Genomic DNA, 72,089 nt, shown 5'->3' with positions numbered 1-72,089 from the left:
GTAATTATTATGGTTAATAGAACTTCCTACCTAAGCATCCATATATTATATTTGGCGACGTCAGATGGGATCAGCTGAGAAATAATTACTAACGATACTTCATCTATGTTCCAGGTAATTATTATGGTTAATAGAACTTCCTACCTAAGCATCCATATATTATATTTGGCGACGTTTGAGGACGACGGACAAGCAGGGAGAAGCAAGCAGGGAGAAGCATTGGAGCCTATGTACAAGGACGGCCAGCACAAGAGAAGGTCTTTGTACATCGGGAAACAAGAGTAAAATCGCCCAATGAAGATTTTACCAGCAGCAGAATAGGAATTTCATCAAATACACAAAGGGGTGAAATTTAAAATTGGGTAGGTAGGAAGTATACTTGTGACTGCATAACAGTAACTTAACCTACCACAGTTATTAAGGTAAGCAAACAAAATGCCTTTTAATATTGAACCACCTCAAGCTTTCAGCGTCACTGCTGAGCCCAATTCTGTTGCAACACGATGGCAACAGTGGTGTGAGGAATTTAAGATTTATTTAGAAGCATTAGGGAACATGAAGGATGCACAAAAGAAGGCATTATTACTTCATACAGCAGGTAGGGAAGTTCGGGAAGTGTTTAAGACTTTGCAGCCTACAGATGACACAAGTGAAGCTGCAATTAAGGCTCTTACCACATATTTTGCTCCTCAAGTCAATAAATTTTTTGAAAGATACCAGTTTTCAGCGCAAGCTTATCAGAAAGAAAATGAAAGTTTAGATGCATTTGTGACTAGACTAAAAAATTTAGCCGTTTCATGTGAATTTCTAGAGTTAGAGAATGTTATCATAGATCAAGTAATTGCACATTGCACATCAGAAGAGCTAAGAAAGAAATTATTGCAAGATAAAGATTTAACATTAGAAAAGGTATTGATAACAGGCAGAGCTTTAGAAACATCCAATAGGCAAAGTCACATAATAGGTAGTTCTACAAGCAATAGAATGGAAAATTCTAAAATTCATACAGTAGGTTCTAAGTGGAAAACCAATGAGAATCAGAGAAGGAATATGTCAAAGCCTAGTCATAGAAAAGTGCCTAACACTAATGTTCATAAATATCAGAATCAGGCTTATACACAGAAACAACAGGAAAAACCCAAGTGTTTTAGGTGTGGTAAAACTGATCATCTTGCATACGAAGCAAAGAAATGCCCTGCTACTGGACAGACATGCCAGAATTGCAGAAAGCTGCGTCATTTTGCAACTGATTGTAGATTTCCTAAACAGTACGCAAAGAAAATAAATGCTACAGTTGATACTATGGGTCAAGAGAATAATGAGGAAAATGTTCATGATAAACTCAATCAACAAAAGTGCCAGAAAATGTTAAGGAATTACAATCATTTCTAGGTTTAGTAACATTTTATGGGAATTTCATTCAGAATTTGTCTACAATTGCACATCCATTGTATAATCTGTTGAATAAGGGTGTAGAATGGAAGTGGACAAAAGAGTGTCAGGAATCTTTTGAAAGAATCAAGCAGGAAATAACATCACCTACATTCTTAGTACATTATCAAATGGATTTACCAGTTAAATTAGTATGTGATGCATCAAACATAGGTTTAGGTGCAGTATTATCTCATGTAATGCCAAATGGAACAGAAAAACCAATTGCATTCACTTCTAGAGTATTGAACAAGGCAGAAAGGAATTACTCTCAAATAGAAAAGGAAGGTTTAGCATTAGTTTATGGAGTTAAAAAATTCCATATGTATCTTTATGGTAGGAAAAAGTTCACACTTGTTACAGATCATAAACCTTTGTTAGCAATATTGGGTCCAAAAGCAAGTTTACCTACGTTGGTAGCTGCAAGACTACAACGTTGGGCAGTTACGTTAGCAGCGTACCACTATGATATAGAATACCGTCCAACATCAAATATGGGTAATGCAGATGCTTTATCCAGATTACCCGTAGACAAAGCTCCAGAAGAGTATGATGACAGTGTTCTATTAATTTCAGTATGTAATGTACCAATAACTGCAAAAGATGTAGCACACAGTACCAAGCAAGACCCAGTACTTAGTAAGGTTTTGGAGAGTTTAATGACAGGTAGGGACTTATGTGGAAAGGAGGAAAATTGTAAACCGTATAAGGATATATGGTATGAACTGAGTGTGACACAAGGAATAGTGATGAGAGGTTCCAGGGTAGTTATTCCTAATTCACTGAGAAATAAGGTTTTGTCTGAAATACATGCTGATCACCAAGGTATTGTAAGATCAAAGTCAATTGCGAGAACTTTTGTATGGTGGCCAGGTGTAGATAAAGATGTGGAATGTTATATAAAGAATTGTATGAATTGTGTTATGCAACAAAACAATCCTCAATTTGCTAGAATGCACCCGTGGGAGTTACCCAGGTATCCATGGCAAAGAGTGCATATAGATTTTGCAGGTCCTTTTTTGAATTATTTGTTTTTGATAGTAGTAGATGCTTACAGTAAGTGGCCAGAAATTATCCCAATGAAGACGACAACGTCTTACGCCACAATAAAAGAGTTAATGCAAATTTTTTCAATGCATGGTATTCCAGAAAGAATTGTTACAGATAATGGTCCACAGTTTACCTCACAAGAGTTTAAAGAATTTTGTAATGTCAATGGTATAAAGCATACATTTTCAGCTACATATCATCCATCTACTAATGGAGAGGCTGAAAGATTTGTTCAAACGTTTAAACACAATATGAAGTGTAGAAAGGCTAATTCAGGTAATGTATTTTTGCATGTGTCAAAATTTTTATTGTCTTATAGAACAACGCCGCACAGCACAACAGGCGTGGCACCCTCAAATTTGTTAATGGGGAGGAGGATAAGGTGTAAGTTAGATTTGTTGTATCCAAGTTTGCAAAGTGATTTAGAAGATAAAGGGTATAAACAAGTAGCAAAGCTTCCTAATGTAAGACATTTTTTACCTTTGTCTGATGTCATGGTAAGATCGTACAACACTCCAGCGAAGTGGGTACCAGGAGAGATTGTAAGAGAGATAGGAAATTTACATTATGATGTTCGTGTTGGTGATAATGTTGTAAAACGTCATGTTGATCAATTACAGCCGTTAAACAGAAAGACAGTAGAGCATGTGAATGTTAGAGATGAGAAACTTAAAGAAGTAGTTAGATCAAATGAGTCAAGTATTAACCAAGATGGTCCAACATCCGATGTAGATTCAGAACCAATTCATGTACCAGTACAAGATGAGGTTAAAGTGCTTCCTAATAGGATTAACAGAGGAAAGCCCCCTGAGAGATTAGATTTATGAATATTTTTACAATGTCAAGTTAAGGGGGAGGAGACTGTTATGTATTATTGTAACAATGTACTATATTCAAGTGTTTCAGGTATTGCACAACATTGCATCATATTGCATGAATAAGACATGTTATGCTTTGATCATAAGAGTAATGATTTGTTTTGGTATTAGGATTCAAACATTTGTTGATTACCTCAGATAGGATGTGATTCTTTATGATTTGTACTGGAGTAGGATTTAAGTCTTTTCAGAGCGATGCTCTTTTGTTTAGCAATGTTTTGGTTTATGAGATTTGTGTAAGACGCTCCATATGCACTTGGGAGTCAGCTGTCACAAAGGGAAGTTCATAATGTAGTCTTTTATACATTAAAGGTATATTTTATAATACCAACATATTATTACCCATCAAGCTATATTCGACGACGTCAGATGGGATCAGCTGAGAAATAATTACTAACGATACTTCATCTATGTTCCAGGTAATTATTATGGTTAATAGAACTTCCTACCTAAGCATCCATATATTATAACGATGGACTATTGTTTCTTGCACCTGTAAGCTCTAGTGCTCTCAGGTATACTCCTCCAGGAGGGTTTTGGATTGTAGGAGGAGTTAAGGAAATGATCGTGGAGACATTTCTACTTCCCATCGTAGTCCCATCTTGATTAGGCCTTGGACCCAAGGATCGAAGGTTCAACGATCCTGAAGGAACCTCCCTCCTACCAGAAGCATCTCTATGCTTCGAATGATCAGTAGGATTAAATTTTTGACCACCTGCCTGCGGCATCGCGGTCGCTGCAGCCGTGGGATGTTGTTGAACAGCCCGAGGTATATTTCCGGACTTTCCCGTCTTCCTTCTGGATTGGGATTGGGGACCCACAACTGTGGAAGATTTTCTCTTTGAAAGGATGCCCCACTTTTGGAGAAGACTTACGTTCTCTGTGGTGGCATTCTTAATCACTTTCCTAACTACCTCGTCTGGGAAGAGGTCTTTACCCCAGATGTTGGAAGATATTAGCTTCCTTGTTTCATGTTTCATTGTTGCGGCAGCGAACACAAACTCCCTACATGCTCTCCTAGCCTTCATAAAGGCGTAAAGGCTTTCACTAAGGTAGCCATATGCATTTTGGCTGAGACCATGAGCATGTCTGGGGTACTTTGATGGATTGAACACAACTCAATGTAGTTTTGTAGAGATAGGGAGGCTGCAAGTCTCTCCTTTGTCTCTTGTTCATTATACAAGAGAAACTCGGATAGTTTAGGGAGATCTTCGTTAAATGGACTTCCTTCCAGTCCTTCTCCTGTCTGGGAAAGGCTAGTGACAGAGGCTTGCACTCCTTGAGTGCAGGATATGGCCTACCTGCCTCCACTGCCTTGGCAACAGATTTAAATGCCTTCCCTATAAAGGGAAATGAAATTGAAGCAGGAGCAAGAAAGGAAGGGTGCGTGTTACCCAGTGTGAATACATTCGACACCGAGTAACCCGCCTTTTTCAGGCTACTTGACAGGATAGCCTGTGAATTATCACGTTCGAGAATTATGACCTCCTTCGATTCCGTTCCTTTTCTTGACTTTGGTTCATACTTCAGTCGAACAAAACAATTAGGAGAAGCGTCAAAGCTTGGCACCCATCTTCTCCGAGATGTAGAGTTTGCCATTTAAAATCGGCATCAGCTCCGCAAATCTCCAGGGATTGGTTTTGGAGCATGTCGGGAGGTCTTGATCCATGGGTTGTTTGTATGACTCTTGGGAAGTGACAAGTGGAGCTTTACGAGGCTCTATCTTGCATTTTACTTCCTGCTTTTCGTGTTGTTTGCGAAAGCTCTCTATTAGATTATTCACTTGGGCCCATAATTGGTCCATTCCATCTAATAGAGGGGTAGAAGATGAAGATGTCGACGTCAATGGCTCTAGAGCCGGCATAGGCGGAAACAATTCCGACACGACATTTTCCCCTTCTTCCCATGGGCACTTCCTGCCCTCCTTCCCAAAGGTTATCTGGCCATTGGGAGATGTAATTGGTGCCTGAGGCACCACTATTTCCTTACTTGCCTTTGGAAATAGTAGCTTACGCATCCTATCATTAGGTAGGTAAGGTCCCGGAGAGATTTTCTGGCAGCCTCTCACCCAGTTGCGTAATTTATACCGAGCTGTATCCCTAGTCTCTATAGACTTGGGATTCTCGAAACCCTCAGACATTAAGGTCCGACATACATTGCAAACCTGCGGGTTCCAATAATGTAGGGATTCGGAAATAATATTGCAGGGGGCATGAAACCTGCAAGTATTATGACCGTAAAAACACTTACTCTTGATCTTGCAGAAGACTGCAGCACAAGTCATCTGGTGTTCCTCCTATAAAGAAAGGAGAACAGAATGAGTATATAATTGATTATCTCACTGATAATCAATATACAAAAGTATTCTTTTAACAAAATAGCTTAGGATAGTAAGCTATAAAGGGATAGTAGGAGACACATACTCGTGTATCCCATGCAAGCAACTGCTGTTACCTCCCCTCAGTGTTAACTATAAGGAGATTCCTCTACCAAGGTAACTCCAACTAAAAGGGTTCTAACCCCTAGGGGTAGAAAAAGTGTAAGAGTCCCTGTCCCTTTTTATTCTTAACATTGTGGGGTAAGGATGACTGATTCCTCAATCAGAATATTGAAGAAATACTATTCTTTCAATATAGGAGCGGTACCAGCAGAAGCTCGCCAAGGGTACCCAAAATATGTTAGAAATAACTACTGTATAATCATACTATGGTTTTCTATTTGCAGCATATGCTATGTTGCAAATTACTGACTACTGTATGATTATATATAATGCAGTTCAGCCAGCGTGCTGCCTTTGTGGCAAGCATCTGATGGCACGGTCCAGCTGGCATGATGCTAACTGGATTAAAAAAAATAAAAGACATATATTTGTGTATCCCACCCAACCTATTTGCTGTGACCTCCCTTACAAAATTAAATCATAGTATCCTGATCAGGGGGACTCAAGATAAGGGTTCTACCCTTTAAGGGTTAGGAGTGTAACACCCCAGCCCTTGAAATATTTAATATTGTATGGTAATCTAAAAACTGATTTCTAATCAGAATATTGAAGAAGTTATATTCTTTCAATATAGGATTGGGCTCAGCAAATACCCGGGTAGGGATAACCAAGATATATTGGAAATAACTACTAGTATAATATATACTGCAAATATACTGACTACCTGTATAAACATACTGTAGATCAGCCAGCATGTCGCCGGCATAGCTAGTTCTTGCCGGCACATCCAGCATGATAGCTAAAAGAGAGAGAGATAGCATGGAGTGAAGGCTACCTATTACTGTGTACGCATACATTTATTAAGGATGTAAAGTCTAATTTTACTGCCTTTCACCAGAAATAGGGTTCAAATGGACGGGGAGAATGTAACATTCAGGCTTCCATCCAGCAACAGTACTATTGCCAGCAAGGTCCTGCCAACACACTGCCAGCAGGCTATCCTCTGGTAGTACTAGTACAGTCGGCATGCTGCCGCCTGAGTCAGCACCTATCTGTGCCGGTCTGGCCGGCGGTACTCCGTCAATAGACTTGTGGCTAGCAGTCCAAGGGAGAACTGAAGAACCTTAGAGACAGAAGGGACTTACCATTCACAGCCATCATGGTTGCCGGCAGCCGCCAGCCGCCGACAAATGGCATGGCTACTAGCAGTATGCATCGCCCCCAGCAGTCGTCATAGCTGCCGACAGTTGAAAGATACATAGTCGCCAGCATCCAACATGGCCGCCGGCAGTTGTAATGGCTGCATGCAGCTGCCATAGCCGCAGGCAGCCAGACAACGGCAGTAGATAGGGAGTCTGGCCGGCACCGGCAACCCATCGGCAACGGTAAGGTTGCAGGACACCGGTATCATAAAAGAACAGAGGGGGAGGAAAAAGGGTCCTATATGAGGTGTGGCAGGAGCTGGCAATGTTGCCAGACCTAAACACCTTGAAGAAACTGTTTCAATATCGGCGCCATCCTAGGCGGCAGGAGAATCTTCTATTCTCCAGCCTAGGATGTGCCAATACAGTTAAGGGAATGGCAGCAGTGCCACCTCCTCTCAACAAGGAAGAAACAGAGTTCCAGTGCCACGCCATCCTAGGCTTAAGAAGATACTACACTTCAGCCTAGGGTCTGCGAGCATAGGACTAGTCTACTAGGCCACAGGGAGAAGATGGCGGCATCAAACAACCACTTCAGGTGTAGCCTAGGGAGGGCTAGCCTCCTATTCCGGCAGTCTAGCCGGCAGGGAAATGACTATTCACCCTGCCGGCTGACTGCCGACACAAGACTAAATACTCTGAGTTTCTGACCGAATCCCAAGACCTTGAAGAGGTTTGCTTTCCAAAACTATTCAGGATTCATTAAAATATGATCACAATTTTAAAATTTATTACAAAAATAACCATTTGATAGAGAAATAACACACAATAACACTTTAAGCTAATTTAGAAATAGAACTGTCACCCTTAGGGGGTCTGCTCATGAAACACAAAGTCCACGTTGGACTAAAAAAGACTAAATTTTCACAATTACAACGATAATTCTTTGGTAAATCACCTACCAAGGTCCACAGGCGTATTTTAATGCATAAAACCAATCCCCAGTCCCAGGGATGACAATTTTACAGACCGATATAAAGTTACATACAATACTCAGAAAAAGGAACCGACCTAGTATCACGTGGCTTGGAGCCGGAGACAGAGAGACGAAACAATAGCAAAACTTACTGGGTTGGAGGTTTAGGCAGAGATGAACGAGCGTCGTACTGGACAGCTCTGAGGAAAACTACGATCTCTCGCGCTAACTAAAGTGTCCTTGGGAGATGCGAGGGAACTCTTACGTTATTTATTCAATAAGGGGTTTGATAAAGCTTCATTATCGACCACAAGACAGAGAAACAATCAAAGTCTTACTTCAGATCAAAGGGTAAACTTAATACTTCGGCTGAAGGCCATAATTTGCCGTAATCCAACAAACTAGAGAGTCCTTGGCTCTAAACATATACATCGAAATTTTTATCGTGGTGAAACAGTATAATATCATTTTTGTAATTCGTAAATAATAAATACTTTGTCTCTCTGACACCCGCTCCTTCCCCACCAGGTGGTTGAATTTTATGCCACAATACCGTCATGTATTGGACAACACTCATTCGCAGCAACGCCCGCGAGATCTTCCAATCTTACACCAATTTAACGCAACGTTTGTGGAGTTAAATCGCGGGGATTTTGAGTGATCAGTTCGAAACTCCCGACAGCTACACTCAGAGGGAAGAGAGATCACCCTTAAATCTCTAATAGAGACGAGTATCAGTTATATAATAATTCTAGGAGATATCAATCTCCAATGAATTGATAACCAATACACGAGGATAACCGGGGAAACGTCGAAAGTATATGTTGCCTAGGTTAGGTTACCTAGGCAAGGCGAGATCTCGGTTACCTATATCACCGAAACTCTGGCATATACGATCGACGCAGAAAAAGGAAAAAATTATGCATATAAATATCTTTACAAATATAAAATGCCTAAATAGCTTCATAAATAATTTATTATTGCTATTTTAAAACCGGGAATGTCGTTCTACTAACTAAATAACACATGCCCAATGAACAACAGCGCCCATGACACCTCCGGTAACAGGCCTAGCTCCTAATCACAATAAATTACTCTAATTCCACTTTGAGACAAGAACTAAAAAACACATATTGTAAAGATTCAATACTCAACTTCCTTGAGACAAGAACTAAAAAACACATATTGTAAAGATTCAATACTCAACTTCCCAGAGGCGAAAGAAGCTGGAGAATGCATAATAATAATCTGTGAAATCGATCGAAAATGTCAGATCAACAGGTAACACCACCGTGCGAATTCGCTACAAAATAAGGAATGTTCGCCATCTTGGATATGGCGCTGTTGTGATACTCAATAGTAATATGAGAACTAGGGTAACCTTGATACGGCTCCCCTTCTATTCTGCCACCTCCCCCTCGAAGCGTAAACGCTATTAGGGGTGCAGATTGCTATGTGGCGTGTCAAGAATACGTCCTCTGATATTATGCGATATCCTTGAGAGAAATTTAAGGATATTTGCGCCAGGAATTAGAATTCTGGATACCTAAAGGTAAAATTCTCTTGGAATATCACTGTAGTACATACTGTATATCCCTTAGGAAGCTACTTATAGGAACTTCCATCAGGATGACAAAAAAAACGACCAATATGCTGTCTGAAATGTTGAATGACTTTGAATGTATACGATACAAGGTCCTGTAAAGAGTAGGTTTCCCCTGCTGTATAGGACAGGAAAATTGGTTTTTAAAGTAAAGTAAAGTAAGTCACCAACTGGGTTCAGCAATAATGTGATTCTAGCATCTTGTTCAGCAATTGTACGTTCTCGCCCAGTAATAACTATAACTAGTTGCCCAATGTCTTTTCTTCAGCAAAAAAATTCTGCATCTTCTCGCATTCTTGCTTTGTCAACTGTACTTCAATTATAAATTCAGAACAGAGTATATATCATTCGTTTTATAATATCATCACTAACGCCACCTGGAAATATGCGCACTTTTTTTTTTTTGTGATGCCAAAAATTATCTTTTATTTTCCAGTTACACAAAGAGGTACATAGACGTTTCTTGTTTCTGCTGAAAAAAAAAACTCCTGTTTTCCATACTGAGCAAAACTAATGTCGAATTAAAGAGAGCAGCATCAATTACTGGTCATGGATACACATGTTAATGTTTTAAACTATACCAGGTAAAGCTTTAAGTTATGGATACAAATATCAATGTTTAAAATTGTTGAAAATATCTGCCATTAGACTTGACAAATAAGAGGTCTATATAACTATTCTTTGTGGCTCTGATAACATAGAAATAATTTTAGCTAGTGGTGTTGATTGTCTGTTGTGGCTACAGACCTTTTATTTTAAATGGCGTTCATTGTGATTTTTTTCGATAACTCTAAATAGTTACTAAGTGAACTTCATTTATAAATAAGTGCTTGTGAATCTAGGAAAGGGTCCCACTGGGTATCGAACCTTTTCATGCGTGGGACCAGATAGGCAGATCACAAGTCAATCTAAACTAAGAAAACGTCTTATTTGCTCGAGCTCGAAATGAGCAAGCACATTATCATCTGTATATAAATTTTAATATTTGAAAACATATAATCATTAGAAAAATATCAAGTCATGCATAAAATTTATGCGTACCATATAGACAATTTGACAAACCGCAACGCTTATAAAACATATAAAGTCTCACTTGGTTTTGTAGAGAATGCAGAGGATCATATAAGAATATGAAGGTAAAGTATAAAAAAAATGGAGACTAGTGATAGGCTAATGGATAGGCTAGAGGTACTTGAGCACGCAATAATAGAAATAAAGGATTCAATAGGCTCGGCAAAGTTAGGACAACGAGTTAATATGCCAATAGAAGACATTAGGGAAGAAGTTAGAGAAGAGGTTAAAGAGATAATGGAAAAAGAAAAGAGAAAAAATAATCTGGTAATATACAATGTCTAGGAATGTATGGGAGGAAGCACAGAGGAAAAACAAAGAGAGGATAAGGCTAGGTGTGAACGACTGTTCAGAGATAATATAGGGGTAACTGGAGTTGAAGTAATGGAAACAATCAGGTTAGGTAGGTTGGAAATAGGTAATAGACCAACTGATAGCCAAGAAAATTACACAGAAGGGAAACTTTTCGCCAGAACGAGGAAGGCACACACGAACTTTAAGGAAAGGAGAAGAATATAAACACAAAATAAAAGAAAACAAAACAAAAACTGATGGAAGTTGAGAAGGAATTAAATAGAATTTTTTTTCTATGCTTGACAGAAACACACCAAAAGTTAGATAGATTTAAGTAAGGGTGTTAAAAAAGTAGAAAATATGAGGAATATGAATGATAAAAAAGGAGGAGGTTTGATGGTACTTTATAGAGATAGTGATAGTCTAGATTTGGAAAAGATAGCAACTAAAAGTAAAGATCTAATGTATGCTAAGTGTAATGCATACAATCATACATTTAAATTATCATTGGTTTATTTTTCAGCAGGAAATACTGAAGCCAAAAGTAGGGATAAGACAATAAAACAGAAATGTGAAAGAATTATTAGAAATCTAAGCGAAGAAGAGGCATTGATAATATTAGGGGATTTTAACGGGTATGTAGGATTTTTAGGTTACCGGAATTTAGACAGGAACGGGGAAATGATTCTCGATTGGATGAATGACCATGGGTTAGTCCTATTGAATGGAGATTCAAGATGTAAAGGGATTTATACATGGGAAAGATTACAACAAAAAAGTGTAATAGACTACGTACTAGTAAACGAACAAATGGATAAAAACTTTAGGGAAATGAATATAGACGATGAAAAATTGAACTTTGCTATCTCGGATCATAACCTGATCACTGTAGAACTGGAATTCATGAGTGACCAGAATAAAGAAATTTAATAAAGGAAGATGGGAAGAAGTAAAATACTTTAGGACAGATGAAGATAGTTTAAGAGAATTTACAACAAGAGTAGAGGAAATTGTGGATCTGATAATAAAAGAGGCCGCGGAAGAGAAATTGTCTAGAGTATATTGAAGGAAAGTTCTTAATGAAGAAAAAGTACATGAGCAACCCTGGATGAACGGTGAAATAAGAAAAGGCATAAAGGAAAGGAAGGATTTAAACAGAAAGAAAAGAAATGAATCCAATATCGAAGTAAAAAAAAATTATTAGAGGAGAGATATGATCAAAAGAAGAGAGAAGTGCAAGAAATTATAAAGAAGGAAATTACTATATTTGAAAAAAAAAGACAGCAGAAGAAATAAAAGTGGATAAAAATAAAAAAAACTCTGGGAAAATATTGATAGAATAAGGAACAGACAGAAAGCCCATGGCAAACTTAAACAACTTTATGGAGAATAAGGAACTAAGCTAAATAAGGAAAAAACAAAAGAGGAATTAGTCAAATACTGGAAAACTATATATTGTAAGCATGAAAATAAAATATATTCAGTTTGGAATAAATAGGATAGAATATGAAAATGGAATAGTACACCAGGAAGACATCAAAAGAATAGATGGATATAATATCCCGGACATACTTAGGGAACACTATGACCTTGTAATAGTAACAAAAGGGAAAATAAAACCAATGAAAAATCCAAGAATCACAGTAGAAAAAAGTAAAGAATTCCCTGGTAAAACTAATGGTAAAAAAAGCGGCAGGACCAGATGGCCTTAAACCCGAGCTCTATAAGGCACTAGGAAAAAGCAAAATATGTCTTGAAACCTTACTTAAATGTTATCAAAATGGGTTAGACGAAAAAGAAAAACCAATTATGTGGAAGAAGTCAAGAACGAAGATGATTGAAAAGAAAAGAAGGCCAATGGCAAAAGACCTAAGACCCATGGCTCTATTAAAGATTTCGTATAGAATATTCATGATGATGCTGAAAGAAGAAATAGAAAATCACATAAGAATGAATGGAGAAGACAATGAATGTCAAGCAGGATTTACAGGTGGAGGCAGGATAGCGAACAATATCTTTATATTACAGTATTGTGTGGAAGAGAGCTATAGAAACAAGAAACCCCCAATAGTAACTACGATAGACTTTAGTAAACCATTTAACTCTGTAAAAGGGGAGCTATTAATAGAAGTTTTAAAAGAATATAGAATAAACACCAAAATCATGAGTGCAATTGCAAATATTTATCAAGGAGATACTACGGGCATTGACTTAGGAGAAGGTATAGAACAAGAAATGGAGGTTGCAAGCGGAATAAAACAGGGTTGCACAGGATTAACTTAACTTTTTAAACTAATTACGTATATTGTCATGAAAAAAAAAAAAAACAGAAGAGAAAGGAAACGGTTTCAGAAATCAATTAATAAAGGTAAAATCATTATTTTTTTGTAGATGGTGCCTTAATAATTGCAGAGGATATAGGCTACATAATGCAAAGCGTAACATCCAGATATTAGTAGAAACTGGTAAAAAAATGTGGGTTAGAAATTAATAAAGAAAAAAGTAATATGATTTACAATATGAAAGAAAAGCCAGATAACATAGAGGTAATCAAAGTAGTAGAAAGTTTAACATACTTAGGAATAAAGCTAGATAATAATAGGAATATATTTAAAATCCAGAAAAGAGTAATGATGGAAAAAGAACAAAAATTAGCTAATTTAACATATTCAGTTATAGAGAAAAGTTGCAATAAAGTAATGATAGGAAAAACGTTCTGGAAAAGTATTGCTTTACCATCTATTTTGTACGGAACAAGTATTATAAATCTAACAGAAACTGAAATAGAGAAACTACAAAGAATAGAAAATTGGGATATAGGAAGATTTCAGGTGCCACTAAAAACAGCTAATACTACTCTAAGAAGGGAGATGGGTGCATCTTCTATGAAAGCAAGGGTGATGGATGGTAAGGTGCAGTACTTAAATCGTACCCTGAATGGGAAGAAGGAAATACTGAAAACAATTATCCTGGATACTCAAGAAAAGGAAGGAAGATTGTGGAAACAACCTGCAAAGTACTTAGAAGAATTAAGTATGGGCATAAGACAGATAAGAAGAATGAACAAGGCAGAAATAAAATTGGAAACCAGAAAGTGGGATACTGAAAAGTGGAAAGAAGAAATAGAAAGTAGTGAGCTTAGAAATATATAGAACGTGGAAGAAAAATTAAAGAATAGTTACTTTATGATAATACATTTGCTTCAGTGATATTTTTAGAGCAAGAATTAATACGTTAAAACTAAATATTGTAAATAGACACAATGAGGGGAATGTAAACTGTAATTTTTGTGAAAATGAGGAGGAAGATTCCATACAATTTTTGTTTTGCCAGGAATATAGAAAAGAAAGGAATGAAGTAATTGAGCTATAACCATACGAGGAAGACCTAAAGAAAATGGTAGGATTATTTTAATTTAGTGATACAAATATAGAAAAGAAAAAAGAAGTATTTAACCTGACGTGGAGGAAAAGACAAAACAGTATAAGAAGATAAACTTTGGAGGCGCCGTTTAAAGGGCCATGCCTTACCCAAGAACCTGAACCTCAACCTCAACCTCAACTTTACTTGAAATCTACCGTGCAGGACAACTGTCTAAAAGTAGTAGCTTTAAGCTTCGCAAAATTACTTTTTGTGTGTGTGTGATGTCTTGGTCATTGCTTTCGCAATATAGTCAACAGATTCTTTGTGTTTTTAATTTTATAAGATAATTTCAGCTTTAACTAGGAATAGGGTTTGTCTTCCTTCCATCAACAGAACTATTCGCCCAAGGCATTTAAACCTAATTGTTAGCTAACAAAAGTTATATTAAAACATAATGTTAACCAAGGCCTATTTAAGAATAAATATATAGTTTATTGATGCCAAATTAAACTGTCCAAAAATGCTGCCTACATAACCTTGCCAGGACTCATGAAATGAAATACGAACTGCCACAATTTCTCGGACCTGTTTTGTATCCCTGTTGGGTGGAAGTTCTAATAGCAAACACATGGACGTAAATAGTAGACTAACTAGAACTAATTGATAAGTTTAGCAAACGAGGTCCAATATGACACTAAATACTGGTGATTTGAGCAGTGATGCTATAAGGAATTTCAAGAAAAGGAAGTACGAAGAACATAAAGCAAATAAAACGACTAAATTTCCTGGTAAGTTGGTAATTTAAATCGGCAATGCTACTGCCTTTTGGTCTTACTGTAGCTTCTGGTGTCTTCTACAAAGTGTAGCCTTATTTGTGTAAATAGTCTAAATTTGAATAACGTTTTCATAATTCTTTTTTTTTTTTTTTTTTTTTTAAAGTAGACAAAATTGTTAATGCTATATGGGGATTCTATCCAATACTAAGATCTAGACCAGGCTGCCACTGCTACTTCTATCTCTTAATTTGGTAAAATTTGTCTTTAATATAATAAGCCCCAAGGCTATGTTCCTGACCTGAGATCATGATTTGTGTATGTTTTATGAACGGTCCTTAATAGAGTTTTTATCAGAAATTAATAGTTGGGATGTATGTATGGAAGGTCCTGTAGAGAGTAGGGTTCCCCTTCTGGTTAAGATTATATTTACGGACGGGGGAACATTTCGAACTGAAAATGTATGTTTTCCTGTAATAAATAACGAGATTTAACTGAATTTGACCATCATTTTAACCACTATCAAACAACAACCAGTTCGAGTACTTTGTTCCCCACTACACACTCACTAACATTTATAATTGAAATGAAACCAAATTCGGTGAAATCACATTATTTACTACAGGAAAACATATATTTTCTGTTCAAAATGATTTACTTTAAATCTAATGGTTATTGCTTCGCAATGTTCTCGCTTTGCTCGCAAAAAAATAAAAACATCAAGCTCTGTATGTACTGGCAAGCGGTAATGTTGAGGGTTGCCAGTCACTACGGCCCTCAACCAGTACGGCCCCAGTCACTTCGGCCTCTGACCCTAGTAACTACGGCACCCACCCCTAGTCACTTCGGCCTCTGACCCTAGTAACTACGGCACCCACCCCTAGTCACTTCGGCCTCTGACCCTAGTAACTACGGCACCCACCCCTAGTCACTTCGGCCTCTGACCCTAGTAACTACGGCACCCACCCCTAGTCACTTCGGCCTCTGACCCTAGTAACTACGGCACCCACCCCTAGTCACTTCGGCCTCTGACCCTAGTAACTACGGCACCCACCCCTAGTCACTTCGGCCTCTGACCCTAGTAACTACGGCACCCACCCCTAGTCACTTCGGCCAACTTAGACCAACCACCCTTGTCACTTCGGCCGTTATAAGTAAGAGTATTTTTTTAATGAAAATTGGTATTCATTGGTGACCTTACATTAATATAAAATAAAAGAATATATATATGCATATATATATATATATATATATATATATATATATATATATATATATATATATATATATATACTGTATATATATATATATATATATATATATATATATATATATATATATATATATATACTGTGTATATATATATATATATATATATATATATATATATATATATATATATATATATATATATATATATATATATATATATATATATATATATATATATATATATATATATACTGTATATATATATATATATATATATATATATATATATATATATATATATATATATATATATATATATATATATATATATATATATATACTGTGTATATATATATATATATATATATATATATATATATATATATATATATATATATATATATATATATATATATATATTATTTTTTCATTATAAGGTTAAACAGTAAAACATGTTGATAGAAAGAAAAATATATTTCATTAAAAAATAGCAATACAACCAGAATGTATGATTCATACAAAGTGTACAAATTGTAGTCGCGCTACACAAATAAGGGAATCTGATATACAGTATACATATATTCAGATTTAAAACTTATGATCTAAAATCTAATATATAGTATGTTTAAAACTTAAGATATAATATGTAAAACAGCATTTATTTGGAAGGTCCATTTGTACATAACTTAGAACATGCTTTCAAGAGGTGATTGGTGGTAATTTCATGGTCTTCATACTGTTTCCATAAGGCAAATATTTTGCCTTCCATTGTTCTAAACCGATGGCGCTGGCGACGTGTGTGTTTACCATGCTTGATAAGACGGACCTCTACAGTTACATTTTTGGCTTCTTTGTACAATGATGGTACTAAAACATAAAATGGAATATGAGAGCTGACTGCCATACCATTCAACTTTCTGTGGTATCCCTCTACATCATTGTTGGTATGGATACTCTGGCCGCATAGAGTCCAGTCACTTGGTGCCCAGAATCCACTGATCCAAGTTTCTTTAATATAATCCATTAAATTTTTAAGTGGTCCAGGAGGCACTCGTAACTCAAGCTGTTCAAATGTTTTTGTGTGTTCCTCAGGGAGGAATGGAAGTGCCAAGAGCTGCCTTATCAAATCCTTAGTTGGGCGATGATTCATGTATGGTGCAGCCAGTCCTTTTTCTTGGATTTTTCTCCAAATAGCTTGATTCCAATGGAACGAGCATCCTTGCAATTTTATCATTGGGAGTAATGTCCTAACAGCCGACCATACAGCAATTTTAAAATCTAAAACCAATTTCTCTACTTTACATTCCTGTAGTAAATCAAGTTGTTCAGAAGTAGCGACTATTAAGTGTCGGCCACCAGTTATAGCAATATCCTTCTGAAGGAACTCTTTTGGGGTGTACAGTAATTGTCATCCAATTCAAAAGTTCAAATTATCTGGTTCATCAGGTCTGTCACTCTCTCTAAGACGATTCAGAGACCGTGCTATGATAACTGTATTTAAACAGGCTGCATCATCCCCTTCTGTGGCAGTTTTAGCCCGATCCACTAAAGAAGAAGCTGATGAAAAAATGTTAACCTTCTCTTTGGCTAAGGCCTTTGCAGTAGCAATGACTTCAACCGTAAAAACAGCACCTTGTTGGCGTTGGTGAACATGATGATGAGATCCTCCGGTGAAAATCGAGCCATTCTGAAGGACAGTAGCAGGACATGTTAGCGTCTTGTTTCTCACACTACAGCGCCAAGTTACTTTACCAGTTGGATTTTTCTTCTTCCCTGTGGCCTTTTGGTTATAGGTATAACCAAAGGAATCTTCAAGGAAAATCTATATTTGGTGCTTATACATACAGTATATATTCTCCGATAGTTTAACTATTTCTAAATAGAGGTTGTACTAACATATAAGTAGCCAGTCAATATTTCTTAATCCTTTTTTTTAATATCTACTTGCTAGTTTATTCGTTTATTGTCTGTTTCCCATATGCGTTATTGTTTTTTTTTCTTTTTGTGAATTGATTGGTATTTGTTTTTTTATTGATTATTTTGCGTGGTTATCTATGTGCGCTTTTATTCTCTCTCTCTCTCTCTCTCTCTCTCTCTCTCTCTCTCTCTCTCTCTCGAAGATAAACACTAATAGATAAGATAATAATGGAGAGAGAGAGAGAGAGAGAGAGAGCACATTCTCTCTCTCTCTCTCTCTCTCTCTCTCTCTCTCTCTCTCTCTCTCTCTCTCTCTCTCTCTCTCTCTCTCTCTCTCTCTCTCTCTCTCTTTCTTAAGAAACAAAGAAAGCAAAGAAGAGAGAGAGAGAGAGAGAGAGAGAGAGAGAGAGAGAGAGAGAGAGAGAGAGAGAGAGGTACCACTGTAGTTCTTATATTTAAGTTACCATCTTGCGAGGCCGTAGTGACTAGGGTTGACGGTGAGACAGGCAGTAGCGACTAGGGCCGTAGTGACTAGGGCCGAAGTGACTGGGGCCGTAGTGACTGGTTCCCATGTTGAGCTGCCCATGCTAACAGTAATGTTCTACCCTATATACAATGGTTTTATGAATAGTTCTTACCTGGCAGTTATATATATATATAGCTGAGTCTCCGACTGCGGCAGAATTTAATCGAAAATTGCGGCAACCGCCTTGTGGTGGTTGTGTGGTTAGATGGTTAACAACCCTTACAGGGTGGTACTTGGAATCATTCCCGTTTTCTGTTCCTCAGATTATCTCTGCCGGCCGGATCGACAACATCGTTGGTCCGCCATTTAGAGTTTTTTAGAATCGCTTTCCCTTCATTGCCTTTTTGGACTTCGTTTTTGGTGAAGTACACTGTGTTGGGATTTGGCAATCTTGTTTGTTTTTTTTTTTTTTGTCTTTTTTCCTTTCTTATCATGAGTGAAAAAATTCATTTTCGTATTTGTGCGAATGATATTTGCAAGGTGAGGTTGCCGAAAGTGTCGGTTGACCCTCACACTATCTGTATGGGTTGCAGGGGGTTTGAATGTGCTCTAGATAATAGGTGCAAGGAATGCGAGGTTTTAAGTGATGATAATTGGTTAGCTATGAAGCGCTATGTGCGTAAATTTGAGGTTGATAGAGTTAGAAGAGCTAAATCAAAGTCAAAGTCTGCTAGTGAGCCTAGCTTAGATTTATCTATTGACCCTTTGCTTGTAACCTCTTTGGAAGTTATTCCTTCCCCGAATGTAGTAACTCCTGCCCCTTCTACAGGATCTGTACCTACGGATGACCCTGGGTATGCTAAATAAGCTGCTGAATTAGAGGCCATTAAAGCACAATTGGAGGCTTTTAAAGGTAAGGGTGTAAGTGAAATTAGTGCTTGTGAAAGTGCAGTGGAGGTGGCGACTGATTGAATCTGTCATACCCCTAGGTTTAGACCTCTACCAAGCTCCCAGGACCAAGGGAGAAGGTACGTCGAAAGCCGAAAGGGGGTGAGAGGTGCTTATCCTCGGTCAGTCGTCGCCTCAGACAGTCCTGTTGCGATCTCCCAGGCTGCTCTTGACCGCCGTAGAAAAGGCGTGTCGGATACGTTTGTGTCTTCGCCTGATCGTTCTCCCAGACGTAATTGGCGTTACGAATTAAGACCAATGAAGAGAGGGTGGAACCGGGATGTGCAGTCTCGCTCTCCCTCTCCCGGTTCGAGTAGCCGAGATCCTGATCCTTCGGAAGACGATTTCGATGTTGTTCCTGTTAAGAGGGCGAAACAGAGAGTCCTTAGCCCAGTTAATCCTGCTAAGCTCCCTTCTTCTTCTGCCAGCGCTCCCAGTCAAGCCGTACGACAACTGCCGTCTTCGGCACCGCGAGAGCTAGCGGAGGTTGCTAAAGCTTTCATGGTTGTTATGCAGGAACAACTTTCATCGTTAGTTCAAGCTTTCAGCCACCCTTCTCAGTCCGTCAGGCGTAAGGACGTCTCTTTGCCTGTTAAGAGATCTTCTTCTAAGAGAGATCTTAGTATCTCACAAGAAACCTCTGCGCACTTCGTCGGCCGTACGACAACGCACACCCTCTTCATCGGCACGCTGCCAGGAATTTCCTTCCCCCCTCTCCCGGCCCCAGGACGATACTGTCTCTCGTTCTCGGCGCCGTGACGATTCCGTTTCTCTTTCGAAACGCCAGGATGTTACTGCTTTGTTTCTTAGGAAACAGGATGAATGTAGTCTGCATTTTCAAGACAAAGGCAGCCTGCATCTTCAAGACGATTCCGTTTTCTCGTCATCGTGATGATACTGCTTCTCGTCATCGTGACAATACCGCTTCTCGTCATCGTGACGATACCGCTTCTCGCCAACTGGATGTTAGCGGCGCTCGGCGCCAGGGTTCAAACAGCTCTCGGTGTCAGACTGCTGGCAGCCCGACTCTTCAGGATGTTATCCTTGAGCAGGACCTCGAAGATATTTCGGAAGAGGAAGGAAAACCTGCCGACTCTTCTAGTGATTATAAGGTTCTTTCTCGCTCTCTTTTGGAACTTTATGGGGAGGAATTTCAACCTTCGGCCCCTCGTTCTCCTCAGTCTCAATTTTCCAGGAAGAAAGCTACTAAGTCTTCGGCCTTCATCAAAATGAAACTTTCAATTTCGGCCAGGAAAGCTCTCGCTAAGGTGGATGATTGGATGAAGGAACGGAGACAAGCTGTCAAGACCACCTTTTCTTTTCCACTGTCTCGGCTCGCTTCCAAGGCCGGTATGTGGTATGAGACAGGGGAACCTTTGGGGTTAGGAGTGCCTGCCTCCTCCCAGGGTGACTTCTCGGCTCTTGTGGACTCGGCAAGAAGGCATGTTTTAAACTCTGCCAAGGTGATGTGGTCCATGTCGGAGCTTGATCACCTCGTCAAGGGAATTTTCAGGGTTTTTGAGGTTTTCAGCTTCCTGGACTGGTCTCTCGGGACTCTGGCCAGGAAGTCTGAACTCCTGGAGGACACGAAGGACCTGACGAGTATCACGTCCTGCATGGACAAAGCTCTAAGGGATGGAGCTAATGGATTGGCTTCCCTTTTCTCAGCAGGGGTCTTAAAGAAGAGGGCCCTTTTGTGCTCCTTCACCTCTAGATCTGTGACTGTTGCCCAGAAGTCGGAGCTGCTTTACGCGCCTTTTTCTCGTCATCTTTTTCCTGAAGCTCTGGTCAGAGATATCTCCCTTTCTCTGGCTCAGAAGGCTACTCAGGACCTTTTGTCTCGGTCGGCTAGGAAGACCTTACCTGTTGCTCCTGCTCCTCTGAAGAAGGAAGAGAAGTTTCAACAGCCCTTTCCGGGCAGGATCTCCTCAAGAGCGGATTTTAGGGGGAGAAGACAAGAGTCAGGGCCAAGGACCAGCAGGGGTGCGTTTAGGCCCCGGTCCAAAAAATGAGATGGAAGTCCTCCAGACACCAGTAGGGGCAAGACTGTCTCGTTTTTGGCAGTCTTGGAAAAGGAGAGGGGCAGACACCTGGTCCCTCTCAGTCATCAAGGAAGGTTACAAGATCCCCTTTTTATAGAAACCACCTCTCTCAGACACTCCCCTAGCCTTAGTGGCTCAGTACACCAACGCGGGGAAACGAGAGGCTCTTCTGGAGCTAGTCGACCAGATGTTGGTCAAGGGAGCAATAGAGCCGGTTCAAGACCTCGCCTCCCCAGGCTTTTACTATCGCCTGTTTCTGGTTCCCAAGAACTCGGGTGGATGGAGACCAGTCCTAGATGTCAGCTCTCTGAACGCCTTCGTGGAGAAAACAAAGTTCTCCATGGAGACGACTCAGTCAGTGCTTGCTGCAGTTCGTCCAGGAGACTGGATGGTTTCTCTCGACCTGCAGGACGCTTATTTTCACGTCCCCATTCATCCGTCTTCGAGGAGATATCTGAGGTTTGTGTTCCAGGGTAAGTGCTTCCAATTCAGGGCACTTTGCTTCGGTCTCAGCACAGCTCCCCAAGTTTTCACCAGACTAATGGCGAATGTGGCAGGCTGGTTACACCAGGAGGGGATAAGGGTCTCCTTCTATCTAGACGACTGGCTGATCCGGTCACAGTCGAAAGAGGAATGTCTGGAGGACCTAATGAAGACTTATACAATGACTCAGGACCTGGGACTCATCGTCAACTGGGGGAAGTCTCAGACCGAGCCGAATCAGACTATTCTCTATTTGGGGATAGTTCTGAATTCAGTTCTTTTTCAGGCTTCTCCCTCCCAGGAGAGGCAGACCAGGTGCCTGGACAAAGTCAAAGACTTTTTGAGGAAGCAGGAATGCTCAGCGAAGGAGTGGATGAGTCTGCTGGGAACTCTATCCTCCCTGGAGCAGTTTGTCCCGTTGGGGAGACTGCACCCAAGGCCTCTGCAACACTTCCTCGCAAAGGTTTGGAACAGAAAGATCCAGGAGGACTCTTTTTCTTTTCCCATTCCGACAAAGATCAAGGATCTTTTGATGTGGTGGCTGGACCCAGCTCTGTTGGGAAAAAGGATCTCCTTGTTCAAGAAGAACCCCGACCTAGTGTTATTCTCAGACGCGTCCGAGTCAGGCTGGGGAGCAACACTAGGGAACAAAGAGGTCTCAGGTATTTGGGAAGGGAGTCAGATCAGTTGGCATATCAACAGGAAGGAATTGATGGCCATTTTGTTAGGGCTCAAGGCCTTCAAAACCTCGGTGTCAGGAAAGACTGTGGAGATCAATTCCGACAACACCACAGCTCTCGCGTACATAAGGAAGCAAGGGGGAACTCACTCCCTCTCTCTGTTCTCAACTGCGAGAGAGCTTCTCCTTTGGGCGAACGAGAACGAGACCCCGCTGTTGACAAGGTTTGTTCAAGGGCAGAGAAACATCAGGGCAGACATGCTCAGCAGAAGGGGACAAGTCCTTCCCACAGAGTGGACTCTCAACCCGCATGTCTGTCGGAGCCTCTGGAAGTTGTGGGGCAGACCTGTAATAGACCTTTTCGCCTCCGGTCTAAACAAGAGGATCCCCAACTACTGCTCCCTAGTCCCGGACGAGGAAGCTGTTGCAGTGGACGCCTTCTTGATGGATTGGACGGGGCTGGACATGTATGCCTTTCCCCTGTTCAAGATCATCAATCTGGTTGTCAGGAAATTCGCTCTCCTTGATTCGGGACGAATGATCCTAGTGGCTCCATTCTGCCCTGCGAGGGAATGGTTCACCGAAGTGGTAGGGTTGCTGATGGACTTTCCAAGAAGACTCCCGGCAAGTTCAGATCTTCTCAGACAACCCCACTTCGAGAGATTTCACCAAAACCCCCTCGCTCTCAATCTGACTGCCTTCAGACTGCCGAGAAGCTCGTTAGATCGCGAGGCTTTTCGGCACAAGCGGCGAAAGCTATTGCCAGAGCAAGGAGGATCTCTTCACAAAGAGTCTACCAGTCAAAGTGGGAGACCTTTAGAGCTTGGTGCAGGAGGCGCAAGGTTTCCTCGTCCTCTACCTCTCTAAGCCAGATTGCAGACTTTCTTTTGTACCTCAGGCAGGATGCTAAGCTGGCTGTATCTACCATTAAAGGATACAGGAGCATGCTCTCAACCGTCTTTAGGCATAGAGGCTTAGAGTTATCTCTGAATAAGGACTTGCAGGACCTCATTAGGTCTTTTGAGACAACGAAGCAGGTGCACTTAGACCCCCTTCTTGGAACCTGGATGTGGTGCTTAAGTTTTTGTGCTCCAGGAAGTTTGAGCCTATCTCGCAAGCCTCTCTGCGAAATGTGACTAAGAAGACCCTCTTCCTTTTGACTCTAGCGACTGCCAGGAGGATCAGCGAGGTCCAGGCAATCGAGAAGTGTGTAGGCTTCACCCTAAATGGAGCGGTTTGTGCCTTGAGGTTCGACTTTCTCGCCAAGAATGAGAACCCTTCGAAACCCTGGCCTAGGACTTTTGAAGTCCCTAACCTCACGAATCTAGTGGGTCAGGAAAAGGAAAGCCTCTTCTGCCCGGTTAGGGCTCTCAAGGCTTATTTGGCCCACACTAAGAACGTGAGGGGTGCTTCCAACTCCTTATGGTGTTCGGTGAAGGATCCTCAAAAACCCCTGTCAAAGAACACTTTGTCCTTTTTCCTGAGGGAAACTATTAGGGAAGCCCACTTCTTTTGTGAGGAAGAAAACTTCGCCCTGTTAAAAGTACGGGCTCACGAAGTAAGGGCCATTGCTGCTTCACTGGCATACCGGAAAAATATGTCAGTTAGGCAGATCATGGACGCAACGTTCTGGAGGAGCAACTCTGTCTTCGCTTCTCATTACCTCAGAGAGGTAAGAGTGGACTATGACAAGTGTTATACCTTGGGCCCATACGTAGCTGTGGCTTCTGTATTAGGCAAAGGAGTTACTACCCCCACTCAACCTTAGTTTATGTTCTTGTATATGGGTTTGTGTTTTTTATGGTTGTCTGAGGTCCTCGTCTTGTGGTACGGTTCCCTCAGTCCAGATAGATAGTTTATATCTATTTCTACAAGGTTAGGTGGTTAGCTTTAGTAAGGTTGCAGGTTTTTATTATATGGGAAGGTAGTTTCTGAAGTCTAGTCAAGTTGTTGGTCCTACCCCTTTGACAGACTCGATTGAGTTGTTTGCAGCGTAGCAGGTCTACTCCTGGCTGAACACTCCTAAGGGAAAGCGACTCTAGAGGCAGTTACCTTTGAAGTCAGCTACCTTAGTAGGTAAGGAATCAAGGTGTTTGTTCTTCTACAACTTTTTTGTTGTTTCCCCAACTATGTATTTCTGTCTGTTTCCCTCCTCCAAATGTGTGAATCAGCTATATATATATAACTGCCAGGTAAGTACTATTCATAAAAATTGAGTTTTCAATATTAATCTTACCCGATAATCATGTAGCTGTCAACTCTGTTGCCGACAGAAATCTACGGTAGGGATACGCCAGCGATCGCTATACAGGTGGGGGTGAACACCACAGCGCCATCTGTGGTCAGGTACTCTAGTACTTCTTGTCAACACCACCTCAATTTTTCCTCTGTCGTGCCTCCGGCTAGACCTACATGGATACGCTGTTGATTCTGGAGTTTTTGCTCACGATTTGGTGATGTATTTGCTCTAGAGTTTAGCTTTCGCTATTCAGGAAGTTTTATCATTAGCTTAGCTAGCTTTTGGAATTAATTGGATTTAATTTTGGATTTAATTTTGGTACGAAGAGAGTATGAACTCTCTTTCACTTTTAAATGGCCGACCCTTCCCTTAGACGGAAGTGTTGGTGTCGAAGAGAGTATAGACTCTCTTAATTTTGCTTAACAAAGTTATAGATTTATTTTATATCTCTCCGCCTTTTATAGGCCTCTTTGATTAACTTCCTTTTATTATAAACTTATTAAAATTAATTTTTATATTTGTTTATATTCGACCTTTCCTAATAGTAGGCGGTCTTTTCTTGGAACCGAAGTTAATTAACTTTGAGCCCGTCATTTCGTTTTTACCTGTTAACATATTATGCCATTTTAATGTTTTTGAAAGAATTTCTTTGATAGTCTTGTACTGTTTTCAAAGTTGAACTAACGTTTTGTTTTGTCTCTGCAGTTGTTGACGTTCAGAACGTTCAACTTGCGCTCTATCGTTACGATAGAGAGAGAGTCTATCACGGTGTCACGTTGCAGTAAGAGTAAACCGATTCTAGCGTTTTGTTCATTCTTTCTTAGCTTAAATGGTTCTATTCTAATAAAGGAAATTTTTATTTGGGAAACCTTTCAGTTTTTTTCCTTTAACAATAATATGTTTTAACGATATATATAATTGGGCTCTTCTCTCAGGTGCTAAGTCAAGAGAGAGAGAGAGAGATAGAGACGGAGGGAGAGAGAGGAGGATAAACGTTTCGTTCAAGCGGGTAACGTTGTTATCGTTTTTGCTCTTCTCCCTAGTCTCTTTAGGGGAAGAAGGTAAACGTTTCTAGAGTTTTATTCTTGTTCTCAGACTTTATGCGGTGAGAGATTTTAAACGTAGTTTATTTGATCTAGTGTTTAATCTCTTTTCCAGCCACTGAATTATTTATCTTTCATTATGTTTTTCTGTTACATTGTAATACTGTTTTCGCAATTACTAACTTTTAATGAAGAATAGAATTGCGTGTTTCAGGTACAAACCACTTAAAGTTTCGAGTTCAGTGAAATAAGTGCAAACAGAAAATCAAAAGTGATAAAGTGATACACGCAAAGTGTTACAGTGTTGCGTTCGAGGGTTCGTCTGTTCGTGCCAGTTGTTCGCCTAGTCTGGGACCTCTTACAAGCTCCCAAGCCCAGGGGAGAAGTAATGTCGAAGGACTTATGGGTTCAGCAGGCCTTGATCGACGAACAGACGTTTCCCTCCGTGGTTTCGGGTGTAACCAACTCACGTAGCCGACGTGATCACCCCACCCACACAAAGACGAGAGAGCCCATTTATTCCTCGTCTGCGGAAGAGGTTTCTCGCAGAAACCATGGACCAAATCTTGCAGCTTTTAAGTGCAAGTCGGTCCCTTCCGCGCAAGTCCAACTCCTAGGTGGTGCCATTAGCACTGAGTCAGTTCGGACTTGCTGCAGTACGACAACTGCACACCTCCCAGAGAGGCACGGTGGTATCGCAACAGACAGTAACTCCGTCTGTTGCCGCACCAGCTGTTTTAGACCCTCAGTTTCAACGGACAGTAGCTCCGTTTGTTGTTGTCTTTCTCTAACTCTAGTGGTCTATGCTGCTGACAATGCAGTCGCAGCTTGCGGTGTTGATGCGGGAGTTTCAGGCAGAGAAGGTTAATACACCTCCTCCTGCGAGCGCTCCTCCTCCTCTGCGCAGTACAATCTGCCAGACGTATGAGGTTGAGGTTCCTCAAGCTACCTCCATGCGTGAGCTGCCGCGTTGGGAGTTGCCAGATACCAGCGCTGTGCAGCAACCTCCACTTTCCTTGAGGCAGGAGCCTCTTACCACGCAGCAACCTCCTCAACAATGGGGGCAGGAGCCTTATGCCTTACAACCTCCTCTACCCTTGAGGCAGGAGTATCTTGCATTACAACCATCCTCGAGGCAGCTACCTCTTGCGGTGCGACAACCTCCACCATCCTCGAGGCAGCAACCTCAACTCCACCTCTGCGCAGTCCACCCTGCCAGACGTATGAGGTTGAGGTTCCTCAACCTACCTCCACATGTGAGCTGCCGCACTGGGAGTTGCCAGATACCAGCGCTATGCAGCAACCTCAACCCTTGCAGCAGCCACCTCCACCATCCTTGAGGCAGCAACCTCAACTCTTGCGGCAGCCACCTCCACCATCCTTGAGGCAGCAACCTCAACTCTTGCGGCAGCCACCTCCACTCTTAAGGCAAGAACCTCAACTCTTGAATGGGCTCTCGTGGCATGGTTGGTTTCGACCTGGCCTTTCATTAGAAGGGGCTAGCGTTCGATCCCAAGTATGAGGTAGAAATTTATTTCTATTTTTTGAACACGTTGTTGTGTTGATATTTATCCATATTGACTCATTAGGGGTAATTTGAATGAATTACTACCAATTGTGTCACGTGGTGGCCCGGGGAAATCTGGTAAAACTCGCTGGTACAGAGACTGATGTCTCACCAGGTAAATCCTCGGACAGCTAGATTAGTGTCAGGTTCAGATTTCTTTAAAAATCCTCCTCTACCCATCAGGCAGCCTCATGCTTATGAGGAGCCTCATGCTATGCGGCATCCTCCTCAAACCATGAGGCAAAAGCCTCATGCTATGCGACAACCGCCTCAACCCATGAGGCAGGAGCCTCATACTATGCGGCATCCTCCTCAACGCATGCGGCATAAGCCTCATCCCTTGCAGCTTGAGCCTCATCCCATGCAGCATGAGTCTCATACCATGCAGCATGAGCCTCATCCCATGCAGCATGAGTCTCATACCATGCAGCATGAGCCTCATCCCATGCAGCATGAGCCTCATCCCATGCAGCATAAGCCGCACGCCATGCAACATGCTCTGCTTACCTTACAGCATGCTCTACATACAGCATGCTCTGCATACCTTACCGCATGCTTCTCAGTCACACATCTTTGGTTGTTGCCAACTCACTAGACTGTCAAGCAGTTTCATAACGTTGCCTTCTAGTCTGCTGTTTTTGCACCAGTGAAACCCTCACTGAGAGAACTTAGCTTTTCTCAGATATGGTTCCTGTAGATGAGAAAGTGCTATTCTCCCTCCTTCTGATTTTCCCTTGAGGACTCTGTCATTTGGAGAGGAGCCTTTAGCTGCTTAGCCTCCTATGGACTTTTATTTAAGCATAGCATGCTTCCAGGGAGGGTAATGGTTCCACTTCAGTCGCTAACCCCGTCTGTTACCACACCTGCTCCCATAGACCTTGAGCTGTGTTGCAAGACATGCAGTCTAAGCTTAGTCCTTGTTAGAGGATTTTTTGTTTACGGAGTCAGTGTGTCACTGGGAAGACGTTCAACAACCAGCAGAAGTGTCTTGTTGTGACGCAGTGCGGCAACCTCAGCAACCCGATAAGGAGTTGTCTGTACGACCCAGACAGTCTAGACAGCTTCGGGTTGTCACTGTACTTCCTCGCTTCCCCATGGTTGACAGTTCACAGACTGTGCAGCAATACCATGATCTTGTGTCCGGCTCCGTCAGACGACTAGCTTTTAAGAGCTCCCACAAGTCGTCGCTGTCTGGAGATTCTCAGATGGACTATGGATCTGACCAAGGAACTGGGCCTCCTGGTCAATTTTGAGGAGTCCCAGCTCGTCCCATCCCAGACCATTGTCTACCTGGGTATGGATCTTCAGAGTCGAGCTTTTCGGGCTTTTCCGTCGACCCCAAAGATATACTAAGCCCTAGATTGCATCCAGAGCATGCTGAGAAGGAACCGATGCTCAGTCAGGTAGTGGATGAGTCTAACAGGGACACTTTCATCGCTGGCACTGTTCATCGAGTTAGGGAGACCCCACCTCCCCCCCTTCAGTATCATCTAGCGGCTCACTGGATAAAGGACATGACGCTAGAGACGATCTCAGTTCCTGTTTCCGAAGAGAGGAGGTCTACTCTCACGTGGTGAAAGAACAGCTTTCTTCTCAAGGAAGTCTACCTTTGGCTGTTCAGAAACCCGACCGCCGTCTCTTCTCTGACGCATCAGACACGGGCTGGGGTGCGACTTTGGACGGACAGGAATGCTCGGGAACATGGAATCAGGAGCTAAGGACACTTCACATCTATTGCAAGGAGCTGTTGGCGGTTCATCTGACCTTGATAAACTTCAAGTCCCTCCAGCTTAACAAGGTGGTGGAGGTGGACTCTGACAACACCACAGCCTTGGCTTACATCTCCAAGCAGGGAGGGACTCATTCGTGGAAGTTGTTCTAGATCGCAAGGGACCTCCTCTTCTGGTTAAAAGATCGAAAGCTCACGCTGGTAACGAGGTTCATTCAGGGCGATATGAATGTCATGGCAGATCGCCTTAGCCGGAAGGGTCAGGTCATCCCCACAGAGTGGACCCTTCACAAGAATGTTTGCAGCAGACTTTGGGCCCTGTGGGGTCAGCCAACCATAGATCTGTTCGCTACCTCGATAACCTAGAGGCTCCCGTTGTATTGTTCTCCGATTCCAGACCCAGCAGCAGTTCACGTGGATGCTTTTCTGCTGGATTGGTCCCATCTCGACCTGTATGCATTCCCGCCGTTCAAGATTGTCAACAGGGTACTTCAGAAGTTCGCCTCTCGCAAAGGGACACGGCTGACGTTGGTTGGCTCCGCTCTGGCCCGCGAGAGAATGGTTCATAGAGGTACTGCAATGGCTGGTCGACATTCCCAGGACTCTTCCTCTAGGAGTGGACCTTCTACGTCTACCTCACGTAAAGAAGGTACATCCAAACCTCCACGCTCTTCGTCTGACTGCCTTCAGACTTTCGAAAGACTCTCAAGAGCTAGGGGCTTTTCGAAGGAGGCAGCCAGAGCGATTGCCAGAGCAAGGAGGACATCCACTCTCAGAGTCTATCAGTCTAAAGGGGAAGTCTTCCGAAGCTGGTACAAAGCCAATGCAGTTTCCTCATCCAGTACCACTGTAACCCAGATTGCTGACTTCCTGTTACATCTGAGGAACGTAAGATCCCTTTCAGCTCCTACGATTAAGGGTTACAGAAGTATGTTGGCAGCGGTCTTCCGCCACAGAGGCTTGGATCTTTCCACCAACAAAGATCTACAGGACCTCCTTAGGTCTTTTAAGACCTCAAAGGAACGTCGGTTGTCCACTCCAGGCTGGAATCTAGACGTGGTCCTAAGGTTCCTTATGTCATCAAGATTTGAACCTCTCCAATCAGCCTCTTTTAAGGACTTCACATTAAAAACTCTTTTCCTCGTGTGCTTGACAACAGCTAAAAGAGTAAGTGAGATCCACGCCTTCAGCAGGAACATAGTTTTCACATCTGAAACGGCTACATGTTCCTTGCAGCTCGGTTTTTTGCTAAAACGAGCTTCCTTCACGTCCTTGGCCTAGTCGTTCGAGATCCCAAGCCTGTCCAACTTGGTGGGGGACGAACTGGAGAGAGTACTTTGCCCAGTTAGAACTCTTAGGTACTATCTAAAAAGGTCATAACCTTTACGAGGACAATCAGAAGCCTTATGGTGGGCTATCAAGAAGCCTTCTCTTCCAAGGTCTAAGAACTCAGTTTCTTACCTATTCAGGCTCCTGATTAGGGAAGCACATTCTCATCTGAAGGAAGAAGACCTTGCTTTGCTGAAGGTAGGGACACATGAAGTGAGAGCTGTGGCTACTTCAGTGGCCCTCAAACAGAACCGTTCTCTGCAGAGTGTTATGGATGCAACCTATTGGAGAAGCAAGTCAGTGTTCGCATCATTCTATCTCAAAGATGTCCAGTCTCTTTACGAGAACTGCTACATCCTGGGACCATTCGTAGCAACGAATGCAGTAGTAGGCGGGGGCTCAGCCACTACATTCCCATAATCCCATAACCTTTTTAACCTTTCTCTTGAATACTTTTTTGGGTTGTACGGTTGGCTAAGAAGCCTTCCACATCCTTGTTGATTTGGCGGGTGGTCAATTCTTTCTTGAGAAGCGCCGAGGTTAAAGGTTGTGATGAGGTCCTTTAGTATGGGTTGCAGCCCTTTATACTTCAGCACCTAAGAGTCGTTCAGCATCCTAAGAGGACCGCTACGCTCAGTAAGAAAGACGTACTTAATAAAGGCAGAGTAATGGTTCAAGTCGTCTTCCTTACCAGGTACTTATTTATTTTATGTTATTTTTGAATAACTAATAAAATAAAATACGGGATACTTAGCTTCTGTGTTAACATGTATGCTGGTCTCCACCCACCACCCTGGGTGTGAATCAGCTACATGATTATCGGGTAAGATTAATATTGAAAAATGTTATTTTCATTAGTAAAATAAATTTTTGAATATACTTACCCGATAATCATGATTTAATTGACCCACCCTTCCTCCCCATAGAGAACCAGTGGACCGAGGAAAAAATTGAGGTGGTGTTGACAAGAAGTACTAGAGTACCTGACCACAGATGGCGCTGTGGTGTTCACCCCCACCTGTATAGCGATCGCTGGCGTATCCCTACCGTAGATTTCTGTCGGCAACAGAGTTGACAGCTACATGATTATCGGGTAAGTATATTCAAAAATTTATTTTACTAATGAAAATAACATTTTTTATGATAAAACAAAGTTTTATGAATACTTACCTGGCAGTTATATATATATTTTAAAGCCCACCCACCTCCCCTCAGGAGACAGGTCGGGCAAAGATAATCTGAGGAACAGAAAACGGGAATGATTCCAATTACCACCCTGTAAGGGTTGTTAACCATCTAACCACACAACCACCACAAGGCGGTTGCCGCGATTTTCGATTAAATTCTGCCGCAGTCGGAGACTCAGCTATATATATATAACTGCCAGGTAAGTATTCATAAAACTTTGTTTTATCATAAAAACTCCATTTTGTTCCGTAACTGGAATACAAACCACGCTATTTAAAGTGGGTAATTACTTTCGGCGTAGCTGAAAGGACGAGCCATTAAAATTTAACGAGGGTTTACTACCCCACCGCTAGTTAGCGGGGGTTAGGGAGGGTAGTTAGCTACCCTCCCCCCTCACACACCTGTGTTGTAAGCTCACTTTCCTGACGGCTCGGGTGCTAGTTGGACGTGTCCGCTGTCACCCTCGCCTACACGACAGCCATTTAATCATTGCTTTTGCTTTTCTTTTCTAGAGTGTTGTGAAGTTGGCCTCCACAACGCGGAAGTCCCCTGGGTTACCTGACCGCCCTTGTGGGACCTTCATGTCGTCAATCGACACGGATCCACACACCTTATGCCCTTATTGTAGGGGTCAACAGTGTGAGAGTGATAACGTATGTATTGAATGTAGGGAATGGCCTACTTCCCAGTGGGAGAGGTTTTCCCGGCGCCGGAAGAAGAAGTCCAAACGGGATATTTCTCCTTCAAAGGTTTCTTTGAAGAAGGAAAATCCTAAGGACTCTTCTTCCGTAGCCCAAACCTCCTCCGAAGCTCCCACTCGGTCGGCTTCTCGCGAGAGGCCGTCGAGTGGTAGCGTAGGCCGTACTGTTGTCCGATCTCGGGGTTTGGGAGAGCGAGTTGCCTCCCATAGCGAGGCAGCTCCTCCTCCTCCCCCGGGGGAGGATTTAATTATTTCTCCTGATGTTAATAATGATGATCTTTTGCAGCTTTGGGCTTCCTTGTGGCTTCAGGGTTTGCCCTCCAAGGAACCCCTGTTTGACATGATCAGGTTGGGAGCAGCTGTCAAACAGTCACCGGCGGTAGCAGAGGTTGACCCTCTGTCTATTGTCGAGGCTGTTGTGGCAGAGGCTTCCAAGGAGAGTGTTCAAACCCCTGCTCCTGTTGTAGCTGAAGGCTTAGCTACCCCCTCCAAACATCCTTCGAGGGAGGAACTAAGTCCTACGGTCTCTCCTGCGGTTGATTCTCTCCCCCGGGGGAGTTCACTGACAGAGACTCCTCTTCGGAGGACTGCCAATGGTTTGCCTGCTGCTCCCAGAAGACGTATCCGACGTAAGGCTCGCCTTCCTCTTCGTCGCCGAGGTCTTCCTTCTCCTCACAAGGGTGTTAGGAGGCACCTTTTCGGATCTTCATCCTCGCAGTCCCTCGCAGAGGAACCTCGTCCTTCAGCTACCATTCCTGCTACTTCTTTGGACCTGGACCTCTCCGCAGATCGTTCGCGATCTCCTTCGCCTGCCAGACCTGCTGACCTGCCCTCACCTTTCCTGGCTGCTTACGCGCTGTGGGCGCCCACCCATCCCGTTTTCCAACGGGCACCGGTCCCTTCGGGGCAAAAGGGGCTTTCACACATTGTGTGTAAGTCCCTTAAGCGCCAACGTTCGCCTGCGCGCGAGCGCACTACTGCGCACAAGCGCCCTCCAGTTGCAGTCTCATCTCGCCAGCGCTCTCCTGCACGCCCACGATCTCCTGTTCGCCCTGCAGTTCCAGAGACTACGCGCCCACGATCTCCTGCTCGCCCTCAGCCTGATGCACGCCACGGACGTCCTCGGTCTCCTGTTCGTCAGCGATCTCCTGTGCGCCAGTGCTCTCCTGCTCGCCAACGCTTGCCTGCTCGTCATCGCTCGCCTGCTCGCCCACGATCTTCGGATCAGGGCTCCAAAGGGAAGTCGTCTTCCTCCACGATCGCCGACGCGCCACCGGACCTCGTTTGCTCGCCTACGCGCCATCTCCTGCAGTCTCCATCGCGCGCCCACGGGCCCACTGCCAGAACTTCCGTTCCAGATGAGCGCCCTCCTGCACGCCCGCACAAGGGACATTCCCCCTGCACGCGCGCGCCTTACGGTTTCACCCTTATGGGCCCTTCAGGATCCTGTGGCTGCACTCCATTCGAGGTCTCCGGAATGCGCGCCAACGCGCCCCTTCACCTACGCGCCCACGTGCCCTGTCGCCTGCGCGACCAGGAGCTCCTCCTGCGTGCCATCGTTCGCCCACGCGCCATCAGATGTCAGGATGCCTGAAAACTTTAAATCAATCAATCAATCAATCGCCCACGCGCCAACGCGCGCCCTCTCCTACATGCCAACGCGCGCCCTCTCCTACATGCCAACGCGCGCCCTCTCCTACATGCCAACGCGCACCCTCGCCTGCTCGCCATCGCCCACGCGCGCGCGAGAGCAATCACCCTCCGAGCTAAGCAGTTGCCTATCGTGCGAGTGCGATGCCCAGCGCGTTCCCACACAGGATCCTGCAGTACGACGCGCAGTCGGGTCATCTTCATCGGTTTCCCCCCCCCCCCCCCCGTAAGCGCAGGACAGCGCGCTCAACGGAGGGAGGAAAATCTCCGGACAGGTCTGGGAACATTTCTTCTACAGCTTCTTCTCTTCAAGCAGACCCTGTTGTAGTTTCCACTCCTAGGGATCTTACGATCCCCTTCCCTCCAGAGGGTGTCTCTAGTTGGCTGCCCTGGTTTAGGCCCTTGATCAGAGCGGTTGCGCAGGCTTTCAAGCCCGCTTTCTCTGAACTAGGCCTCAAATCAGAGGCTATCTCGGCCCCCCTGAAGAGGAAGAGAAGAGTGGACGACGTGGCTACTTCTCCAAGGGCGAAACTGGCTCCTCGGAAGTCGTCGAGGAAGGCTCCCTCCCCTCCCCAGACTTTCTCCCCATCCCCCGTGGACGAGGGTTTTCCGTACTCGGGATTCTCGTGAGGTGAGGCGTTCTCCCATCGCACCAATGGGAGAAACCCCACCTCGCGCCGAGAAGTCTCCTCGGGTGGAGGGGGAGAAGAGCCCACCACCATCTTTGTTGGAATCCTGCATCCCTCCCAGGAGGGAGTCGAAGGACTCCAAGACGGTTCCGAAATCTTCTTCGAGGATCAGACCAGAACCAGTTAAGCCCGCGGAGAACGTCCACGAGTCCCCCAAAGAAGAGCCTTTGGGGACTGGAGACCTTGCTGCTAGTCCATCAGGAGGAGAGCCGCAGGAGTCGGAGCATGCCTTCTAGTAAGTTTTGACTCTGATGAGGAACCTTAACGGATTCTTGGATCCAGAGATTCCTCCTCGAGAGGGCAAGGACACGGTTCTGGACCGAGTCTTTGGTACCCAAAAGCCCACTAAAACCAGCGCGGCTTTGCCCTGGTCCCAGAGGGTCAAGAGTGCCAGAGATAAGGTCGAGAGCTAGCCTCCTCCAGCCGTTCCAGCACCGGAAACAAACTCCTCCCACCTCCTCGTGTCCACCAGAGGAGGTACTTCGAAATCATGGAGGATTCCTGTTTAGTTCTTCCCCTCCACCACTCGGTGGAAGAGCTCTCCAGGGGAGTCCCTCTCGAGAGAGACTCCAACCGGCCAGTGTCGTTCTCGGCCTCGGAGATTCTCTGCCAGGAGAAGGTAGCGAAGTGTGCCATGCAGGCCACTTCGTGGCTGGATATCTGGCTAGGATCTCTTGGCATCCTGATACGATCCGAAGACTTGTCTAAAGAGAGTACCAAGAAGGCCTTGGAGACCTTCCTTCTTTCAGGCACTCGTACCATCGAGTTTCTGGCCCACCAAGTCTCAAACTTGTGGGCTAACACTATCCTGAAACGCCGGGATACGGTGTCTGAAAGATTCAACTCGAAGGTCCCAACACCGAGGTCAGTAAGCTCAGACATTCCCCCCTTTTGGGGAGTAGTCTGTTTGAGCCGAAAGATGTAGAGCAGGCGGCTGAGAGGTGGAGGAAGTCCAACCAGGACTCCCTCCTCCAGAGGGCTTTAACATCAAAGCCCTATAAGCCTCCAGCACCTCAACAACCTCGCCCTGCAAAGACGACAAAGCCGGCAGTAGCAGCAAAGGCAGCGGTGTCCAAACAGCCCTTTCCCGTCAAGGACAGGAAAGGCAAGAAGTCCTCCAGGGGAGGCAAAAATCCTAGGAGGAGTGGCCGAGGCGGCAAACGCTAGGATTGGCAGTCCCCCGCATGTCCACCAGTGGGGGGATGCCTTCAAAGTTGCGCGGACAGGTGGCAGCAACTCGGGGCCGATTCCTGGACGATCTCCGTGATCAGCCAAGGATATCGCGTCCCGTTCATAACATCTCTACCTCCCCTGACAGCGAATCCAGTGTCGTTGAGCTCTCTTGCCATGGGATCGACAAGAGGGCAAGCCCTTTGGGCAGAAGTCGAGACCATGTTGAAGAAGGACGCTCTCCAAGAGGTCGTCGACGGGTCCCCGGGCTTCTACAGTCGACCTTTCTTGTAAAGAAGGCGTCTGGAGGCTGGAGACCAGTCATCGACCTCTCAGCCCTGAACAGGTTTGTCAAGCAGACCCCGTTCAGCATGGAGACGGCAGACACGATCAGACTCGCAGTGAGACCGCGAGACTTCATGTGCACACTGGATCTGAAGGACGCGTACTTCCAGATCCCAATCCATCCGTCTTCAAGGAAGTACCTAAGATTCAGCCTAGACAACAAGATCTACCAGTTCAAGGTGCTGTGTTTCGGTCTCTCAACAGCACCTCAGGTTTTCACCAGAGTGTTCACCCTGATATCTTCGTGGGCACACAAGATCGGCATCCGTCTCCGCCGTTATCTGGACGACTGGCTGATCTTAGCAGACTCGAAGTCAACCCTTCGACACCGAGACAAACTTCTGGGGATTTGCCAAGATCTAGGGATCATGGTAAATCTCGAGAAGTCTTCTTTGCTTCCTACCCAAAGACTGGTATATCTAGGCATGATATTGGACACCAATCTCCACAAAACTTTCCCATCAGACGACAGGATAGCAAGGCTGAGGAAGGTTGCAAGTCCGTTCCTCAGACGAGATGAATTCCCAGTCCAATCGTGGTTACGTCTCCTCGGCCATCTCTCATCCTTGGTCTGTCTAATTCCCAACGGTCGTCTCAGAATGAGATCCTGCTACGGCGACTCAAGTCCCGGTGGAGTCAAGGACACGATTCCCCGGACGTCTTGATCCCCATGGGTCTCGCGGAACGGACGGACCTTCAGTGATGGGTGGCAGACGAGAACCTACGAAAGGGAGTGGATCTTCTCGTCCTCCCCCCGGATTTGATGCTGTTTTCGGACGCCTCAAAGAAAGGGTGGGGGGCCCACGTTCTGAACCACGGGACCTCAGACCTGTGGTCAGAATCAGAAAAGTGCCTCCATATAAATCTGCTAGAAATGAAGGCCGTTTTTCTGGCCCTTCAACAGTTCCAACAGTTCGAGCTCGCTTCATTCCGGGCAAAAGGAATGTGCTCGCCGACTGTCTGAGCAGAGCGTCTCAGATAGTGAGTACCGAGTGGTCTTTGGATCATCAAGTAGCCAAGAAAGTCCTGACTTTGTGGGGTTCCCCGATTGTGGATCTGTTTGCGACAGCATTGAACTTCAAACTGCCGCTGTACTGCTCCCCAGTCCCGGACCCCAAGGCTCTCTCGGTGGGACAACATCGACGTATACGCCTTTCCCCCGTTCTGTCTGATGAGGAGGGTACTCAACAAGACCAGGCTATCGGTCAACCTCTTGATGACTCATAGCTCCGCTGTGGCATCACGCGGAATGGTTCCCGGACCTTCTGCAATTCCTTACGGAGCCTCCGAGAGAACTCCCTCCGCGACACGAGCTACTCAAACAACCACACGCCAACATCTTTCACAAAGCCGTAGCTTCGCTTCGGCTTCACGCCTGGAGACTATCCTGTATCTCCTCGCAGAGAGAGGATTTTCGCAACAAGTTGCGGAAAGGATGTCTGGACACCTGCGAAAGTCATCCGCAGGAGACTACCAGGCGAAGTGGAGAGTTTTCTGTGGTTGGTGTCGTGGAAGGGGTATCTCTCCACTCGATGCCACTATACCAGCAATAGCGGAGTTCTTCGTGTACTTACGAGAAGAAATGCGCCTTTCAGTGTCGGCAGTGAAAGGCTATCGCTCAGCCTTAAGTCTAGCCTTCAGGCTAAAAGGAGTTGACATTTCTTCTTTGCGAGAACTTTCCCTACTTATACATAGTTATGAACTTACCTGCCCTCAGTCGGAAGTGAGACCTTCTCCATGGAACGTGGTTCGAGTTCTCAGGTCTCTTAAGAGACCTCCCTACGAACCATTACGCCAGGCTTCAGATCGCCACCTGACTTGGAAAACGGTGTTCCTACTAGCTTTGGCGTCAGCCAAGCGAGTTAGCGAACTTCATGGTCGCAAGTATGACATCGCCCATTCTAGGGGATGGGGGATGTAACGTTCAGCTTCGTCCCTGAGTTTATTGCTAAGATTCAGAATCCAGGAGTGCCAGACCCTCGCTTCGACTCCTTCCGGATTTCGAGTCTTCGTTCCGAAACAGATGACCTAGACCATCTCCTACTGTGTCCAGTACGGAGTTTGAAGCTATACCTGAAGAGAACAGCTGCAGTTCGTCCCCAAGTGCAGGCTTTGTTTGTTAGCACTGGGAGATCGAAGAGGAGGGTTACCAAGAACACCATCTCAGCATGGATTCGAAAGGCAATCCATCTGTCCCTGAATCCTGACCCCCCTCCATCACGTCGTCCTAGAGCTCATGATGTCAGGGGAGTAGCTACCTCCCTGGCCTTCAAGAAGAACTTCTCAGTGACGCAGGTTCTACAAGCAGGGGTGTGGAAGCGTCAAACGAGCTTCGCAGCCCACTACCTGCAAGACGTGATCCACAGGAGGCTCGATACGTTCGCTATCGGCCTTGTGGTGGCTGCACAACAGCTGGTTTAAAACCTCAAGCTCCTTAATGGACAAGTAGGAGAGGGTTGAGGGCATTGTTACCCGGTTTTAGTCTGCATGAAAGAAAAGGTATGTCCCCTTATTCTTTTCTTCATCCTCCCCTCTCTTGGGGAAAGCAGCATCCTGGGTTCTCTGCACAGCTGACCTCAAACCACTGCAGGTAAACCATGTTCCCTTGTGTTCCTAGTATTAAGTTAATACTGTCGCGTCCCCATACCCTGACGAGGGTGAACTTCCTTGAACGAGTCACACTTTTTTCCTTCACACACAGCTTACGTAGGCTGCAGCCCTTGCATAGCAAGGTGCGAGCGAGGTGCAGGGACTCTCTATTGTTGAGTGCTGACACACTCAGATAATGAGTCCCCAGGCAAAGCCAAAAGCCAGTATGGCTGGGACTTATTCCACCCTTCCTAAGGGTTAAGTCACCCACTTTAAATAGCGTGGTTTGTATTCCAGTTACGGAACAAATGACAAATTCGTAGATAATTTGTATTTTTCTTAACTATACAAACCTTAGCTATTTGATCAAACTTGCCCACCAGCCCTGTCCCCCATGAAGTCCTACCTCTAAGCAAAGTGAGCATACAACACAGGTGTGTGAGGGGGGAGGGTAGCTAACTACCCTCCCTACCCCCCGCTAACTAGCGGTGGGGTAGTAAACCCTCGTTAAATTTTAATGGCTCGGCAGGCGGTAATGTTGAGGTGACCACTCTAACATCACTATAACTTTAATTATGAATTGCATTCACTATCCAGATGATTAAACTTAAAGTAACAATAATGACTTTATGATTGGGTCATCAAAGGCTGGGGATCATTCAGGTAATTTCCATGAAACTTCCCTGCGGTTTCTTGGTACGGTTAGCTACAACCATTACATGTGTTTATAGGAAGTTCCATAATAGTACACATAAACAGTATAACACAGACAAAGGCTTCAGAAGGTACTGATGCAAGTACTTGAAGCAATAAGTAAAGGGGGTCGGGGAAGTATTAACCCCCTGTGACAACTTTCTATACGCATGGGTACGTGATTTGTTAACGTACTATAAAGTAAACTTGAATGAACCTACATGGGAAACTTGTTCAGAGCAAGTATTTATGGGAAAACTGGGTGTGATAACTACAGGTAAGAAAAAAAAAGTAAGATTAAATGAAGGGAATAAATATTATTTGTTCCGTAACTGGAAGACAAACTACCCTATTTTATAGGGGGTTATTACTTTCGGCGTAGCTGAAATGACGAACCATTGATTTTTAATGAGGGTTTACCACCCACGCCGCTAGTTAGCAGGGGTAGGAAGGATAGCTTGCTACCGCTTCCCCTCACACACCTGTGATTGGGATCACTTTGCTTTCGTCTCGGATGGGTGTCTTACGTGTCCGCTCTCATCCTTGCCGTCATATTGGCAGCCATTAACGCTTTTTGTTCTTTCTTTTTCTAGATTACTGTGTACGTGAAGTTGGCCTCTGCGACAGTGCGCACCTGCCCTGGTCTTCCCGACCGCTCCTGTGGAACGTTCATGTCGGCGGTCGAGACCTATCCTCACGCCCTTTGTCCTTCTTGTAGGGGCCAACGGTGTGATAGTGTCAACAAGTGTAGTGAGTGTAGGGGGTGGTCTGCGTCCCAGTGGGAGAGGTTTTCGCGACGGTGGAAGAAGTCGAAGCGAGATGTTTCTCCTTCGAAGGTTGCTTCGAAGGAACAAAAACCCAAGGCCTCTTCTTCCATCGCCCAAACCTCCTCCGAAGCTCCTACTCGGTCGGTCTCTTTTGAGAAACCGTCGAGTATTAGTGTTGACCGAATTATTTCTAACCAACCTCGGGTTTCGAGAGATGACGTTGCTTCCCCTAGCGAAGCAGCTCCATCTCTCCCCACGGAGGAAGCCATGTCACTAACTTCCCTCTTTCAGATTTGGTCCTCCTTGGGGCTCACGGGTTCGCCCTCCAAGGAGGTTTTGCTTGATTATATCCGCCTAGGTGCTGCTGTCAAGCAATCGTTATGACCATCAGAGGTAGATCCCTTGACTCTTGTCGACGTGGTGTCAGAGGTATCCCATGCGGCTTCACCCATCTCTGCCACTCCAAACTTTATGGTAGCTGATGGCTTAGTTTCTCCCGTTCCTGACCATTCTACGAGGGGGAAACTAAGTTCATCATCAGTCTCTCCTGCTAGTGTTTCTCTCCCTTGGGGGAGTTCACTTACAGAGACTCCTCTTCGGAGGACTGCTGAAGGTCAGCTTGCTGATCCAACGTCCCCCAGAGGGCGCATCCGTCAGAAGGCTCGTCTTACTCTTCGCCATAAAGGCCTTCCTTCACCTGCGGTGAGCAGGCTCCTCTTTGGTTCAACGTCGTCTATGCAGTCCCCCGCAGAGGAGCCTCTAGACCGATCTTCCATCACTGCACCTGCATCGGTTCTGGACCTCTCTGCAGATCGTTCGCGATCTCCATCGGTGGAAGGTCGTTCTTTTAAAGGACACATCGACCTTCCACCTGAACATTCTCCTGCGCGCTCGCGCGCGTGTCATCAGTCTCCCGCGGGCGAGCACCAATATTCTCCCTCGCACGAGTGCCATTATTCTCCCTCGGGCGAGTGTCGATATTCTCCCTCGCGTGAGCCTGCTCATCACAAGGAACGACGTCCGTCAAGGTCGCCATCACCTCATTCCCCTCCCCACAAGCGCATACCACAACCTATTGTGGGAGAAGGGAAACTTGCAGAGGGGTTCAGGATCCCAAAGCTACCGAAGGTGAACCCACATATTCTAGTGACTCCTCCCAGGGATCCTTCAGTCCCTTTCCCTTCAAGGGGTATGTCCTTCAAGGGCCTAACAACGCTCCACTGGAACGTGCTATTGTGCGCCAACAGACCACGCGCCCACGCAACCTGACGAGCGCTCATTAGTAGCTCGTCAGGCCCCATCACTACAGCGCGCCACTCATCTTGCTCGCCCTAACACAGGGCATCAACCTAAAGCGCTTATGCGCCCACATTCACACACGCGCCAACGATCTCCTGCGCTCACGCGCCCTGCCCCTATGCGCCAATGATCTCCTACGCACCTGCGCACCATCGTTCTCCTGCGCGCCAACTTACGCGCCCTACATCACGCTCTCCTGAGCGCCATATTGCGCGCCATCCTACGCGCCAGGTAAAACCTGCGCACCAACTTTCTCTTGCACGCAAGTTTATAGATTAGACAGCTATGCTGCCCTCACCTGCACGCCATCCCTTACCAACGCGCCAGCACTCACCTGCGCGCACTCACAAAGATACGCACGCGCGCCATCCATCTCTTAAGGATGCGCGCCAACACTCTCCCGCGCGCCCATCATGAATCTACTGCGCGCCCGCGCTAGGGAACATTCTCCTGCGCGCTCGCGCGCGCGTGTCATCAGTCTCCCGCGGGCGAGCACCAATATTCTCCCTCGCACGAGTGCCATTATTCTCCCTCGGGCGAGTGTCGATATTCTCCCTCGCGTGAGCCTGCTCATCACAAGGAACGACGTCCGTCAAGGTCGCCATCACCTCATTCCCCTCCCCACAAGCGCATACCACAACCTATTGTGGGAGAAGGGAAACTTGCAGAGGGGTTCAGGATCCCAAAGCTACCGAAGGTGAACCTACATATTCTAGTGACTCCTCCCAGGGATCCTTCAGTCCCTTTCCCTTCAAGGGGTATGTCTGACAGTGTGTCTGTCAGCCAACAGCCCTGGTTCAGTGCCCTGATCAGAGCCGTAACTCAGGCTTTCAAACCTGTCCTCTCTGATCTAGGACACGGAACCATGGCTTCCTCTACCCCTCTGAAGAGGAAAAGAGGAGTTCTGGACGCGGTCACTTCCCGGAGGGCGAAACTGACTCCACGCAGACCTTCAAGGCAGGTTCCTCCTATTCCTCGGACTAACTCTCCTTCCCTTTCAGACGAAAATCTCCCGTCACCAAGGGAATCAATGCGAAGAGAGATTTTCCTCCATCGCACCAATGGAGGAAACCTCTCTTCTCGCCAAGAGTTCCACACAGTCCAGGATTAGAAGGGACATGCCACCCTCGTCAATGTTGGAGTCTTACATCCTTCCCCGGAGGGAATCCAAAGACTCCAAAACATTGCCTAAGTCCTCCACTAGGGCTAGGATGGAGCCAGCCAGTCACTCAGGGAATGTCCGCGATTCTCCCCAAGAAGAGCCTTTGAGGATGGAAGGAGACTTCGTTGCAGAAGAGCCTTTGAGGATGGAAGGAGACTTCGTTGCAGAAGAGCCTTTGAGGATGGAAGGAGACTTCGTTGCAAGTCCTACAACAGGAGGAGACCAGCAGGAGTCTGAACATGCGTTTTGGCAGGTTCTGACTCTAATGAGGGCTCTCAACGGGTTTTCCGACCCAGAGATCCTCCCTCGAAAGGGCAAAGACCGTCTTGGTACTTTGAAACCCTCTAAGACCAGTGCAGCCCTGCCCTGGTCTCAAGGAGTAAAGAGTACCAGGGACAAGATCACCCAGTAGCTCTCCGAGATGTCCTCCTCCAACCGTTCTGGTACCACCAACAAGCTCCTCCCACCTCCTCGCGTACAACAGAGGAGGTATCATCTTGGGCACACAGGATTGGCATCCGTCTCCTCCGTTATCTGGATAACTGGCTAATCCTAGCAGACTCAGTGTCAACCCTTCTTCAACACCGAGACAAACTTCTGAGTCTTTGCCAAGATTTGGGGATCATGGTAAATCTCGAGAAGTCCTCTCTGCTTCCCACTCAAAGACTGATATACTTAGGCATGATTATAGACACCACTCTCCACAAAGCCTTCCCATCAGATGACAGGATTGCAAGGCTGAGGAAGGTCGCAAGACCTTTTCTCAGACAAGAAGAACTGCTATGGCATCACGCAGAATGGTTTCCGGACCTTCTGCAATTCTCAACGGAGCCCCCAAGGGAACTCCCTCCACGACACAATCTACTCAAACAACCACCTGCCAACATAATCCACAAAGCCGTAGCTTCGCTACGACTTCACACACCTGGAGACTATCCAGCATCTCTCTCAGAGAGGATTTTCGCAACAAATTGCAACTAGGATGTCTGGATACCTGCAAAAGTCATCAGCAGCAGTCTACCAGGCAAAGTGGAAAGTCTTCTGTGGTTGGTGCCGTGGAATGGGTATCTCTCCACTCGATACCACTATTCCAGCAATACCAGAGTTCCTCGTGTATTTGCGTGAAGAAATGCGCCTGTCAGTCTTGGCAGTGAAAGGCTATCGCTCAGCCTTAAGCCTCACCTTCAGACTGAAAAGGAATAGACATTTCTTCATCGCTAGAACTTTCCATACTCATACGGAGTTATGAACTTACCTGCCCCAGTCAGAAGTGAGACCTCCCCCATGGAATGTGGTTTGAGTTTTCAGGTCTCTTAAGAGACCTCCCTATGAACCATTACGTCAGGCAACCGATTGCCACCTGACTTGGAAGACGGTGTTCCTGCTAACTTTGGCTTTGGCCAAGCGAGTCGGTGAACTTCGTGGTCTCTCATACGACATGGCTCATTCAAGGGGATGGGGAGAGGTAACGTTCAGCTTCGTCCCTGAGTTTATTGCTAAGACTCAGAACCCGGGAGAAGCGGATCCAGGATTCGACTCCTTCCGGATTTCTAGTCTCCGTACTGTAACAGATGACTCAGACCATCTCTTACTATACCCAGTGAGGAATTTGAGGCTGTATCTTAAGAGAACAGCCGCAGCCCGTCCCTGTGTGCCTGCACTCTTTGTCAGCACAGGGAGAGTTAAGAGGAAGGTCACCAAGAACACCATCTCGGCATGGATTCGCAAGGTCATAGACCATGCACTGAATCCAGATCCTCCTCCGTCACGTCGCCCCAGAGCTCATGATGTTAGGGTCGTAGCTACGTCCCTCGCATTCAAGAGAAACTTCTCAGTGTCGCAGGTTCTTCAAGCTGGGGTGTGGAATTGTCAGACCACATTCACATCCCACTACCTGCAAGATGTGACCCACAGGAGACTCAATACATTCTTCATCTGTCCTGTGGTTGCTGCACAACAGCTGGTTTTAAACCTCAAGCTCCTTATTGGACAAGTAGCAGAAGGTTGAGGGCATTGTTACCTGTTTTTGTCTGTGGGAATGAAAAGGTTTGACTGGCCCTTATTCTTTTCTTCATTCCCCCCTCTCTTGGGGAAAGCAGCATAGCTGACCTCAAACCACTGCAGGTAAACCATGCTGCCTTGTGTACCTTAGTATTAAGACTAATACTGTTGCGTCCCCATACCCTGATGAGGTATTATTGGGAAAGTCGTAGTTACACAGTTTTTCCTTCTAAAGAAATCGGAATAACTTTACCAGGACAGTTGGTATCGTATGGTGAAAATGTCGTATGGTGGGCAATAGAATAGCTAATGCGTGCAAAACCCCTGGTAAAAACATTGAAAATTAGTACGTAACAAAATAGTATAGTAAGCACTGTACTACAGTATACTTATATATAATATACATGTACTATACAGTATATAATGAAATAACCTTACAGGTATAAATAAAAAATATATACTGTACTGTAAAGGAAAAATTAGATTTTATTTACCTTTGGAGTGACATGACTTGAGCTGGTAGGGGGTGGAGGCAGAGGAGGGAGGAGACGGTAGATATAAAAACGTATCAATGCTAATTATGTTATGTACACTTAATAATAAATTTATTCTTACTATTAAACACTTAAAATTAAAAATGCCTTTTTTTATTATTTTTGTCTTTTGAAATTTTTTTTCATGATTTTTTTTTTTTATAGAACTTAAATAATTACTCTTTTTTAGCTTTTTTGATAGAATCACTTATACAGTACTGTATCATCTTTGCTTTCTGACACTTCTCTTTTGGAGAAATATCTATCTAAAGAAGCCTGTTTCTGATGATTCCTCAACATATTTCTAAAATGACTCATACACTTGTCATTAAGACTCTCCATAAGACGACCTGTGTGAAGTTTTTCTGGGTGTTTTTTTTCAATGAAACTCGTAAGGTTTTCATACCAACCGATAGCTTCCCTTATTTCTGCCAATGTCGTTTCTTTAGTCTCCCTCCCGTCCTCGCCACCACTAGAGCTGTGCTCTTCTTGAATGATGGTCATCTGCATTGCCTCCAACTCCTTCAAGTCTTCAGTCGTAAGCTCCTCCCTGTGCTCCTCGATAAGGTTATGGACGTCAGCCTCATCGACAACAAGCCCCATGGACCTCCCGATTGAAATTATTTCGTCAACATCACCCTCAGGGGCAGGATCATCAACGGCCTTCGAAGTCTCGTTCTGCCACAACAGCTGGCCACAGTTTCTTCCATGAGGAGTTCAAGGTGCGGCGTGAAACCTCATTCCAAGCTTTGTCGATCATCTTCAGGCATTGAACGATGTCGAAATGCCCCTTTCAAAATTCACGAAGGGTAAGTTGAGTGCTTTTGGTCACTTCGCAAGTTGGCAATCACTTGCTGGTCCATAGGCTGGAGGAGAGGGGTGGTGTTTGGTGGCAGATAGAGAACCTTCATGAAGGAGAAGTTAGGATGAATGATGTCCTCGAGGCCAGGAGGGTGAGCAGGGGCATTGTCCAGTACCAGGAGACATTTGAGAGGAAGATTGTTCTCTTCTAAAAAGTTCTTGACAGCAAGACCGAAGCAGACGTTTATCCACTCAATAAATATGGTCCTCGTGACCCAGGCCTTGGCATTAGACCTCCAAAATACTAAGAGCCTCTCCTTCGTGATATTTTGTGCCTTTAAGGCACAAGGATTCTCTGAGTGGTATACCAATAGGGGCCTAATTTTTAAGTCCCCACTGGCATTTGCACAAAATGCGAGCGTAAGTCTGTCCTTCTTCGGTTTATGGCCAGGAAGTTTCTTTTCTTCAGCTGTGATATACTGTATGTACGGCGGGGCATTTTCATCCAGAAAAGGCCAGTTTCATCACAGTTAAACACTTGCTGAGGAATGTAGCCTTCTCTGGAAATTAATTTCTCAAACTTCTTGAGGAATTCCTTCTGCTGCTTTCTTGTCAGAACTGGCCGCCTCTCCATGCCTGACGACTGAGTGAATACCAGTCCTCTTCCTAAAACGATCAAACCACCCATGAGAAGCCTCGAACTCTTGGGGGGCTTGCTGCGACGTTCCCTCGTCTCCGCTGTCTCTCTGGGCTTCCACGAGATCGGCAAAGATGGCGCTCGCCTTGTGCAAAATTACCGATTGCATGAGTGTATCACCAGCGATTTCCTTCTCTTTAATCCATAGTAGAAGGAGTCTCTCCATCTCGTCGTTGATTGAGGTCCTTCCACTGGCAAGGACAGTCATGCCTTTAGAAGACTTACTTGCTTCAATGGCTTCCTTGTTCTTGATAATTGTACCAATCGTGACTGGTTACGGCCATACGTACTAGCGAGGGTAACGATGCGCATGCCTTCTTCGTATTTCTTTATTATCTCCAGCTTCGTTTCCATAGGAATCATCTTCTTACTTTTCCTTTTAACATCACTAGCAATCTTGGGACCCATGGCTAATGAATTAAAGTTAGAATTAAGCACTAAAATGCAAAAAAAAATACGATATCGCAAGCACTCACACGCGATCAAGTCATTACGAAACGCACACGAGATTCTGAACTGAGCGCGCGTATAACAAAGAGAGAGAGAGGTAGCATCTCTCTCAGGCATTGTGGGAGGGATTTTGGCCAATAGCGTATCGGCATCTTAGGGACGCCGACCAATAGCAGACCAGCTTCTTAGTGACGTATGCAGTGACGTATGAGCGTGGTGGTAAGCTAGTGACTTGCACAGTCGTATGCGTAAAAACTGCCAAGTATGAATTTTGGAATTCGATGCCGTAAGGTGGGGAAAATGTTGTAACGAGGGGATGAAAAAACATCGTGCTCCACACTGTAACGTGAAAATAACGTAAGCGGGGGACGCCGTACCCCGGGGGGTCTACTGTATTTTTTTTTTTATATTTTTTTTTTTTTTTTTTTGTGGATGTCTCTACATCCATTATAGCCAGTAGCATAGATGTCTCTACATCCGTTACAGCTGCCTGCTTCGATGAATGGGAGGAGGTTTCACGGTTGGGAGGTATTTCCATTCAAAACTATGTGTGAGAGTATTGGATGATCTCAACCACCCTAAAGATGGTTTGGACCTTTTTGACGGAACTATTCTCAAGTGTTGGGTCTTCGGAATCCAGGGGGATCCAATGCTTGGGATAGGACTCTCGGATTTTGGCCAGAAGCCTGTCATTACAGATATGGGGAGGGTGATTCCATAGTTTCTTGTTCTTGGTCCTAACAGGCAGGTTCAGCTTACACATGTGCCTCTATATCTGTTATGGTGCTATCCTTTGGGTAGGGTATGGAGTGAACCATCTGGGAAGTATACTCTCATTGTGCCGTTAGTGGAGAATGCAAATTTCCTATCTGAATTATGTTGCCTCAATATTCTCGAGCAGGTAAACCCAACTAATCAACCCCTATCTCGACTCCTGTCTATGGATTTTCCAAATAATGAACCCCATCCCTTGGATACGCGGAGTCATCCTCAGCACTGTTGACGACCTCTGCTAGTTTAATTAAGAAAAACTTTGTTGATGACCTTCGAACTAAAAAGAACCATTATACTGATGAAAAATGAGATTCATGGATATCTTTTGATAGTCATGAAGCGTTTAATGCCGTTTGTAATATCAATGATATTAAAATTAACAACTCGAACATCATGGGAGCTCTTTGTGATAAGGTTCTAAAGGAATTGGATGTATATTAACCTGCTGACTGGTTTGAAAAAGACATAAATGTACCCATGCCTTCACAGAGAAAGCCAAAACCCCCAATGTGACTTGTAGCTGAACCTAAAGGGAATTATGTTGAAATATGTAAGTTGATTCAGAAAAAAGTAGGAACCATTGCACCTGGAGTTATATCTTGTCTTGGGAAAAATAGTTATTTCATCAATGCCAAATCCTCGATGCAATCTGCAATACTGTACTATCTAACTTACAGACAAGTAGTGATGAAATTACATTAGATATGAAACTTCGTCTATATTTTAGTTATGGAAGGGGAGTGATCTTTAATAAAGACCTGTACAAATTGACAGAGATACTTTCCATGTGTCCACTAGTTGTATGGAAAGTGCATAAGGTTCCTGGAACATCAATGATTATACTTAATTTCCAGGATGCTGATGTACCTTTCCATATTGTTATTGAAAATGAGAGGATTAAAGTTCGTCCTTTCAAGCAAAAGCTCCTGCAATGCTTTAATTGTTTTAAAATTTGGACACCCATCCAAAGTTTGCAAAAATGAAAAGATGTGTGGTATTTGCTCCAAATCTTATCATGGAAAATGTGCAATTGAGGCCAGGTGTTTAAACTGCAATTTGAATCATAAATCAACTGATAGGAGATGCGAACTGCAAAAGTTGGAGGAAGCTGCCCTAAACAAATCAAGTTTAGAACACATAAGTGTGGGACATGCAAAAAGACTGCTGAATAAATCAACTAGTTATGCAAAGGCCTTAAAATCAAAGGGAAATTTATCACAGGAGACATCAAACCCACCTAGAACTGCCAGTAGTTCTAAGAAAAGAGATACAATCTGTAATAATAAAGTGCTGCATGACGAGGTAAACATAGTATGTTCTGAGTCTCTGCCACGGTATATTAAAACTGGGTCATTGCCCATTTTTGTACAGACTTCGTCCCCCCATTACCAGCAATAATACTAACCTCTCTCAGGCCATGTACCTTGCCTGATTTGATGGAGATTCCACCTGAAAGCAAGTTAACAGGTGCACCTGTATTGGGGAAGGTGCAAAAACCTGGTAGCTCACCACCTATTAATCGGAAAAGAGAGAGACCTCCATCTCTCTCGCCTTCCTTAAGAAATATCAAACTTACAACGTCAAATAAATATGATGCTTTGTCTGTTGATGTTTCTGATCAACTGGAAGTCAATTTAAATAAATCAGAAATTCAAGTTAAGGTCCACCATTCCCCTCAACAATTAGATCAAAAAGATAAAAAGAAAATCATAAATGCAAAACCCGATCTATCAAGACCCTCTTTAATAAAACCACCTGGAAATAGTGATAGATCAAAAACTGCTAATGGGAAGACTCCATCCAAGGGGTCTTCTAAAATATAAACCAGGGTTTTTTCAATATTTAACTTAGCCGGTGATTATATAGCTGCAACTCTGTCGCTCGACAGACAACTCTACGGTAAAAACTCGCCAGCGATCGCTACACAGGTTGCGGGTGTGCCCAACAGCGCCATCTGTCGACCAGATACCCAGTTCTCAATGTAAACAAAGACTCAATTTTCTCTCTGTCGAGGTGTCGACAAGACGTACTTACTCGCTGTTGCTAAACTGGAGTTTTTTCACATCTAATTGGTGAAGTACTTTATTCTAGTTTTGAGCTTTCGCTGTGCAGGGTTTCTCTTCACACAAATCCTTGAACTCTTTTTGATAACGGATTCTTTGTTGATGACTTTTTGATAGTTTTTTGAATTTCCCTTTGACCAATTCAAAATGGCTGACCCTTCACAAGTCCCCAAATTTAGGAAGTGCAATGCTAGGGACTGTTCAAGGCGTCTTCCGAAGGCTTCTATCGACCCTCACACTGTTTGTTCCAATTGTCGGGATAAAACCTGTCAATTGGAAGATCGGTGTGAGGAGTGCGTTGGCCTTTCGGAATTCGATTTTATCGAATTTCAAAAGTATACACGTAGGCTAGAGAGAGATAGAGTTAGGAGAAGTTCTTCTCGTTCTATTGATATATCCTCTCCTCATGCCCCACAACCTATTCCTTCCCCTGTAGTGGTTGCTCCTAACCCCCCTCCTGGCACTCAGGAACCATCGATGGCTGATATGATGCGTGCCATCCAGGCTCTGGGTGAGAGAGTTGAGTCCCTTGCTAGTGACCGTAATCAGCTCATGGCGGATGTGAAGGAGCTTAAGTGCAAAAGTGCAGTGGGAAGTGCTAAAGTGCCGAGTGATAGTGTTGTGGATAGTGTTGCGCTTGAGGGTTCGTCTGTTCGTGCCTGTCGTCCTCCTAGTCCGGGACCTCTTGCAAGCTCCCAAGTCCAGGGGAGAAGCAATGTCGTACGACAAATGGGTTCGAGAGGCTTTAATCAGCGAACAGACGTTCCCTCCGTGGTATCGGGCGTATCTACCCAAGATCGCTCCTACCTAACTAAGACGAGAGAGCCCATTTTTACCTCGTCTTCGGAAGGTGTTTCTCGCAAGAAACCCTGGACCAAGGTCTCACGACCGTTAAAACGCAAGTCGGTCCCTTCAGCGCAAGTCCAACGGCCCGGTTGTAGCCACTGGGTCAGTTCGGACTCGCTGCCATCATCCGATGACTGCTCACCGCCTAAGAGAGGCAAAGCGGTACTGCTTCAGACAGTAACACCGTCTGTCGCCGCACCTGCTCCCGTAGACCCTAAGTGGTCTCTACTGCAAGACATGCAGTCTAAACTGACGTCTCTAATGCAGGACTTTCGTGCGGAGAAGGTTGCTGCCGCACCAGCTAGTGCAGTACCTAGCCTACAACCTTCCACACGATCGGTTGTGCGTCCTGTGGACGCTGAGGTAACCTTCTCACGCACACCAGTTGAGAGAGTTCCTCCACCCATGCGTTCCAGTGTGATCGGCCAGCCGCATGTTGACGTTAAGCGACGCACGGAGGTTGCCGTTGACGTTCGGGAGGTTCAACAACCGTCAGAGTTGCTTTGTTTTGACGCGGTGTGTCAACCTCCGCAACCCAGTGTGGTTTCCACTGCGCACCCACATCAGTCCAGACAGTCTGGAGTAGACGCTGTGCGTCCCCGCGCTGCCATGGTTGTTGCCAGCTCACAGACTGGGCAGCAGTTCCATGACGTTGCGTCCGGCTCAGTCACGCACGCACCCGTGCGACCGGACTCAGCGAACCAGCCGTTACCCACTCCGTTGCCGTTTCCTCATCAGTTATCGGATGAGGGACTTTCTGATGATGATGTTGCTGCACACATAGATGAACCACAATCAGAATTGGACGAGCCTAAGTCTACTCAACCCTCTTTGGACTTTAGGAAAGTTTTGGCCATTTTCAAAGAGATGTTTCCGGACCAGTTTGTTTCTGTGGCTCCTCGTTCTCCTCCGTCAGAGTTTGTGTTAGGCATGCCGTCTTCCACTCCTGCCTTTACTAGACTCGTCCTCGCACGCTCGTCCAAGAGAGCTTTGCGGGTGATAGGAGAATGGTTGCAGTCCAAGAAGAGTTTAGGGAAGACAGTCTTTACATTTCCCCCTGCTAGACTCTCTTCTAGATCGAGCGTCTGGCCTTGTAGACTCTCCCTGCCGCCTTGCCATGAGACGCTCAAAGATATGTTGGTCATCTTCGGACCTGGACCACCTTTTGAAAGGTATCTTTAGGGCCTTCGAAGTTTTTAACTTCTTAGACTGGTGTCTAGGAGCCCTAAGCAGAAAGATCTCTCCGACAGAGAAAGAGACTTCCTTGCTCATTATGTCCTGCATGGACAAGGCCGTACGTGATGGGTCTAATGAGCTTGCTGCATCATTTGTGTCCGGAGTCCTTAAAAAGCGTGAAAATCTATGCTCATTCCTTTCAGCTGGAGTTACACCGTGCCAGAGATCCGAGCTTCTTTTTGCTCCTCTTTCCAAGTGCCTTTTTCCAGAAGACCTGATTAAGGAAATAGCCGCTTCATTGATACAGAAGGACACTCACGATCTTGTTGCGTCCTCCGCTCGCAAAGCTACCCCTTTGCCTACCTTGTCAGCTAGACCAAGGATGGACACTCCAGCGTCCCGTTTTATTCCGCCCTTTCGTGGCAGAGCCTCCAGCAGAGGAGGTGCTCGTGCCGAAGGGAAACGAGGAAAGAAGAAAGGAACCAAGTCCTTTAAGGGCAGAGTCTGACCAGCTTCTTCAGACAGCAGTGGGAGCCAGACTCAAGAACTTCTGGCAGACCTGGGAAAAGAGAGGCGCAGATGCACAATCTGTGAAGTTGCTCAGAGAGGGGTACAAGATCCCTTTTGTACGGAAACCCCTTCTAGCAACGTCTCCCATCGATCTCTCTCCCAGGTACAGAGAGGAAGACAAGAGACGAGCCTTGAAACAGGAAGTGTCTCTTTTACTAGAGAAGGGAGCGGTGGTCAAAGTCTCGTACCTTCAAACTCCGGTATTCTACAACCGACTCTTCTTGGTGTCAAAGAAGACAGGAGGGTGGAGGCCGGTGCTAGACGTCAGTGCTCTGAATGTCTTTGTCACAAAGCAGACGTTCTCCATGGAGACCACAAAGTCAGTCTTAGCAGCGGTCAGAAGGGAAGACTGGATGGTCTCTTTAGACCTAAGGGACGCCTACTTCCACGTCCCCATCCACCCGGACTCCCAACCTTTTCTGAGATTCGTTTTCGAAAAGGTTGTCTACCAGTTTCAAGCCCTGTGCTTTGGCCTAAGCACAGCTCCTCTTGTGTTTACGAGGCTGATGAGGAATGTAGCCAAATTCCTTCATTTAGCGGACATCCGAGCCTCCCTCTATTTGGACGACTGGCTTCTCAGAGCTTCTTCCAGTCGTCGCTGTCTGAAGGATCTAAAGTGGACTCTAGATCTGACCAAGGAATTGGGTCTCCTTGTCAATATGGAAAAGTCACAACTGGTCCCATCCCAAACTATTGTGTATTTAGGGATGGAGATTCACAGTCTAGCTTTTCGGGCTTTTCCGTCGGCCCCCAGAATAAGCCAAGCCCAGTTATGCATCCAGAACATGCTGAAGAAGGAACAATGTTCAGTCAGGAAGTGGATGAGTCTGATAGGGACGCTATCATCCCTGGAACAATTTATGTCATTAGGAAGACTACACCTCCGTCCTCTTCAATACCATCTAGCATTTCACTGGAAAAAGGACAAGACGCTAGAAGCGGTCTCGATCCCCATTTCCGAGAAGATGAAGTCTTGCCTGACTTGGTGGAAGGACAGTATCAACCTAAGAGAGGGTCTTCCCCTGGCTGTTCAGACTCCCAACCACGTTCTCTTCTCGGACGTAAGCTGGGGCGCGACATTAGACGGTCGGGAATGTTCGGGACTATGGAACTCGAGTCAAAGGATAATGCATATCAACTGCAAGGAGCTACTGGCAGTATATCTGGCCTTGAAAAGCTTCAGGTCTCTCCTTCGAGGCAAAGTGGTGGAAGTGAACTCGGACAACACCACTGCCTTGGCGTACATCTCCAAGCAAGGAGGGACCCACTCACTGACGTTGTACGAGATCGCAAGGGACCTGCTCATCTGGTCAAAAGGTCAAAACATATCACTAGTAACGAGGTTCATCCAAGGCAACTTGAATTTCATGGCAGATTGTCTCAGTCGGAAGGGGCAAGTAATTCCAACGGAATGGACCCTCCACAAGGATGTATGCAAGAGACTTTGGGCCACTTGGGGCCAACCAACCATAGATCTCTTTGCAACCTCGATGACCAAGAGACTCCCAATATATTGCTCACCAATCCCGGACCCAGCAGCAATACATATAGATGCCTTTCTCCTAGATTGGTCGCATCTAGATCTATACGCATTCCCACCGTTCAAGATTGTCAACAAGGTACTGCAGAAGTTCGCCTCTCACGAAGGGACAAGGTTGACGCTAGTTGCTCCCCTCTGGCCCGCGAGAGAATGGTTCACCGAGGTACTTCGATGGCTAGTAGACGTTCCCAGAAGTCTTCCTCTAAGGGTGGACCTTCTACGTCAGCCACACGTAAAGAAGGTACACCAAAGCCTCCACGCTCTTCGTCTGACTGCCTTCAGACTATCGAAAGACTCTCGAGAGCTAGAGGCTTTTCGAAGGAGGCAGCCAGTGCGATTGCTAGAGCAAGGAGAACATCCACCCTTAGAGTCTACCAATCGAAGTGGGAAGTCTTCCGAAACTGGTGCAAGTCAGTATCTGTATCCTCGACCAGTACCTCTGTAGCTCAAATAGCTGACTTTCTCTTATACCTGAGAAAAGAACGATCACTTTCAGCTCCCACTATCAAGGGCTACAGAAGCATGTTGGCATCGGTCTTCCGGCATAGAGGCTTAGATCTTTCCAACAATAAAGATCTACAGGACCTCCTTAAGTCTTTTGAGACCACGAAGGAGCGTTGTTTGGTTACACCTGGTTGGAATTTAGACGTGGTACTAAGATTCCTCATGTCAGACAGGTTTGAGCCGCTACAATCAGCCTCCCTGAAAGATCTCACCTTAAAGACACTTTTCCTGGTATGCTTAGCCACAGCTAAAAGAGTTAGTGAGATTCATGCCTTCAGCAAGAACATCGGATTTTCGTCAGAAAAAGCTACATGTTCACTACAACTTGGTTTTCTAGCCAAAAATGAGCTGCCTTCTCGACCTTGGCCGAAATCGTTCGATATTCCCAGCTTATCGAATATGGTAGGCAATGAACTAGAAAGAGTCTTATGCCCTGTGAGAGCTCTTAAGTTCTATTTAAAACGAACTAAACCTTTACGAGGCCTATCTGAAGCTTTATGGTGTTCAGTTAAGAAACCATCTTTGCCTATGTCAAAGAATGCTTTATCCTATTTTATCAGACTGTTAATACGAGAAGCTCATTCCCATCTGAGTGAGGAAGACCAAGCATTGCTGAAGGTAAGGACACACGAAGTTAGAGCTGTCGCAACTTCCGTGGCCTTTAAGCAAAATAGATCTCTGCGAAGTATAATGGACGCAACCTATTGGAGAAGCAAGTCAGTGTTTGCGTCTTTTTATCTAAAGGATGTCCAGTCTCTTTACGAGGACTGCTACACACTGGGACCATTCGTAGCAGCGAGTGCAGTAGTGGGTGAGGGCTCAACCACTACAATTCCCTAATTCCATACCCTTTTAATCTTTCTCTTGAAATGTTTTTATTGTTGTTTTTTGGGTTGTCCGGAAGGCTAAGAAGCCTTTCGCATCCTGGTTGATTTGGCGGGTGGTCAAAGTCATTTCTTGAGAGCGCCTAGATTAGGGGTTTTGATGAGGTCCTGTTGTATGGGTTGCAACCCTTGATACTTCAGATCCTAGGGGTCGATCAGCATCCTAAGAGGATCGCGAGGCTCCGTAAGGAAGACGTACTTAAAAGGCAGAGTAATTGTTCAAGTCGACTTCCTTACCAGGTACCTATTTATTTTGTTTTTGTTATTTTGATAACTTCTAAAATGAAATAAAAACTCTTAGCTCATAAAAGTGTAAACATATATTGCTGGTCTCTACCCACCCCCCTGGGTGTGAATCAGCTATATAAACACCGGCTAAGTTAAATATTGAAAAATGTTATTTTGATTATAAAATAAATTTTTGAATATACTTACCCGGTGATTATAAATTAAATGACCCTCCCTTCCTCCCCAATAGAGACGCAGTGGGACGAGGAGAAAATTGAGTCTTTGTTTACATTGAGAACTGGGTATCTGGTCGACAGATGGCGCTGTTGGGCACACCCGCAACCTGTGTAGCGATCGCCGGCGAGTTTTTACCGTAGAGTTGTCTGTCGAGCAACAGAGTTGCAGCTATATAATCACCGGGTAAGTATATTCAAAAATTTATTTTATAAAAAAAATAACATTTTTCCTCCATTTTGCAATGGAATTGTCAGGGTTTAAGAACTCAAGCTCCTTATTCATGAGCATTCCCTATGATTATATGTTTACAGGAGAGCAAACTTGATCATAATACTCCTTGTCCTTGCGAATATATTAGTTATAGGACACCATATGATCATCAAGTAGAGACTCCTCTTCGGAGGATCACTACTGATAAGGTCACCTTGCTGATCCAACGGCTCTAAGGGGTGTCACCACGAGTGTCTTCAAGTCTCTTCTACCTTAATAAATTCATCGCCTTCAACTACTGTTGCTGCCCTGCGGTCAGACTTTTCTCCCCCCTTGCTGAGTTTCTCTTCCTTCAGAGGTGGAGCACAGTCTTGGTAAGTCTCTTCTACGAAGTGTTCACCTCTCTCGTTCGCAAGAGAGGCCACTCATAGAGACTTCTCTTCTGTTCTCTTCGGAGAATCGCTACTGCTAAGGTCAGCTTGCTGATCCACCAGCCCTATGGGGCGTCACCACGAGTGTCTTCAGGCTTCTTCTACGAAGTGTCACCTCTCTCGTTCGCGAGAGAGACCACTCATAGAGACTCCTCTTCGGAGGATCGCTACTGATAAGGTCAGCTTGCTGATCCAACGGCTCTAAGGGGCGTCACCACGAGTGTCTTCAAGTCTCTTCTACGAAGGGCATCTCTCTCGTTCGCGGGAGAGGTCTCTCATGGAGACTCCGCCTCGGAGGATCAAGCAGAACTTCAAGTGACCTCTACCTTGTGCTGCAACGTGGTCCTTTGGACTTCGGTCCTGGACTCTAACACAGACCTTTTACGGTCCCATCGGTGGATGATGGCCCTTCCAAAGGGCACATCCCAGTTCCTGATCGTCTTGCCAGCTGACCTACCGATCTACCAGCGCAACCTTGCAACGAAGGACTTCGGTCCTGGACTCTAAAGCAGACCTGCTTACGGTCCTCATCGGGGGATGCCCGCCCTTTTTTTTAAGGACACATCCCAGTTCCTGATCGTCCTGCCAGCTGACCCTTCAACCTACTAGCGCGTGAAGCGCGCTCGCCGATCTTCATACGCGCGCAAGTGCCGACAATCTTCTTACGCTCGCAAGCGCCGACGATCTTCTTACGCGCGCAAGCGCCGACGATCTTCTTACGCGCGTAAGCGCCGACGATCTTCTTACGCGCGTAAGCGCCGACGATCTTCTTACGCACGCAAGCGCCGACGATCTTCTTACGCGCGCAAGCGCCGATCGTAGCCGACGATCGTCCGCGCGCGGGTACCGATGGTTTCCCACACGCGCTTGCCGATCTTCTTACTCGCGCAAGCACCGACGATCTTCTTACACACGCAAGCGCCGACGATCTTCTTATGCGTGCAAGTGCCGACGATCTATTCTGCGTGCGGGTACCGACGGTCTCCCGCGCGCACGCCGATAGTCTTCCGCGCGCGCGCCAACAAACTCGTTTGCGCGCGTGCCAACATTCTGGTACGCGAGTACGCGCAGACGATCTTTTATTTTCGCCCGCACGGGCTCTTCATTATGATCCTGCACGTCAATCTGATTCCTGCGCACTCTATGAAGTCTCGCCAGCGTGCTCCACAGCGCAATCGCTAATATCCTTCCACGCGCGAGGCTGCAGGACAACGCGCGGTAAGGGCGCCATCACCGCAATTCTCCCCCCCCCCCCCAAGCGCAGAACAGCGCGCTTGCCGGTAGGGGGGAAGGTTCCAGAAAGGTCCAGGGTCATTTCTTCCTTATCTTCTTTCTTCTTACAGGCGACTCCCCCTCCAGAGGGAGTGTCTGACAGCACAGCTGTCAGCCGGCAGCCCTGGTTTGGGGCTCTAATCAGAGCGGTAGCACAGGCTTTCAAGCGTGTTCTCTCTGAGTTGGGCCACAAATCCTTAGCTTCATTTACTCCCCTGAAGAGGAAAAGAGGAGTTTCGGACGCGGTAGCTTCTCCGAAGACGAAGCTGTCTCCTCGTAAGTCTTCAAGGCAGGCACCCTCCCCCCTCTGACTTTTCTCCCTCCCCTTCGGACGAGGATTTCCCGTCCTCAGGAGAGTCACAAGAGGTGAGACGTTCCCCCATCACATCATTGAGGAAAACCCCACCTCGCGCGGTAAAGTCTTCTCGAATAATGGTGGAGAAGAGCCTGCCTCCGTTGTTGTTGGAGTCTTGCATCCTTCCCAGGAGGGAGTCGAAGGACTCCAAGACAATACCGGGAGGCCCCCTAGCACCGAAATCTACAGGCTCAGACATTCTTCCGTTATGGGAACGAACCTGTTTGACCCTAAGGACGTGGAGCAGGCTGCTGAGAGGTGGAGGAAGTCACCAAGACTCCCTCCTACATAGGGCTTTGACATTCAAGCCCTATAAACCTCCAGCACCCCAGCAGCCACGTCCCACCAAGACAACGGCAGCGAAGACAGTGGTGTCTAAGCCCTTTCCGGTCAAGGACAAGAAAGGCAAGAAGTCCTCCAGGGTAGGGAAGAATCCTAGAGGGAGCAGCCGAGGCTGCAAACGCTAGGATTGGCAGTCCCCCTGCATGTCCGCCAGTGGGGGGATGGCTACAAGGTTGCGCAGACAGGTGGCAGCAACTCGGGGCCGATTCCTGGATGATTTCCGTAATCAGTCGGGGTTATCGCGTCCCGTTCACAACATCTCTACCTCCCCTGAGGACGAATCCGGTGTCATTTAGCCCCCTTGCCATGGGATCAGCAAGGGGGCGGGCCCTTAAGGCAGAGGTCCAGATTAAAGCAAACTCCGTTCAGCATGGAGACCACAAACACGGTCAGTCTTGCAGTGAAGCCGCAAGACTTCATGTGTATACTGGATCTGAAGGACACGTACTTCCAGATCCCAGTCCATCCGTCTTCAAGGAAGTACTTAGGATTCAGCCTAGACCACAAGGGGTACCAGTTCAAGGTGCTGTGTTTCGGTCTCTCCACAGCACCACAGGGTTTCACCAGAAGTGTTCATCCTAATATCATCGTGGGCACACAGGATCGGCATCCGTCTCCTCCGTTAACTGGATGACTGGCTGATCCTAGCAGACTCGGAGTCATCCCTTCTTCGACACTAAGACAAACTTCTAGGACTTTGCCAGGATCTGGTGATCATGGTAAATCTCGAGAAGTCCTCTCTGCTTCCCACTCAAAAACTGGTTTACCTAGGCATGATTATAGACACCAATCTCCACAAAGCCTTCCCATCAGACGACAGGATAGCAAGGCTGAGAGGGGTCACAAGCCCTTTCCTCAGACGAGAAGAGCTTCCAACCCAATCGTGGTTACGTCTCCTTGGTCGCCTTTCATCCTTGGCTCGTCTAGTTCCCAACGATCGCCTCAGGATGAGATCTCTCCAGTGGCGGCTCAAGTCCCGGTGTAATCAAGGTTGCGATTCCCCGGACGTCATGATCCCTATGGGTCCTGTGGAAGGGAAATACATGTGGTGGGTGACAGACGAGAACCTACGAAGAGGAGTGGATTTTCTCGTCCTTCCCCCGGATTTAATGCTGTTTTCGGACGCCTCAAAGGAAGGGGGGGGGGGGGGGGGGCCACGTTCTGTACCACAGGACCTCAGGCCTGTGGTCAGAATCAGAAAAGTGCCTCCATATAAATCGTCTAGAGATGAAGGCCGGTTTGTTGGCCCTTCAGCAGTTCCAACAATACCTGGCAGGTCACTCTGTGGTGGTGATCAGTGACAACACCACAGTAGTGACTTACATCAACAAGCAAGGAGGTACCTTTTCGAAGCAGCTATCCCATCTAGCAGTAGAGATACTGAGATAGACCGAAGTCCGCTCGATTCTACGATCGGCGCGTTTCATTCCAGACAAGAGGAATGTGCTCGCCGACAATCTGAGCAGAGCGTCTCAGATAGTGAGTATCGAGTGGTCTTTGTGTCATCTAGTAGCCAACTAAGTCCTGACTTTGTGGGGTTCCCCGACTGTGGATCTGTTCACGACAGCGCTGATCTTCAAGATTCCACTGTACTTCCCCCCCAGTCCCGGATCCCAAGGCACTCTGGCAAGATGCCTCCTAACAACGGTGGGACAACATCAACGTGTACGCCTTTCCCCCGTTCTGTCTGATGAGGAGGGTGCTCAACAAGACCAGAATATCGGTCAATTTTTCAATGACCCTCATAGCTCCGCTATGGCATCACGCGTAATGGTTTCCGGACCTTCTGCAATTCCTAACGGAACTTCCGAGAGAATTCCTTCCACGACACGATCTACTCAGACAACCACATGCCAGCATCTTCCACAAAGCCGTAGCTTCGCTATGACTTCACGCCTGGTGACTATCCAGCATCTCCTCGCTGAGAGAGGATTTTTCGCAACAAGTTGCGATTAGGGTGTCTGGACATTTGCGAAAATCATCCGCATCTGTCTACCAGGCAAAGTGGAAAATCTTCTGTGGTTGGTGTCGTGGAAGGGGTATCTCTCCACTCGATGCCACTATTCCAGCAATAGCGGAGTTCCTCGTGTATTTGCGGGAAGAAAATGCGCCTTTCAGTCTCGGGGGTGAAAGGCTATCGCTCAGCCTCAAGTCTAGCCTTCAGGCTCAAAGAAATTATCTTTTCTTCCTCGCTGGAACTTTCCCTACTCAAACGAGGTTATGAACTTACCTGCCCTCAGTCGGATGTGAGACCTCCTCCATGGAACGTGGTTCGAGTTCTCAGGTCTCTTAATAGACCTCACTATGAACCAGTACGCCAGGCTTCAGTTCTCCACTTAACTTGGAAGACGTTGTTCTTACTAGATTTGGCTTCGGCCAAGCAAGTCAATGAACTTCATGGTCTCTCATATGACATCACCCATGCAAGGGTATGGGGGGGAGGTAACGTTCAAATTCATCCCTGAGTTTGGTGCTAAGACTCAAAATCAGGGGTTGCCGGACGCTCGGTTCGACTCCTTCCGGATTCAAGTCTCCGTTCTGTAACAGATGTTCCAGACCTCCTACTGTGCCCAGTAAGGAGTCTGAGGCTATATCTCAGAAGAACGGCTACAGTCCGTCCCCAGGTATAAGCATTGTTAGCACTGGGAGGATTAAGAGAAGGGTCACCAAGAACACCATCTCGGCATGGATTCGTAGGGTGATCCATTTGTCCCTGAATCCAGAACCTCCTCCGTCACGTCGCCCTAGAGCACATGATGTCAGGGGCGTAGCTACGTCCCTGGACTTCAAGAGAAATTTCTCAGTGACGCAGGTCCTTCAAGCTGGGGTGTGGAAACGTCAGACGACCTTCACAGCCCACTACCTGCACGACGTGACCCACAGGAGGCTCGATACGTTTTCTATCGGCCCTGTGGTGGCTGCACAACAGCTGGTTTAAAACCTCAGGCTCCTTAGTGGAGAAGTAGCAGAAGGTTGAGGGCATTGTTACCCGGTTTTAGTCTGCATGAATGAAAAGATTTGTCTGGCCCTTACTCTTTTCTTCATCCTCCCCTCTCTTGGGGAAAGCAGCATCCTGGGTTCTCTGCACAGCTGACCTCAAACCACTGCAGGTAAACCATGCTTCCTTGTGTTCTGAGTATTAAGATACTGTAATACTGTCACGTCCCCATACCCTGACGAGGTGGTATTGGGAGAGTCCTAGCCTAAAGTTTCCTTCTAAGGGACTACAGGTCAACTTCCTAGGACAAGTCACACTTTATTTTACCTTCACACACAGCTTGCGTAGGCCGCAGTCCTTGCGTAGCAAGGTTCTAGCGAGGTGCAGGGACTCCTTATTGCTGACTGCGAACACACTCAAATATTGAGTCCCCGGGTAAAGCCAAAAGCCAGTACTGGCAGGGACTTTCCACCCTTCCTAGTGGGTGAGTCACCCCTATTAAATAGCTTGGTTTGTTACCCCTGCTAACTAGCGGTGGGGTAGTAAACCCTCGTTAAAATTTTAATGGCTCGTCATTTCAGCTATACCGAAAGTAATAACCCCTATTAAATAGCTAAGGTTTGTATAGTTAGGAAAAATACAAATTACCTACGAATTTGTCATGTTTCCCTAATATCTTTGTCTATTCGTACACCTCTGCAGGCCGTGGTTGTACAGATTGATATCGGGAGAAAATATACAATTTGTTCTCTGTACTTGCCTCCAAATGGTAACATTTTGTGTGATAACTTAGTAGAGGTAATTCAACAACTCCCTCAAACTTGTCTTTTTCAATATTAAACTTAGCCGGTGATCATATAAGCTGCAACTCTGTTGCTCGACAGAAAAACCTACGGTCAAAATACGCCAGCGATCGCTATGCAGGTGGGGGTGTACATCAACAGCGCCATCTGTCGAGCAGGTACTTAGTACTCCAAGTATACAAAGAACCAATTTTCTCTCTGTCGGGCTACCGGCAAGACCTACTAATACGCTGTTACTAACTGGATTTGTTTTCACAACTATTTGGTGAAGTACACTATTCTAGTTTTGAGCTTTCGCTATGCAGGGGTTTTATCTTCATCTCAAAACTTGAACTCGTTTTGGATAGATTTAATTATGGTGACAAAGAGAGTATGGTCTCTCTTACACTTTTAAATGGCCGACCCTTCCCTTAGACGGAAGTGTGTTTAGGTTTTTAGTAATTTTGCTTAACACGTTATAGATCTATATATTTTATATCTCTCCGCCTTTATTAGGCCTCTTCGATTAACTTTCCATTTATTATAAACATATAAAAATAAATTTTTATGTTTTGTTTATATGCGACCTTTCCTGATAGTAGGCGGTCCTAACTTGGAACCGAAGTTAATCAACGTTGAGCCCGTTATATCGTATTTAGCCTTTAAAGAATTTAAAACTTTTTAAATTTAATGTTTTATGAAAGAATTTCTTTGATAGTCTTCGTACTGTTTTCAAAGATGAACTAACGTTTAGTTTTTTTAGACTACGCAGTTGTTGATGTTCAGGACGTTCAACATGCGCTCTATCGTTACGATAGAGAGAGAGTGTATCACGGTTTCACTTTGCAGTAAGAGTAAATCGATTCTGACGTTTCGTTCATTCTTTCTTAGCTTAAATGTTTTAAATTCTAAATTAAAGGAACTTTTTATTTGGAAAACCTTTCAGTTTTTTCCTTTAGTCAAATAACATGTTTTTTTTGACGATATATAATTGGGCTCTTCTCTTAGGTGCGAAATCAAGAGAGAGAGAGAGAGAGAGATAGAGACGGAGGGAGAGAGAGGAGAAAAAACGGTCCGTTCAAGCGGGTAACGTTGTTCTCGTGTTACTCTCCTCCCTAGTCGCTGTACGGGGAAGAAGGTAAAACGTTTCTAGGGTTTTATTCTTGTCCCCAGGCTATGTGCGGTGAGAGATTGTAAACGTAGTTTATTTGAACTAGTGTTTAGTCTCTTTCCCAGCCACTGAATTCTTTATCTTTATATATGTTTTCTGTTTTTTGCTAGTATTAATGAGCTGCATTATACGACTGATTTCGCAATTACTACCTTTTAATGAAGGGTAGAATTGCGTGTTTCAGGTAGAAATCAGTAAAAGTTTCGATTTCAGTGAAATAAGTGCAAAACAGAAAATCGAAGTGATAAAGTGATATGCGCAAAGTGTTACAGTGTTGCGTCCGAGGGTTCGTCTGTTCGTGCCTGTCGTTCACCTAGTCCGGGACCTCTTGCAAGCTCCCAAGCCCAGGGGAGAAGTAATGTCGAACGACTTATGGGTTCGTCAGTCCTTGATCAACGAACAGACGTTTCCCTCCGTGGTTTCGGGCGTATCTACCCAAGATCGCCCCACCCACACAAAGACGAGAGAGCCCATTTATTTCTCGTCTGCGGAAGAGGTTTCTCGTAAGAAACCATGGACCAAGGTCTCGCAGCTTATTAAGCGCAAGTCGGTCCCTTCCGCGCAAGTCCAACGGCCCAGTTGTAGCCACTGGGTCAGTTCGGACTCGCTGCAGTCTTCCGACGACTGCTCACCTCCTAAGAGAGGCAAAGCGGTACCGCATCAGGCAGTCACACCGTCTGTTGCCGCACCTGCTCCTGTAGACCCTAAGTGGTCTTTGCTGCAGACCATGCAGTCTCAGTTAACGTCATTGATGCGGGACTTTCGTGCGGAGAAGGTTGACACTGCACCAACCTTTAGCCTACAACCAACACGGTTGTGCGTCCTGTGGACGCTGAGGCGACCTTCTGCCGCACTCCAGCTGAGAGAGTCCCGCCACCCATGCGTTCCAGTGTACCCTGCCAGCCGCATGTTGACGTTCAGTAACGCACGGAACCTTCCGTTGACGTTCGCGAGGTACAACAACAGTCTAAGTTGTTTTGTTTTGACGCGGTGCGTCAACCTCCGCATTCTAGAGTTGTTTTGACTGCTCAGTATAGACAGTCAGAGCAGTCTCGAGTGAACACTGTATGTCCTCACGCACCTGTTGTGGTTGACAGTTCAGTTGTTGACAGTTCACAGACTGTCAAGCAGTTACATGAAGTTGCCTTCTGGTCTGCTACTAATGCACCAGTGAGAGACTCACTGAGATAACCTAGCTGTTATCGGACAAGGTTCCTGTAGATGAGAAAGTGCTGTTCTCCCTCCTACTGATATTCCCTTGAGGACTCTGTCATTTGGAGAGGAGCCTTAAGCTGCTTAGCCTCCTATGGACTTTAATTAAATCATGATGATTTTTTTTAAGGATCTTCGTCCGGATCTTGTAACTGCTGCTCCTCGTTCGCCTAAACGTCAGATCTTACACTAGGCCTAGCTACTTCGAAGCCGTTGTTTTTAAGCTAGTGCTCTCTCGCTCTCCTAGAGAGCGTTACGTTGGCTAGGCGACTGGTTTTTGCACCAGGAGGAGTTTTAGGGATACAGCTTTTGATTTCCCTTCTTTTAAACTGGCTTATAGAGCGAGAGTCTGATAGGACACGAGAGAAGTTCTCGGCTTGGGAGTTCATGCCTCTGCCCAGATAGACTTCTCAATTCTGGTAGACTCGCCCTGGCGCCTAGCCAGGAGACGCTCCAAGTTGTTTACAGGTCAACTTCTCAACTTTTGTCGAGCCTTTGAAGTTTTGCTGTACTATTATGTCACACATAACAAGGCTTTCAGGGATGGTAAATGGTTCCGCCTCGGTCGCTAACCCCGTCTGTTGCCACACCTGCTCCCGTAGACCCTAAATGGGCTTTGCTGCAAGACATGCAGTCCAAGCTTGCGTCCTTGATAGAGGACTTAAATGCGGAGAAGAACCTTCTGGCCAACAACCTTCCAACCGGTTGGTTGTGCGCCCTGTTGACGCTGAGGTAACCTACTCGCGTCTGCCAGTTGAGGTGGTTCCTCCTTCTGGCCAACAACCTTCCAACTGGTCGGTTGTGCGCCCTGTTGACGCTGAGGTAACCTACTCGCGTCTGCCAGTTGAGGTGGTTCCTCCACCGATGCGACCCAGTGTGGGTTGCCAGTCGCACGTTGACGTTAAGCGACACTCGGAGGTGGTTGTTGACGTTCAGGACGTTCAACAACCAGCAGAGGTGACTTGTTGTGTCGCAGTGCGTCAACCTCAGCAACCCGGTAGGGTGTTGACTGCACAACCCAGACAGTCTAGACAGTTTCGGGTTGACGCTGTACTTCCTCGCGCACCCATGGTTGTTGACAGTTCACAGACTGTGCAGCAGTGCCATGATATTGCGTCCGGCTCCGTCACGCATCCACCAGTGCGACCGGATTCAGCGAGTCAGACGTTGCCCACTCCGTTGCCGTTTCCTCATCAGTTTCGGATGAGGAACCCTCTGCTGAGGACGTTGCTGAACAAGACGATCAGCCCCCAGCCCTGCTATCCATCCAGAAGATGCTGAAGAAGGAACGCTGCCCAGTCAAGCTGTGGATGAGTCTGGTAGGGACACTGTCATCCGTGGATCATTTTGTGTCACTAGGAAGACTACACCTCCGTCCTCTTCTATACCATCTAACTTTTCACTGGAAAAAGGACAAGACGCTAGAAGCGGTCTCGATCCCGGTTTCCGGAAAGATAAAGTCTTGTCTGACTTGGTGAAAGGACTATATCAACCTTAGAGAGGGTCTTCCCCTGACTGTTCAGACTCCCAACCACGTTCTCTTCTCGGACGCATCGGACGTAGGCTGGGGTGCGACATTAGACGGTAGAGAATGCTCGGGATTATGGAACTCGAGTCAAAGGACAATGCATTTCAACTGCAAGGAGCTACTGGCAGTACGTCTGACCTGGAAAAGCTTCAGGTCTCTCCTTCAAGGCAAAGTGGTGGAGGTGAACTCGGACAACACCACGGCTTTGGCGTACATCTCCAAGCAAGGAGGGACCTACTCTCTGACATTGTACGAGATCGCAAGGGACCTCCTCACCTGGTCAAAAGGTCTAGACATATCACTAGTAACGAGGTTCATCCAAGGCAACTTGAATGTCATGGCAGATTGTCTCAGTCGGAAGGGACAAATAATTCCAAAAGAATGGACCCTCCACAAGGATGTATGCAAGAGACTTTGGGCCACCTGGGGCCAGCCAACCATAGATCTCTTCGCAACCTCGATGACCAAGAGGCTCCCAATATTTTGCTCACCAATCCCGGACCCAGCAGCAGTTCATATAGATGCCTTTCTACTAGATTGGTCACATCTAGATCTATATGCATTCCCTCCGTTCAAGATTGTCAACAAGGTACTGCAGAAGTTCGCCTCTCACGAAGGGACAAGGTTGACGCTAGTTGCTTCCCTCTGGCCCGCGAGAGAATGGTTCACCGAGGTACTTCGATGGCTAGTAGACGTTCCCAGAACACTTTCCCTAAGGGTGGACCTTCTACGTCAGCCACGCGTAAAGAAGGTACACCAAGGCCTCCACGCTGTTCGTCTGACTGCCTTCAGACTATCGAAAGACTCTCGAGAGCTAGAGGCTTTTCGAAGGAGGCAGCCAGAGTAAGGACACACGAAGTTAGAGCTGTCGCAACTTCCGTGGCCTTTAAACAAAATAGATCTCTGCAAAGTATAATCGACGCAACCTATTGGAAAAGCAAATCAGTGTTCGCGTCTTTTTATCTTAAGAATGTCCAGTCTCTTTACGAGAACTGCTACACTCTGGGACCATTCGTAGCAATGAGTGCAGTAGTGGGTGAGGGCTCAACCACTACAATTCCCTAATTCCATAACCCTTTTTAATCTTTCTCTTGAAATGTTTTATTATTGTTTTTGGGTTGTCCGGAAGGCTAAGAAGCCTTTCGCATCCTACTTGATTTGGCGGGTGGTCAAAGTCATTTCTTGAGAAGCGCCTAGATTAGAGGTTTTGATGAGGTCCTGTTGTATGGGTTGCAACCCTTGATACTTCAGATCCTAGGGGTCGCTCAGCATCCTAAGAGGATCGCGAGGCTCCGTAAGGAAGACGTACTTAAAAAGGCAGAGTAATTGTTCAAGTCGACTTCCTTACCAGGTACTTATTTATTTTATGTTTGTTATTTTGAATAACTGCTAAAATGAAATACAAAATACTTAGCTCATAATAATGTAAACATGTAATGCTGGTCTCTACCCACCCCCCTGGGTGTGAATCAGCTTATATGATCACCGGCTAAGTTTAATATTGAAAAATGTTATTTTTATTAATAAAATAAATTTTTGAATATACTTACCCGGTGATCATATATTAAAGGACCCTCCCTTCCTCCCCAATAGAGACCCAGTGGACCGAGGAGAAAATTGGTTCTTTGTTTACTTGGAGTACTAAGTACCTGCTCGACAGATGGCGCTGTTGATGTACACCCCCACCTGCATAGCGATCGCTGGCGTATTTTGACCGTAGGTTTTTCTGTCGAGCAACAGAGTTGCAGCTTATATGATCACCGGGTAAGTATATTCAAAAATTTATTTTATTAATAAAAATAACATTTTTCTTGTTGTTTCATTGTGTTTTAATGCTATTTCATTCTGCAAAAATATCATTTTCCGATTATCACCACCCAAAAGCAATGTGGAGAACTCCATGTAGGATAATGAAAAGTAACAAATTGCAGAAGAAACCAGCAACAACAAGAAAACCAATAGAAAAAATTGTTTGTTCCGTAACCAGAATACAAACCTACGCCATTTATTAGGGGTTATTCGTTCGGCTAAGGTGAAAGAACGATCTATTAGAATTTTAGTGAGGGTTAACTACCCATTCCGCGAGTTAGCGGGGCTAGGGGAGGTAGCTTGCTACTGATCCCGCATCTGTGATTAGCTCACTTAGCTTTTGGCTCGTATGGTGAATGTTAGTTGCCGTCCTTCATCCTCACCTATTTTGGACTGCCATTAATTGCTTTTTGTTTGTGCTTTCTCTTTATTAGTGTGTGTGTGTTGATCTCTGCCGACCATGCAAACCTGCCCTGGACTTAGGGCCGGTCCTGCGGTACCTTCATGTCGGCCATGGACACCGATCGTCACACTCTTTAACCTGCCTGCAGAGGTCAACAGTGTAATAGAGATAAGTGTAGTGAATGTCGGGAGTGGTCTGCCTCCCAGTGGGACAGGTTTGGGCACCGGCGGAAAAAGAAGTCAAAGCGGGATATTTCTTTTTCGAAGATTTCTACGAAAGGGAAAATACCCAAGGCTTCTTCCGCTTCCTTCCAAACCTTCCTCCGAAGCTACTTCTCAATCGGCCTCTTCCGAAAGACTGTCGAGTAGTAGCATAGGTCCTTTAGTTGTTAGTCAACCCCAGTCCACGAGAAATGGTGTTGTTTTCCCTAATGAAGCAGCCCTGCTTCTCCTCCCCGGGTGATACCATGTGTCTTTCTCTTTTTGTTCTGGTGTGGTCGTCCTTGGCTCTTCTGGGTCCGCCCTCCAAGGACTCCTTGCTGCAACTCATCATCCGTGGTGCTCTGTGCAGCCTTCGTTGACCTCGGAGGTGGATCCTCTGTTGTATGTCGACGTAGTGGTGTCCAAGGCTGCTTCTGCTGCTGCTGTCGACGCCCCTGCCTCTTCATACTCTTCAGCTGTTGCTGCCAACTGCGCTTCCCTAGTTCCTGATCATCCTTCGAGGGGGGAGGTAAGTCTTTCGTCTGTGTCCTGCGAGTGTTTCTCCTTGGAGGAGGAGTTCACTTATAGATTCCTCTGTGGAGGACTGCTGCTTCCAAAAGTCAGCTTGCTAATCTATCGGCCCCCAGAGGGCGTCAGCCATCTCGCAGAGCTCGCCCTCTACTTCGCCATAAAGGTCTATCTTCGCCATTGGTGAAAAGGCACCTCTTCAGCTCTTCAGTCTCGGCTTTGCAGCCTTCCCCCATAGAGGAGCCTCCTCTTCTGTCGTCTTCTGGCCCTCGCCAGCTGAGCTACGTTTGCCAGTGCGACAGCGCTCTCCTATGCTTCTGCGCTTCTACACTCTCCTACTCATCTGCGCGCTCTAGCGCATCAGCGCTCTCCAACTCGTACAGCGTTTGCCAGCGCGCATGTGCGCCCGCTTGTGCACTAGCGTTCTCTGGCTGGCTAGCACTCGCCTGCGCTCACCTGCGCACCAGCATTCGCCTACTCACGAGCGCTCTCCTTCACAGTACTTTCCTGCGCACAAACGCTTTCCGACTTGCCAACGCGTCAACGCTCCCCTGCGCACTTGCCCAAGAGTCAAAAAGAGCTGAAAGGCAACTTTTGGAGAGGTCACCAAAAGTCCCCTTCCTGCAAATGCATTACAGCGCGCCCGCCGGGAAAGGGAGGAAGAGGTTCCACAGAATGGTTCAAGATTCCATCTTCAAAGGCGGACCCACCACAACCATTGGTTGAAGGCCTGCGTTATCATCTTGCTCTTCGGATACCTCACAACATCCGATGGCTCGAGCAGATCTCCGGCAAAGAACCTTGGCTCCTTCGCCCTTGAAGAGAAAAAGAGGGAGTGTCAGACGCAGTAACATCCCCTAGGGTGAAACTGATTCCTGTTAGGCCTTCAAGGCCTGACTCGCCCTCCGGACGCTCTCCTGCCTCACCTCTGCCGAGGGAGTCCCGAGAGATTCGGATTTCTTCCCTTCCACCTTTGGAGGAAAATTCTTCTCGCACAGGGGTTTCTCCACCACCAGCGGAAGTCAGGAAGGACAACTCCATCTGGCCTTCGATGCTGGAGTCCTTTCTCTTTCCTCGGAAGGAATCAAAGGACTCCAAGTCTCTTCCAAAGTCCTCTTCAAGGACCTCCAGGCCTTCGGGAACTACCAGTCACTCTAGGAATGTTCACGACCCACCCTGAGAGGAGCTCTATGGGGTGGAAGAAGGAAACTTTGCTGCAAGTCCCACTTCATAGGGGGAGCAGAAAGAGCCAAAACATACCTTATGGTAAGTAATGACTCTCATCAGGGTACTCGACGGGTTTACCGACCCAGAGATACCCCCCACGAGAGGGCAAAGACACGGTCTTGGATCGTGTTTTTGGCACTCAGAAACCCTCTAAGTCCAGTGCAGCCTTGCCCTGGTCTCAAGGGCTAAAGAGTGCCCGGACAAAGATTGCCCAACAGCTCTCCGAGCTCTCCTCCTCTCAATGTTCCGGCTTTACCGCCAAGCTTCTCCTACCTCCTCACGTCCAGCAGAGGAGGTATTTTGAAGTTTTGGATGAGCCTCGTCTAACTCTTTCGCTCCACCACTCTCTGGAAGAGCTCACCAAAGGAGTCCTTCTTGAGAGGCTCTCCAATCGTCAGGTCACCTTGGGGTTGATAAAATGATTTTGTCTTGCCTACGCCTAGGGCTAAGAATGATTTCAAGGCAAAAGGTCTTTCTTAGTTTTCCCACATTACCTCATTGGAGAGGTGCATGTCAGAGAATTGGTTTCTACTGCATGTCTGATTAGTGGTTAATTTTATTTAGGCAAAACTGAAAACATTAGGGAAAAAGATTCAAATTTGTTTTGTGGAGTTGGAATTCCAGGGAGTCATCTGTCCTAAAATGCTGTCTCTTTTCTCATTAAGGGTTTAGTGACAAGGTCTCAGAAAATTGATTCAGATCAGATGAGGGACTAGGGAGGTCATTGATAGTAGTAGCACTTTCCTTAATTTCAGTAGAAATTATTCTTTGGAATGACTAGTCATACTTCATTTAAACACAAACTAGTACTCCACTAGTGGGACATGGCTATTATAGTAGTCCACTACATGTGGCTGAAACTTGAGATGTGTTCCAAAATTGGATTCCTAAATTGAAATTTTTTTTTAGCCCACCTCCATGACCCTCAATTGCCCAATCTTCATTGTTTCAGTCTTCTAATTTTCCTAACATTAGTGAGCTAGCCTATATGTGCATCATGAATTCCTACATCTATATCTACATAATAGAATACTTTTAAATGAAGATAAAAAAAGTTTTCTTCATTGTACAAAGATTCTTATCTCTGAGAGTCCAAGTCGACTATTCATATCTTTAGGATTTATTGTACAGTACATTGAAAGGAAAATAGGAAATGTTAGAATTTTACGAGAAACTGACATTAGCTAGCATTGAATAGGAAGCCATAGGAGTATAGAAATAATTCATTTTAACATAAAAATTCGGTATGGACCTGAGGTGAGTATAGAAGTAATTGATTTTAGTATTAAAATTCAGTTTATTAGGCATAGAAAATCCTTCTCATATGTTTTACATTACAGTAATTAATGAGGGCCCAGTAAAAATAAAGTACCTCGTCAGGTAAAAAGTATTTCTGGGATTACATTGAGTAACTGAAACTCAGGAACAAGACTACACTGATTATGAAAAG

The 72,089-nt window shown here is 45.6% G+C and overlaps 1 protein-coding gene across 1 annotated transcript; it reads right to left on the bottom strand.

The window, feature by feature from the left end:
• Positions 1-16,891: 16,891 nt before the first annotated feature.
• Positions 16,892-69,351, bottom strand: LOC137620446 (uncharacterized). Its single transcript, XM_068350606.1, is given in 2 exon segments — positions 16,892-18,042; positions 69,150-69,351. Coding segments are annotated over 2 exon segments (1,353 nt in total).
• Positions 69,352-72,089: the final 2,738 nt, after the last annotated feature.

The sequence above is a fragment of the Palaemon carinicauda genome, chromosome 27 (genome assembly GCF_036898095.1).
Source record: "Palaemon carinicauda isolate YSFRI2023 chromosome 27, ASM3689809v2, whole genome shotgun sequence".
Lineage (NCBI taxonomy): Eukaryota > Metazoa > Arthropoda > Malacostraca > Decapoda > Palaemonidae > Palaemon > Palaemon carinicauda.
The sequence above is the reverse complement of the archived record's forward strand: the minus strand, read 5'-3'. Positions and strand labels throughout refer to the sequence as shown.